This window comes from Somniosus microcephalus, chromosome 5 (genome assembly GCF_052327205.1).
Source record: "Somniosus microcephalus isolate GS21.2 chromosome 5, FLI_Smic_1.0, whole genome shotgun sequence".
Classification (NCBI taxonomy): domain Eukaryota; kingdom Metazoa; phylum Chordata; class Chondrichthyes; order Squaliformes; family Somniosidae; genus Somniosus; species Somniosus microcephalus.
In genome coordinates, this window is record NC_140991.1 from 308932219 (window position 1) to 309004307 (window position 72089).

The window sequence follows — 72089 nt, forward strand, 5'->3', positions numbered from 1 at the left end:
GGAGGAATTGTTGTGTATGTACCTTTAAGAGAATAACTGGTCTCAGACTGCAGTACCGGCAGTGACCACCCCTGTATAAAAGGCGCTAGTGTGCCTCTGTTCTTTTCAGTTCCCGATTGACGTCAATCAGTAAAGACTTGTTTTGTTCAACTCCTGCTGTCCGTGTCTCAATCATTCACGGACATAATATATCCCGTATGCCTTCTTAACCTTCTCAAGGGCAATTAGGGATGGGCAATAATCCCACAAACGAATTTTTTTTAAAAACCTTATCTACTTGTCCTGCTACCTTCAGTGATCTGTGGACATGCAATCCAAGGTCCCTCTGTTCCTCTACACTGCTCAGTGTTACCATTTATTGTGTATTTCCTTGCCTTGTTAGCCCTCCCCAAATGCATTACCTCATACTTCTCTGAATTGAATTCCATTTGTCACTTTTCTGCCCACCTGACCAGTCCATTAATATCTTCCTGCAATCTATAGCTATCTTCCTCACTATCAACTGCACAGCCAATTTTCGTATCATCTGCAATCTTCTTAATCATGTTCTCTACATTGAAGTCTAAATCATTGCTTATATATATACACCATAAAAAGCAAGGGACCTAGTACTGAGCCCTGCGGAGCCCCACTGGAAACAGCCTTCCAGTCACAGCAACACCCAATCATTACCCTTTGCTTCCTGCCACTAAGCCAATTTTGGATTCAACTCGTCACTTTCCCTTGGATCCCATGGGCTTTTACTTTTCTGACCAATCTGCCATGTGGGACCTTGTCAAAAGCCTTGCTAAAATCCACGTAGACTACATCAAGCACGCTACCCTTATTGACCCTCCTTGTTGCATCCTCAAAAAATTCAATCAAGTTAGTCAGACACGACCTTCCCTTAACAAATCCCTGCTGACTGTCCTTGATTAGTTTGTGCCTTTCTAAATAATGATTAATACTGTCCTTCAGAAATGTTTCCAATATTTTGCCCACCACCGAGGTTAGGCTGACTGGCCTGTAATTACTCGTCTATTATTTTCTCTCTTTTTAAACAAAGGTACGACATCAGCAGTCTTCCAGTCCTCCGGCACCACACCTGTAGCCAGGGAGCAAGTGTTGTTGTAGCAGGACTTAGCAGTTTTATATCAAGTTCATAACTCTGCCATTTTTAAAGCAGGTTTTAACCCATTTTGCGTTACATTCACTGGTAATGTCAACAGAGGTGTTACCTCATTTTAAATCCTCTGTCAACAACAACAAACTTGCATTTATATAACACCTTCAAAGTAGTAAAATGTCCCAAGGCGCTTCACAGGAGCGTGATCAAACAAAATTTGACACCGAGCCACATTGGAGTTTAGGACAGATGACCGGGAGCTTGGTCAAAGAGGTAAGTTTTAAGGAGCATCTTAAAGAAGGAGAGAGAGGTAGAGAGGTGGAGAGGTTTAGGGAGGGAATTCCAGAGCTCAGGGCCTAGGCAGCTGAAGGCACGGCCACCAATGGTGGAGCGATCAAAATCGAGGATGCGCAAGAGGTCCGAATTGGAGGAGAGCAGAGATCTCGGAGGGTTGTAGGACTGGAGGACGTTACAGAGATAGGGAGGGCGAGGCCACGGAGAAATTTGAAAACAATGATGAGGATTTTAAAATCGAGGTGTTGCCAGACTGGGAGCCAGTGTAGGTCAGCGAGCACAGGGGATGATAAACTAAAATAACAGATGGTGGAAATTGTGCACACCCCTTACAAGGAAGAGTTATACATAAGACGTATGAGCAGGAGTAGGCCATTTGGCCCCTCGAGCCTGCTCCGCCATTCAATAAGATCATGGCTGATCTGATCTTGGCCTCAACTCCCCATAACCCTTGACTAAATTACCGTTCCAAAATCTGTCTATCTCCACCTTAAATATATTCAATGACCCAGCCGCCACAGCTCTCTGGGGTAGGGAATTCCTAAGATTCACGACCATCTGAGTGAAGAAATTCCTCCTCATTTCGGATTTAAAATGGTGCCCCCTTATTCTGAAATTATGCCCCCTAGTTCTAGATACCCCCACGAGGGGAAACATCCTCTCTGCGTCTATCCTGTCAAGCCCCTTCAGAATCTTATATGTTTCAATAAGATCCCCTCTCATTCTTCTAAACTCCAATGAGTATAGGCCCAACCTGCTCAACCTTTCCTCATAAGACAACCCCTTCATCTCCGAAATCAACCTCGTGAACCTTCTCTGAACTACCTCCAATGCAAGTATATCCTTCCTTAAATAAGGAGACCAAAACGGTACGCAGTACTCCAGGTGTGGTCTCACAGTTGTACAGTTGTAACAGGACTTCCCTACTTTTATACTCCATTCCCTTTGCAATAAAGACCTACATTCCATTTGCCTTCCTAATTACTTGCTGTACCTGCAGGCTAACTTTTTGTTGGTGCTGGGGCCCTGGATGGGACCTAAATTTAGAATTCCTTCCACCTCAGCCTTGCAGAGGGTCTGGGCACTTTCAGAGGCGGGTATTCTGAGAAGCAAGCAGCGTACCAGCCTCAGCACTTCTGGTGCTTGCGATCATTTGGCCAAGGTTGTGGCTGGACCCCTGAAAATTTGTTAGAGGTAACATTTTGTGTTGGTCCCCCACTCCCACCTTACAAAGGGATCTAACAGGCGTCCAATATTTGTTGTTTTTTTTAAATTTTGGGTGGGGGCTGACATGTTCTGGGATCTCCAGCCTCTTGGGGTGGGTGGGCGAGCGGGCACCCCGAGAGTTGCCCCACTGGCACAGCAGGCTGCTGGCTCAGCGTAAAACGGTGTGACCTCCCACTGAACCCTGCAAACCCCACGCGGCGTCAACAGCAGAGCTCGCCAGCGGGTGCATTCCAGCCCTTACGCTGGGGGGGGGGGCGGGTGTCAGCCCCAAGAATTCCCAGCCCTTATCCGTTTTTTTTTGCCAGAAGGGTTACAGTCAAAGTGCCCTTTAAGCTACGTGGCCGCATGGCCAGGCAGTGCGCTGAAGGTGCCTCACAGCCGGTACCACCGGCTTTTAAACGGAAAAAACGCGTAATTTTGAATGGGTCATGCAGCCCATTAAGGAGGCCGGGTGGCCCCAAAAATATTAGAGGGAACAATGGTTACAGTCAGCTGACTTTGTTGCCCTCATAAGTTATTCGCAATCACCCATGAAGGTTATAAAAAATATGCACAGTACCTCCCACAATGAGGTGTTATCAAATATTGTTTGATAACGCTCCTGTGATGCGCCTTGAGACGTTTTACTGAGTTAAATTACGGAATTCCCTCCCTAAACCTCTCCCCTTCTCCAACTCTCTCTCCTCCTTTAAGTTGCTCCTTAAAACCTAACTCTTTGGCCAAGTTTTTGGTCACCTGCCCGAATATCTCCTTCTGTGGCTCATGTCAGATTTTGTTTGATAATCGCTCCTGTGAAGCGCCTTGGGACGGTTTACTAGAGTCATAACGGCACAGAAGGAGGCCATTCGGCCCATCGAGTCCGTGCCGGCTCTCTGTAGAGCAATCCAGTCAGTCCCATTCCCCCGCTCTATCCCCGGAGCCCTGCAAGTTTATTTCCCTCAATTGTCTATCCAGTCTCCCCTTGAAAACATTGAATGTCTCCGCTTCCACCACTTCCGTCGGCAGCGAGTTCCAGGTCATCACCACTCGCTGCGTAAAAAAGTTTTTCCTCACTTCCCCCTGTATCTCTTGCTCAAAATCTTAAATCTGTGTCCCCTAGTCCTTGTACCATCAACTAGTGGGAACAGCCTATCCCCGTCTAGCTTATCGAAACCCATCATAATCTTATACACATCTATCAAATCACCCCTCAACCTCCTTTGCTCTAATGAAAACAATTCCAGCTTCTCCAACCTGTCCTTATAATTAAGATCCCCCATCCCCGAAACCATTCTGGTAAATCTCCTCTGCACCCTCTCAAGGGCCTTCACATCCTTCCTAAAATGTGGTGACCAGAACTGGACGCAATACTCCAGTTGTGGCCTAACCAGCGCTTTATAAAGGTTCAGCATAACTTCTCTACTTTTGTACTCAATACCTCTATTTATGAAGCCCAAGATTCCATATGATTTGCTAACCACTCTCTCAACATGTCCTGCCACCTTCAGTGACCGATGCACACCAACTCCCAGGTCCCTCTCTCCCTGCACACTCTTTAAAACTATACCATTAAGTGTATATTGCCTCTCCCTGTTCCTTCTGCCAAAATGCATCCCCTCACACCTCTCCGTATTAAATTCCATCTGTCACTACGTTAAAGATGCTATTTCAATGCAAGTTGTTGTTGTTATTATCAGCGCATCAATATTGCCCACAGGCACTGAGATTCCGTTGGGGGTTGTCTCGATCTCCTGGGATAACTTCGACGGATGGAAGAGCGGCGGAACCCCCAGCGAAGTTTCGTCCCTCCCGGTGTCCTGCCAAAGGGGACGGCTGACGATCATGGCAAACCCTGCACGGAAATTCAGAGCCATTGCTTATTGCTCCTTCTGAATGCCCAACCACATAAATTGCATAGTTGTCTGCGGGGATTCCAAAGGATTATTTTCAGAGCCTCATGTTTTTCAACAGCAAATCCTCCCAGGTGTTTTGTGCAGGTCCTTTAGAATGTGCAACGTTATCAAATCTTGAAGTTCATGCCGGCCCAATATCAAGATGCCGAAGGATTTTTCATTTTTTTTTTTGGCTGTCTGTATTCCAATCATTGGGAAAATTGTCCTAGAGAGGCTCACAAAGCAATATCTTTCAGTCCCAGTATTCAGTTTTCATTTCATCATCTTAAACATCAATCTTACTTTGACTATGATCAGCTTCGCTTGTGGAAATGAAAACTTGCAAGGCTCAGAGATCACTTCTTTTCATAGACTGTAAGATTGTTGGCAGCAGCTGACATCTTTGTGCCTTACATTAGTGTAAAATATAATACTTTAGGGCAGATAATAATCCTCTGTAAACCCTACCAAGTTGTGTCTTTACGTGGAAAGGGCGCAATTTTGACCTCGCCCGCTCGACGGGAAACTAACAGGATGGGATCGGCCGGCCCTTTTACATCCTGCTCGAATTTCCTTTCCGCTAAAGTCAATTTCCCTCCGAGTGGGTTCGGTTAACATTACCCCCCCACCCCGAGGTCTTCAAAAAAAAATTCATAATGAAAAAGTAACCATCATCCAAAATATTTTCTCACTAAATTCCTGTACAATGCTTCAGAAATAGCTTAAGTAAGTTGGTACATAATATATTGCAATCTAAATGAGGAACTGGTTGGGAAAGATTCGTGGCGAGTGTCAAAGGTTTTGTAGAAGCCAAGAATGTAATCTTCAGTGCTGAGGCTCAGTAAGTGAGGGTGGGGGTAACCTTGACTTTGGGTGATGTAGCTCCAGCTGCCTGTTATACATCTTTCCCAATTTTTTCCATTTTTATTGAAGCTTCTGACGCGTGTTCTCCTTCAAAGTGGCTTCTCGTTGAGAGGAGGGAGTGAGTTGCTGTGCTCACTGGCTTGCATTGGCTCCCGGTTAAGCAACGCCTCGATTTAAAAATTCTCCTCCTTGTTTTCAAATCCCTCCATGGCTTCGCCCCTCCCTATCTCTGTAACCTCCTCCAGCCCCACAACCCCACTGCGATATCTGCACTCCTCTAATTCTGGCCTCTTGAGCATCTCCGACTTTAATTGCTCCACCATTGGTGGCCGTGCCTTCAGCTGCCAAGGCCCTAAGCTCTGGAATTCCCTCCCTGAAGCTCTCTGCCTCTCTACCTCTCTTTGCTCCAATAAGACGCTCCTTAAAACCTACCTTTTGACCAAGCTTTGGTCATTTCTCCTTAGGTGGCTTGGTGTCAAATTTTGTTTTATGACACTCCTGTGAAGCGCCTTGGGACGTTTTACTATGTTATATGTGCTATATAAATACAAGTTGTTGTTGCGTGGTTGCTGGATGTCAGTGTTCGCCTCTAGGGATGAAGTTGGCCCTTGACCTCCTTGTTTTGGGTTAGTAGATTGTCCTGTAACTGTAGGCACCGTGGGTATTGTTGGAGTGGCAGACTGGGGCTGTACACCCTCTGGAATATGGAATCATTTGGATGAAGTGGTTGGGTGGTCCAGTTGTGGTATCATCTTGAGAGACATTGCCATCATTTGTGTCAGCTCCTGGGCAATCCTTTGGCATGGCCAGAGATTTGTGTGGTCATGGTAATTAAGATTGAGGTGGTTAAAAAGGCATATGGGATACTTGCCTTCATTAGTCGAGGCATAGAATATAAGAGCAGGGAGGTTATGATGGAGCTGTACAAAACGCAGGTTAGGCCACAGCTGGAATACTGTGTGCAGTTCTGGTCGCCACACTATAGAAAGGATGTGATTGCTTTGGAGAGGGTGCAGAGGAGATTCACCAGGATGTTACCTGGGCTGGAGCGCTTCAGCTATGAAGAAAGACTGGACAGGCTGGGGTTGTTTTCCTTAGACCAGGGAAGCACGGTGGCATAGTGGTTAGCACTGTTGCCTCACAGCGCCAGGGACCCGGGTTCGAATCCGGCCTCGGGTGACTGTCTGTGTGTAGTTTGCACATTCTCCCCGTGTTTGCGTGGGTTTCCTCCGGGTGCTCCGGTTTCCTCCCACAGTCCAAAGATGTGCGGGTTAGGTTGATTGGCTATGATAAATTGACCCTTAGTGTTAGGGGGGGATTAAATACGTGGGGTTACGGGGATAGGGTGGGATATATGTTGGTGTAGGGGTTATGGGGATCGGGTGGGATATGTGTCGGTGCAGGCTCGATGGGCCGAAATGGCCTCTATCTGCACTGTGGGGTTTCTGTGATTCTGTGAAGGCTGAGGGGGGACCTGATTGAGGTGTACAACATTATGAGGGGCATAGATAGGGTAGATAGAAAGGAACTTTTTCCCTTAGTAGAGGGGTCAATAACAAGGGGGCATAGATTCAAGGTAAGAGGCAGGAGGTTTAGAGGGGATTTGAGGAAGAACTTTTTTACCCAGAGGGTGGTTGGAATCTGGAACTCACTGCCTGAAAGGATGGTAGAGGCAGGAACCCTCACAACATTCAAGAAGCATTTGGATGAGCACTTGAAATGCCATAGCATACAAGGCTCCGGACCAAATGCTGGAAAATGGGATTAGATTAGACAGGGCTTGATGGCTGGCGCGGACGTGATGGGCCGAAGGGCCTCTTTCTGTGCTGTATAACTCTCTGACTCTCTGACTCTATTCCCAAAGCCCTGCATTATCCGATCCCCCAATGTGGTGATTCCAGACGAGACAGTTTGTTGTACCTCGAAACCCAAGGTCTTAACGGTCCCAGTCAAAGTATCCTGGGTAGAGATATGCCTGAGCTTAGGACTTTATCCAATGGGAGCTCTTGTGCAATGGGCCATCCATGGTCATCTGCAGCCTAGTCAAGCAGTCATGCAGCACTCCACAGATGTGGGTTGTGGACTCACCCAAACTGTACAGGCTTCTTGCTGTACTCTCAAGTGAATTCATGATGTGGTGCCAAACTGTTTTTGTAGCCAGGCACTGTGAGATCTGAATCCCTGGGCTCAGCAGCTACAGGAGGCCTTTGAACTTGACCTTTAATCAGTAGGCTGAGTGGCTCTTGCAGAGGTCACCAGTGCTGCACTCCAGCCCTTATGCTGGGGTGTCAGCCCCGAGGATTCTCAGCCCCTATCTGCTTTCTTCCGGGAACTGTTACAAACAGCTGGCTTTGTTCCCCATGTGAGTTATTCACAATTATCCATGAAGCTTATAAAGAATATGCACAGTACCTCTCACAATGAGGTATTATCAAATTTTGTTTGGTAATGTTCCGGTGAAATGTCTTGGGAAGTTTTACTACATTACAGGCACTATCTAAATGCAAGTTGTTGCTGTTATTATCAGCACTTGCTCCTTCTCACTTAGGCTACTTCAGTGGCATTTACATTGGTAACCGTTTGGTAGGAAGAAAACGTGTTCCCAGCTTACTCTCAGGTTCTGCAGACAGCTGACATTATCCCAGTCTAGAGGATGGCCCTTTACTCCAAAGTGAAACACCCAATGTTTATATATATATGTATAATTCTATAGAAAGAAAGAAAGACTTGCATTTCTATAGCATCTTTCACGACCACCGGAAGTCCCAAAGCGCTTTACAGCCAATGAAATACTTTTTGAAGTGTAGTCACTGCTGTAATGTAGGAAACATGTCAGCCAATTTTGTGCACAGCAAGCTCCCACAAACAGCAGTGTGATAATGAGCAGATAATCTGTTTTAGTGATGTTGATTGAGGGATAAATATTGACCAGGACATCGGGGATAACTCCCCTGCTTTTCATCAATATAGCACCATAGGATCTTTTACATTCACCTGAGAGAGCGGACGGGGCCTCGGTTTAAGTTCTCATCCAAAAGATGGCACCTCCAACAATGCAGCACTCCCTCAGCACTGCACTGGAGTGTCAGCCTAGATTTTTGTGCTCAAGTTCCTGGAGTGGGACTTGAATCCACAAACTGCTGAGTCACGACTATATATTATTGTATGTGTGTGTTAAACGTGCTTTGTTTCTTTTATTTTATGCAATGTACATATCCTCAATACATCCAATCATGTATTATGATCACGTAAAAACAAAGGCTCACAAGAAGTCTGGAAAGAGTTTTGAGCATCTTTTGAGATATCAATTGTACAAAGCAACCTGTTTTCTACTGCAGCGGTTATAATGATAACAGAAACACTTGTAAAGATCTCCTCAGTGAGACATTCCAAATCAATTTTCTCATTTATTAATTATTTCGAATGTGCTACATTGCAATACCATCGACTGGACAATGAGACTGACAGTTACTATTTCTTTGAAAATATAGTCATCAGCATGACCTGTTGGCATTTTCTTTGGGATTTGCGGGGGTTTTTTATTCATTCATGGGATGTTGCCATCTCTGGCGAGGCCAGCATTTATTGCCCATCCCTAATTGCCCTTGAGAAGGTGGTGGTGAGCTGCCTTCTTGAATTGCTGCAGTCCGTGTGGTGAAGGTGCTCCCGCAGCGCTGTTAGGGAGGGAGTTCCAGGATTTTGAGCCAGCGATGATGAAGGAACGGCCGATATATTTCCAAGTCAGGATAGTGCGCGACTTGGAGGGGAACTTGGAGGTGGTGGTGTTCCCATGCGCCTGCTGCCCTTGTTCTTCTAGGTGGAAGAGTCGTGGGTTTGGGAGGTGCTGTCGAAGAATCCTTGGCGAGTTGTTGCAGTGCATCTTGTAGATGGTACACACTGCAGCCATGGTACGCCGGTGGTGGAGGGAGTGAATGTTTAAGATGGTGGATGGAGTGCCAATCAAGTGGGCTGCTTTGTCCTGGATCATATCGAACTTCTTGAGTGTTGTTGGAGCTGCACTCATCCAGGCAAGTGGAGAGTATTCTGTCATACTCCTGACTTGCGCCTGTAGATGGTGGAAAGGCTTTGAGGAGTCAGGAGGTGAGACACTCGTCACAGAATTGCCAGCTTCAGACCTGCTTTTGTAGCCACTGCATTTATATGGCTGGACCGGTTGAGTTTCTAGTCAATGGTAACCCCTGGATTGTTAATGGTGGGGGATTCAATGATGGTAATGCCATTGAATATCAAGGGGAGGTGGTTAAACCTTCTCTTGTTGGATATGGTCATTGCCTGGCACTTGTGTGGTGTCAATGTTACTTGCCAGTTATCAGTCCAAGCCTGAATGTTGTCCAGGTCTTGTTGCAGGCAGGGATGGGTGGTTTCATTATCTGAGGAGTTACGAATGGAACTGAACAATCATCAGCAAACTTGCATTCTAGATTACTGCCGACTGTCTCTACATTACTACATTACTACAGTGACGACACTTCAAAAAGTATGTCATTGGCTTTAAAGCACTTTGGGACATCCTGAGGTCTTTAAAGACGTTATATAAATGCAAGTCTTTCTTTTTTTCTCTAAGCTAAACAGGAAACCAACAATTTGACTTCTGACCATCCTCCAGCTCTCCATGTCTGGTGATTGGCTAGTTGATCTACTAGTCAGTCGAAGTATCTCTCTCCGAGGTTTTGCTGACAGCCAGCTCATAACAGGCTCATATAAAGGAAACCATGCCAACATTTCACCTAATTTCCTCTCTGGACTGTGTTGACGAACCTCATTGTCTCAAACCGATGTCATATATGAGAAACATCATCGTGGGCAGAACCTCTGACTGGATGTAATTTGCATTCCCTTGTGCGTTGAATGAAACTTAACAGCAATATCTTAATATATTGGGAACACTGCCACCTGTGTCAGCTGTGGCCAGTTGATCTACCAACTATCTTTCTCCTAGGTTTTCCTGAGTGGGTAGCACGCTCACCTCTGAGTCAGAAGGTTGTGGGTTCAAGTCCCACTCCATGAGACTTGAGCACATAAATCTAGGCTGACACTCCAGTGCAGTGCTGAGGGAGTGCTGCACTGTCGGAGGTGCCGTCTTTTGGATGAGACGTTAAACCAAGGCCCCGTCTGCTCTCTCAGGTGGACGTAAAAGATCCCACGGCCACTATTGTGAAGACGAGCAGGGGAGTTATCCCTGGTGTGCTGGCCAATAATTATCCCTCAATCAACATAACAAAAACAGATTATCTGGTCATTATTACATTGCTGTTTGTGGGAGCTTGCTTTGTGCAAATTGCCTGCCACATTTCCTACATTGCAACAGTGACTACACTCTAAAAGTACTTCATTGGCTGTAAAGCGATTTGAGATGTTCGGTGGTCGTGAAAGGCGCTATATAAATGCAAGCTTTTCTTTCTTTACCTCCAAGTTCCCATTCAAGTCACACACCATCTTGACTTGGAAGTATACCGGCCGTTCCTTCATCGTCAATGGGTCAAAATCCTGGAACTCCCTCCCTAACAGCACTGTGGGAGCACCTGCACCACACGGACTGCAGCGGTTCAAGAAGACGGCTCACCACCACCTTCTGAAGGGCATTTCGGGATGGGCAATAAATGCTGGCCTTGCCAGCGACGCCCACATCCCGTGAACAAATAAAAAAAATATATAATTTGCCTGAAGTTCCTCCTAGCTCAGGTTGTCACAAACTCTAAAATGTAAACTGACTCACAGGAAAAATTGAACAGACATTTACAAAATAATTGCTGGATTCAAGAAACTAGCTGCTGCAGCACAAGCTGTCTGTTCCCAATTGTTGCGCCAGCTTCCATTCCCGTAACTCAGACTTCTTGTTATTCTTTGCTTAATCAGAAGTACATGTAACAGTGAAGACAAACACTAAAATGGTGTTAAAACCAACGTTTTGTTTAGTTTCATAGGAACATAGGAGTATGAGTAGCATCTGTGCTTATTGTGTAAAGTTTGAGTAATTCAACTGAGAAATAGAAGTGTTTCTTTGTATTCTGTGACTATGCTCCTGTACATCTGTTCTCCGTGCATTCCATCCAGTAGCTGTAACCTTGGTAAAAAATGGATCTTCAAACTGGGGAGCTTCAGTTTGTTCAGAGAGGATGATGGAAGGTTCAGTCGTGCTCTCTGAAGGGAGAATCCTCCAAGCAGTTGCTTCAGAGAGAGGTCACTGAGGGTCTTGCGCTGAGATATTTGAAAATAGGAGGCTGGCTCTCTGACACCAGTGACAGGCTTGTTGACTTTGTTTAATCACTCAGGGCTGGATTTTGATACTGGAGGCGTGTAGGAGGCGGGACTACAACTTTTGGGGTTGTAGTCCCGCCTCCATCGAGTTGTGGCCAACCCACATGATTTTCACTTGATTGACCTTGTTGAGCCCGCCCAGCGGGCTCAGCAGGCCAATTAAGGGCCACCCGGCAACAGGTGATGTCACAGATTGACATTTCATCTGTCAAGACCTTTTGACAGATGAAATATCAGCGTTTGACAGCTCTTTGAAGCTGTCAAACACTGACAATCTGTTAATTCCTTCCTCTCAGGTTGATTTAGAGATCTCTCCAGAACAGAAAGCTGAATGCTGCAACTTTTGACAGCTTGTGGCCATTCTGCTTTCTGTTCCGGTCAGATGAGGGACTCCCGAGACCTGAATGAAGGAAGGCTGCAAAGGTAAGTAAAACTTCTTTAAACACTTTACACACACCAAACATACTTACCTCTGCACTCATGCACCCATCACTCACCTGAATACCGGACATCTCGAACCCTTCAAGTCATTCAGCCCGACGGTCCGCCTTGCTAACTTTCCGTGGTTTGGAGCCGTCAGGAATCCCACACTTCAGGGATAAAAATAGGGATTAGGCTAAAAACTGCCTGTTAACTACCTGTTAACAGGCAGTTAATTGACACTAATCCCCTTCCCGCTTCGGGGGGGCGGCTCCCAGCACAGGTCGGGTATCCGCCTCCTTTGAAACTGACATGGAGGCGGGTTGGGGGCGGGATGGGTTTGTGCCCCTGATTTCGTGATTTTAAACCCCCACACGCCTCCAATCCCGCCTCCACGGCCCAATCAAAATCCTGCCCTCTGATTCTGAAGTTCCTCACTTAGGTCACTGACTGTATCTATCTGAAACAATCCACTTCACTCACAGAGAAACCTTCCCTCAAGTTTCGTTGTAGTGGTCTCTCCAAACCTGTCCAGCTTTGATCACTGGATACCTTGGACAGTAAAGCAACATGGGTTGGAGCATTTTGAAGTGATGGTCCTGTATTGATCCATCCCTGGGCCTTGAAGGGTTACATTACAGCCATTATCTTGAAAGGGGATCTAACCATGGTGGACTGCAATGGTATTTTTCTCTGAGATGGACCCCACCAACTTTTTCAGCTGTTCACCCATCATAGTTTGCATGATAGCCACAACATGGGGGGCCAAGATAAAATGGATAGGAAGGACCTATTTCCCTTAGCAGAGAGGTCAATAACCAGGGGGCATAGATTTAAAGTAATTGGTAGAAGGATTAGAGGGGAGTTGAGGAGAACTTTTTTCACCCAGAGGGTGGTGGGGGTCTGGAACTCACTGCCTGAAAGGGTGGTAGAGGCAGAAACCCTCATCACATTTACAAAGTACTTGGATATGCTCTTGAAGTGCTGTAAACTACAGGGCTACGGACCAAGAGCTGGAAAGTGGGATTAGGCTGGAGAGCTCTTTGTCGGCCGACACAGACACGATGGGCTGAATGGCCTCCTTCTGTGCTGTAAATTTCAATGATTCTATGAACATTGAGCGTCTATTATCAGTCCTGCAATAGCCTCACTTTGAAGGTGGGCCCAGTGATCTTGTACATACCGCACCCTGTTTTTGGCTCTTGCATACTGGATGCCTGTGTTCTCTCCATTGTCTCTGCGATACATTCCTTAACCAGAGAAGCATTCTCCATGTACAGTGAGTGCTTCTATGCTCTGAGTCACCACATTGTGTAGACGTAGGTGTCTGGATACTTTTAGTGGTGACTTGTACGGTTGTGATGTCTAAGTGAGAGGACTCTAGTATGATGCGTCATACAGTTGTGATTTGCAGCCCAGATGGTCCAGTGACATACAGAGAGCTATTAGTTGGGTACCACAGAGGTCATGTATGCAAAAGTATTGCTCATGTATAAACACTGTAAAACAGATAATTTATCTATAAAGCAAGATGATAACATGCTTTCAAGCAGTCCGCCTGATTGGCACCCCATCCACCACCTTAAACATTCACTCCCTCCACCACTGGTGCACCATGGCTGCAGTGTGTACCATCAACAAGATGCACTGCAGCAACTCGCCAAGGCTTCTTCGGCAGCGCCTCCCATACCCGCGACCTCTTCCACCTATAAGGACAAGGGCAGCAGGTGCATGGGAACACCACCACCTCCAAGTTCCTCTCCAAGTCACACACCATTCTGACTTGGAAGTATATTGCTGATCATTCATCGTCGCTGGGTCAAAATCCTGGAACTCCCTCCCTAACAGCACTGTGGGAGCGCCTTCACCACACGGACTGCAGCGGTTCAAGAAGGCAGCTCACCAACACCTTCTCAAAGGCAAATAGGGATGGGGAATAAATGCTGGCCTTGCCTGCTGTAAGGGGTGGCGGTGTGAGTTGTTTGTCAGCTTCACCTCTGACTCTGTTGAACGGCTCAAATCGTTCCCACTCCTTTTCGTTCAAGACTTTGGACTTATTTGGGGGTTGTAATAAACTTGCAACAGACACCTGGGTTAGTCAAAAGAATTCAGATCTTTATTTTGAGACAGGAAAATACACAATACAATAAAACTTATTACACACGGAATAAGCGAGGGAGAATTACAAATACACAAAATCCCTTACCCTCCCAACCCCACTACACTAACTAGGCTGGAATCCAGAGGACCAGGAAAAGGCTCACCAAAACGACTTTCTTGACAGACTGTAGAGGTTCACGATTTCGGGGTTCTCTTTAGTTGTGGCAGTTGGGGCCTGCCGTACCTCTGCTGTGGTAAAGACTGCACCTGCATTGGGTCTTCAGTTTGGGTTGGTCCACAGATGCGGTTAGTCGCGCTGTTGGATCTATCAGGTATTAACCCAATTTCCTTTGATTAGGGCTAGTTTTAGAGTCTTTTGTGTCCAAATCTTACCCAGGGGTAAGTCAGACTAGCCTGTAGAGTGGAAACAAGTCTTTTGGTTCGTGAGTTTTTCGGCAGTTGGTTTCTTGTTGGTCGCGGTGGCCCAATATTACCTGGTTGGTGGTAATATTGGTGGTTGTTGGTTTCTGTAGGCCTTTGGTTGCCACGATCTCTGTTTCTTCTTTCTTCCTTCGAGTCTCCGATGATGATCTCTCTCTTGAGCTGGTTGGCTGAACTTGAACTTCTGTCTTCTGAGCTGACCTTCTGACGAGCTGACTGACTCTTGAACTGAAAAGGCAGGCCTCAATTATACGAATTTGGGGCCTGGCTTATCTGACCGCCAAACCTCGGGTTTCTTTGTTAAATTTGGCGGGCTCGTTATTTTTAATGTGTTTTAAAACTTTAACAAGCTTCGGGGATGACCCATCCAAACTTAACGAGTTTAGGGGATGGCTCATCTAAACTTAATCGGCCTTCAACTGGTTTTGGGATTGCCTTGAAACCAGTTTTAAAATGCAAAACGTTTGTCAATCTCTTTAATTGATTTTGGACTGTGGTTTCTTTGTGGTAACCTGTAGGGCTAATGTTCTTTCCTTTGTATGGCTGGGGACATGTCCTGTTTACTTGATACCTGGCTCTGCGAATTCCCGGTGGGAAAACAGGCTTCATTGTCCTTATGTAAAACTGGGGTGGCCCTGGACATTCCTTCGACAGTCCAATATCCAAACTTGGGGGCCCACCCCGCCTCCCCGTTGTTCCAGCCTTTTGCAAGCCTGAACATGCCTTTTAAACCAGCCAAATCTTCCTGGGATTTTTATTTTAAATCCCTTTTGCCCAATAACTCTTTAAAACAGTCCAAAAATCTTCCTTAATTTAACTCTTTGAAATTCTTATGTTTGGCCCAACCACACTTTTATCCTTTTTTACAGATTTCTTCTGTAATGTTCTAAAACCACTTCAACATGACTTTCCTTCTGTTCTGGGGTTGTGCAGAAATTTTCGAACTTTACACAGCAATGCCCACATGCCATAAACGAATTAAAAAAATTAAAAAAATTCTAACCCTGATTGCAGCCTCAGATTGCTCTTAGTTAAACTACATAACATTCTAGCTTGGAAATTCACTCAGATTCAGTTCTGACGGGTCTCAATCAATCCCTCCAGACTTGCAAGCAAACAGTTCTACCATCGCATCTCCTGATTTTGAATTCATATAGTTCCACATTTGAGGACTTGCATGCTTGATGGTTGCAGATTTATTGCTTTTTCTTAACTTCGTGGAAATATTTTCTGGCATCTATCGAGTTTGATTGGTGATGTCCTTTGGAGGTTATTTTCAGCGGTATTGTTGGGGTTGAGGTAAACAGCGGAGCAGAATATAGCTGAATTTTACCCTCCAGGCCAATACATCTTCCTCAATAATCGATGTCTAAGCTTTATTGAAATGTGCTTTTCTCCATAGTTTCTGGGTTGTAGCTATGAGGTTTTGGATCGATGACCAATTACTTCTTACAGGCATCTTGAGGCTAATCTGTTCCTTGTTAAGATGCTAAATGTGATCATCACAGATCTATTCTGATTGATTCGCTGAACTTCAGGAAGAATATCCCAGAACGCTACAAAGGAAACTGCAGTGTTCCTGCACATTCATATATTGTTTGCCTTGGACAAACAATTAATCAATTAAAGTCCCCTAACAGCTAACACCTAGAAAATTAAGACTGAGATGTCTATAAACTCCCGAACATTTTATTCTGAAAGCAGGAAAATTTTAATTCGAGCAACAAAAACTTTCATTTCTATAGCGCCTTTAATGTAGTAAAATATCCCAAGGTGCTTCACAGGAGCGATTATCAAACAAGATTTGTCACCGAGCCACATAAGGAGATATTAGGGCAGATAGAGGTAGGTTTTAATGAGCTTCTTAAAGGAGAGAGAGGTAGAGAGGTTTAGGGAGGGAATTCCAGAGCTTGGGGCCCAGGCAACAGAAGGCGCGGCCACCAATAGTTGAGCGATTATAATCAGGGATGCTCAAGAGGGCAGAATTAGAGGAGTGCAGATATCTCGGGGGGTTTGTGGGGCTGGAGGAGATTACAGAGATAGGGAGGAGCGAGGCCATGGAGGGATTTGAAAATAAGAATGAGAATTTTAATATTGAGGCATTGCTTAACTGAAAGCCAACCAGGAGAAATTTATAATAGTCATCAAGCATGATGGATTTTGAACTGAATTGCATTATGGAGAATTCTGATCCAAATAATCAAATCAGACAGTCATATTTTCACCAAATCTTTATGTTGACTTGATGCTTTGAGAAGCACAATAACATTCCAACGTAAAATCATCAACGTAACAAATTGATTTTTGGTTCAATCCAATAACGCAACGAGTTTGGGTAAATTTTCAACTTACTGCTTGTTGTGGATCCACCCATTGAAGGAATGACAATTGGGCGGTTTCTATAATGGACATCTGAAAGCGCTTTGCAGCCAATGAAGTACTTTTGGAGTGTAGTCACTGTTGTAATGTGGGAGACACGGCAGCCAATTTGCTCACAGGAAGCTCCCACAAACAGCAATGTGATAATGACCAGATAATCTGTTTTAGTGATGTTGATTGAGGGATAAATATTAGCCAGGACACTGGGGATAACTCCCCTGCTCTTCCTCGAAATAGTGCCGTGGGATCTTTTACATCCACCTGAGAGAGCAGCTGGGGCCTCGGTTTAACGTCTCATCTGAAATACGACACCCCCCGACAGTGCAGCAACTCCCTCAGTACTGCACTGGAGTGTCAGCCTCGCTTTTTGTGCTCAAGTCCCTAGAAGTGGGACTGTGAACCCACAACCTTCTGACTCAGAAGCGAGTGTGCTACCCACTGAGCCACAGCTGACTACTGGGCAGCAGAACCACAAAAGCAGTTTTATCTAGCCGATAGAGTACTGCTTAAATATTGGGAGATCCCCTGCACTTTGGGGGTGGGGTAGTGGGGGTGATTTTAACCCACCCCTCCCACTTGATTCCAGCCTGCTACCATCGTATCGGGCCTTTTTTCAGGCATCCAAAGTGCCTACCTGACTCAGGCAAGGGCCTCGTTAACACATGGAAACCGGGATCCTGTGATGTCTGAGTGGGGCCTACTGAGTAGAGGAGACGAGGCTTCCCACTAAAGTAAGTCTAAAACGTTAATTCATGGGGGTCGCAAAGATCAGGAGTGCTCTGTCCCGGGCTCCCCCTTTTCCACCTGCAAAACGGCCTGATCCCCCCACCCCGCGATGGCTGTCCTACAGTCCCCACGACTTAGCCTGCCCGATGTCGGCCAGCTGGTTCTCTCCACCCATGTTGGGCAGGCAGCTAGCCAGCGGAATGTAAATGAGGCCCGGGAGTTAAAACAGCCCAGGTCTCAAACTGATGACATTGGGCGGGTTTGACGCAGGGCGCATGCTCCTAAAGCGGCAATTGGGAGTACTGTGTACATCATAGGACCCCGACTTGGGTATTGTTCTGGCCAATATTTATCCCTCAACCAACATCCCCGAAACAAGAACTATCGAAAACGACCGAAAAAGAACTATCCTGCCGAATCCCACTTTCCAGCTTGTGGTCCATAGCACGGTAGGTTACAGCACGTCAAGTGCAGGGGAGTTATCCCTGGTGTTCTGGCCAATATTTATCCCTCAAACATCATCACTAAAAACAGATGATCTGGTCATTATCGCATTGCTGTTTGTGGGAGCTTGCTGTGCGCAAATTGGCTGCCATGTTTACTACATTACAACAGTGACTACATTTGAAAAAGTATGCCATTGGCTGTAAAGTGCTTTGGGATGTCCGGTGGTCGAGAAAGGCGCTATATAAATGCAAGTCTTTCTTTTTTTTAAAAAGCCCGCTGCCTGACTCAGGTGATGCTACGGCTGCCCGGGAGTAGCCCCTTGGGAATATAACACCAGCCACATCACCAGCAGGAAAGAGGCGGTAAGTCATCACACACCACCTTCAGGGCGATAATGCCCCTTTTCCCCCAGTTGGGGGGAACCTGAAAATCCCCTTCTCCGCCCCCCGCCCGCCATGTCCCTGATTGCTGTACTTCAACCCCTAGAGAAATCTGACATTGAGAATTGAAGAATGATGTACAATTAAGACTCTGAAGCATCGGAATTGAAGCTCATTTTAGTGTCTGTCTGTCTTGCCGCAGACACCTGCCCCTGTCAAAGCCTATCATCAGTGACAGAGGTAAGTAGATTGCTAAAGTTACAAAATGTAATGGGCTTTAAAAGAATTAAATAACATTTTGTTTTTATGTTATTTTTGTCTTTATGGAGGTCGAGGAGGGGGATTTAAGTGCCAACTAATGGAACTTTGTCTCCACTCCATAACACACTGACAGCTTCAAGCAATTGTGGATCAAGTTTGGCACAGGTCATACGCAATGTATTTTTAATAAAGGGAATTCACCAGTACTGCATGAGTGACTAGGCTGGAGGCTGTGCTGCTTTCTTTCACTCAGAGTCTCCATCTTTTTGACTATTATGATCCATGATCTTACCTCTCATTGTAACAGAGAGAGAGAAAATAGTGGTTCGAGTGGGGGAAAAAAAAAGAGCTTTGGGTAAACTGCAGAGAAGGAACAACCACTGCATTAATCTTTTAACAAGATTATACTGACTGAATTCTGCTTTATAAAAATCCATTCCTAATGGGGAAAGCTTTCTTGCAAAAATCCTGCGGATAATATGATTGTCCTGTGAGATAATTTCTGATCTGAAGAGATACAGTTAAGATCCTGTAAGATTTATTATGCATATGCACAGGATTATTTTGTTATTTAAATTATGTGTAAAACAGCTTACAAAAAAGACATCTAATCGGATCCTGATGTCACAATATCTCTCGTCTACGGCAAGCCTTGATTCCTTCTTTTGTTATCAGGCTGAGCAGATTAGGGTCAAGTAAATGGAATGCTGCAGATACAGCAGATCAATCAGCATCTATACAGAGGAAAGGCGCGTCATCATCTCAGGTGCACCTTTTTGTCAGAAGGACAGGAAGGAATTATAGCGGATCTGAATGGGGAAAAGAATCCAACAGGAAACTTGGGGAGACAGCCACAGTTTTAGTCATTAAAGGTCAATGGCCCGTAACTTGTGGTCAGCGGCGAAGCAAAGGCGTTCGCTGTTGGCCCTGAAGTAAGCTTTGCACAAAGCTTGGGTTGTCCGAAGCATAATTCAAATCAACACAGTATAGTGGGGATCCCATAGCGCGAGCTGCTGTGGTGGCAACAGGCTGTCTAAGCAGCCAATCAAAAAGCAGAATTCTGACAGCCGGCGAACCAGGAAGTGGGTAAGCTCCCTAAAATTCTAACTTTTTAAAAACGTTAAAGAGAGCAAAACAGAAATTGGGGCTTTCACATGGGGCAAAAGCAAATCTGAAAAAAAATGAACAAATTAAAAAAAAAGTAAAGTTTTTTTTAAAAGCTTCTTAAAAATTTAATTTTTTATTAAAATAGATAAATTTGAGACTCCACAAAATTAAAATTAGTTCTTCAGGGCCATAACCATTGTTTAGCAGTCAATACGCCATTAAAAGTCCATTTACACCTAATCCCTTTGGGTCTAACTTTTAATGGGATATTTAACAGCAGTATTACCGCGGAGGAGCCGAACTTTTCGGCAGTTTTCATGATTTGACAGATTTCACTGATTGCCGGCTTGTGGGGTGGGGGGGGCGGGGAGGTGCGGGGCGGGGGTGTGGGGGTTGTGGGTGCACAGTGCAGCCTGTGTCGGAGCAGTGAATGACAGACCGCAACTTCGGGATTTCCGCATGTGCCTGCGCCTGTGCTAAATCCTGAAGTTGCGGTCAGTCATAAAGGCGAAATGACAGTGAACGCTGCCAGTTCACTGCCATCAGGACCAGGCCAGTGTTGCAGAGTGCCCAGAGGAAACTGGGACTTTGACGCACCTTAGGACCCGTCCAGCATCAATTCAAAAGAAATTCTTTATTTTTATCTTTTATATAAAGTTATAGCTGGCCGCGGCAACGGCAATGTGTCAACTGTTATTGTTATTGTCCAGTTTACTATACTTTGGAGCCTGGCAGGGCAGGCACATCATAATATACACTTGCCTGTGGGACATTGTAAAGTAGCCACTTCATTGTTACAAAGAAGTGATTGACTCAATTCTAATTAAGTCTGATCTTGTTTGGGTCAGGCTGACTGGAAGTCCAACTTGTTTACACTTGTTTATTCCTTTTGCCTCTGGTCTGTCGCTGTAACTTAAAATGGATCTGACGTAAGAAAACTACTAGGCACTTGGTCTAAGCGTTAAACAAAGCTTTAATCAACTGTTTTACAACATGGAGGTCTAGTTGTGTCCTTCACTCGTTCCTGTTAAGAATGTCCTGCGCAAGCTGGGCCCGTGCCCGAGTATTTATACTCTCCCTGGACAGCGCCACCCGCAGGCCGCTTAGTATTACTTCATAAATCTTTCTTTCATGAATGACTGATTCATGTCAGGATCCGTTTCAATTAATGGGAAAGAATACCTTTTCTCATCTTACTTTCTGATCTCTCCCAGCCCTGCGACTTCTACCACCAACAAGGACAAGAGCAGCAATGTCATGGGAACGCCATCACCTGTAAGCACATCTCCAAGTCACATACCACCTTGTGGGAACTATCACTAACTAGTTTATTATAAGAAGTAGAATTATACAGAATCAGGAATGAATTAGCAGGTAAAAATAACATACACAATATTTACTATCAACTGTTCCAAAGCAGTTAATTAAGCTCATCCTAGTGGTTCTCTTCAATAACATTTGGACATGAATGATAATGGAAAAAATTGATTTGGACGTTATCACATAATTCCTTCATTGTCGTTGGGTCAAAATCCTGGGATTCCCTACCTAGCACCATTGTGGGAGCAGCATCACCAGAAGGGTCTCCAACAGTTCAAGGAGAAGACTCACCACCAGCTTGTAAGCACAACTAAAAATGGTCAATAAATGTGGTCTTTGCCAGTACCACGTCCTAGGAACAAATATCACAGAAAAATGTCTAAAGTTTTTCAGTTTTTTATTTTTTGAGGGCAGCTATTCAAATTTCAGGCATATTGGAGTTCCATAAGGTTAATTTCTCTTGTAATTTTTTTTACATTATCATTCATGTCCAAATGTTATTGAAGAGAATCACTAAGATGAGCTGAATTTACTGTTTTGGAACAGTTGATAGTAAATATTGTGTATGTTATTTTTATCTGCTAATTCATTCCTGATTCTGTATAATTTTACTTCTTATAATAAACTAGTTAGTGATAGTTCCCACATGTACATAGAAACATAGAAACATAGAAGATAGGAGCAGGAGTAGGCCATTCGGCCCCTCAAACCTGCTCCACCATTCAATGAGTTCATGGCTGATCATCCAAACTCAGTAACCTGTCCCTGCCTTCTCCCCATATCCCTTGATCCCTTTAGCCTTAAGAAATATATCCAACTCCTTCTTGAATATATTTAATGAATTGGCCTCAACTGCCTTCTGTGGTAGAGAATTCCACAGGTTCACCAATCTCTGGGTGAAGAAATTCCTCCTCATCTCTGTTCTAAATGGCTTACCCCTTATCTTTAGACTGTGACCCCTGGTTCTGGACTCCCCCGCCATCGGGAACATCCTTCCTGCATCTAGTCTGTCTAGTCCTGTTAGAATTTTATAAGTTTCAATGAGATCCCCTCTCATTCTTCTAAACTCCAGCGAGTATAAGCCCAATCGACCCAATCTCTCCTCATACATCATTCCTGCCATCCCAGGTATCAGTCTGGTGAATCTTTGCTGCACTCCCTCCATGGCAAGAACATCCTTCCTCAGATAAGGCGAACAAAACTGCACACAATACTCAAGGTGTGGTCTCACCAAGGCCCTGTACAACTGCAGCAAGACATCCTTGTTCCTGTACACAAACCCTCTCGCTACAAAGGCCAACATACCATTTGCCTTCTTAACCGCCTGCTGCACCTGCATGCTTACCTTCAGCGACTGGTACACAAGGACATCCAGGTCTCGTTGCAGTTCCCCTTCTCCCAATCAATTGCCGTTCAGATAATAATCTGCCTTCCTGCCTTGAGCACCAAAATCAAGGCTGACACTCAAGTGTCTGGAGATGCCACCTTTCGGATGAGATGACAAACTGAGACCCTGTCTGGACTCTCAGGTAGGCTTAAAAGATCCCATGCCAGGTTTTGAAGAAGAGCAGGAGAGTTATCCCAGGTGTCCTGGCCAATATTTATCCCTCAATCAATATGACTAAAACAGATTGTCTTGTCTTTATCACATTGCTGTTTGTGGGAGCTTGCTGTGTGTAAATTGGCTGCTGTGTTTCCTACGTTGCAGCAGCGGTTTAAATCAAAATTATTGGCTGTAAAGCGCTTTGGACCACCCTGATGTTGTGAAACATGCTGTATAAATCTTTCTTTCATACTGCCTGTCTGACATCCAATCTTGGATAAGTCATAACTTCATCTAATTAAACAGTGCGGCCATTATCTTTGGACCCCACCACAAAACCTCCATCCACTCTAAGCCTCTCCCTGGCCACTGTCGGGGGCTCAGCCTGGCTGTTTGCAACCTTACCATTCTATTTGAATCTGAGGTCAGCTCCGGACCTCAAATCCTCTCCATCACAAAGACAGGCTACTTTTACCTCCATAACATCACCATTCTCCTCTCCAACCTCATCCCTCCTGCCACTGAAACTCTCGTACCTGATTTTGTCACCTCCAGACTCGATTACTCCAATCCTCTGCTATCTGGCCTTTAATCCTCCAATCCTCCATGAACCTCAACTCATCCAAAACTAAATTACAGCTAGCATTCTGAGCACCATGGGTAAGATCTGTTGAAAGTCAAAACAGCAAAAATGACAGATGGTCCTACACACATCCTTATACTACTAACAATCCTCCGAGTCTGAGCTGAGAGAACAATTTTTATAGTTTTATATCTTTAATATTAAAGCACTAGGGGGTTGATATTACTTCAGATATTTTGCGTAGTTTCTCAACTCTAATATTGGGCCAGAAATTCCAGGCCAGAAGCGTGAGTACGGTCGGGTCACTCACGCATCTGGCTGTTGGAAATGCCAGCGTTCAGCAGGAACAGCGCATGCGGGGAACGCCGGCATTTCCAGACCCGAGGTCTATTCACAGCGCGTGCGACTGCACAGGCAGCGCTTGCGCAGTGAACTTTGTAGATTTCACTGATGGATTCAGTGAGGGTAAGTCCCTAGAACTTGCACTTAAAAAAAGCAAGTGTAAAGTTGTTCATTGGCTGGGGAAGGAGATATATTTTATGGAGGAGCTTATGAAATGCAATATTTAGGTTTGGGAAAGGGAGGGAAGTTATTTTAAGAAATTTTAACTAAGTTTTAAACTTTAATTTTTTTTTTTAAACGGGTTTTCAGAACGGTAGGTAGAAGGAGCAATTGTGGCTGTGTGAATGGAATGTGAGAATGAGTTATGTATGTATGTCCACATATACCTTTACGTATATGTATGTATGTTTTATATTCCTTTACTAATGTGTATGAATGTATATTTTTAATTATGATTTTCCAATAAGTTACTTTCTCTGAAAGTCATAATTAAATAATACATTCATACACATAAGTAAAGGAATATATACATAACACGCAAAGGAATATATACAGACATACATACTTTCAGAAGCTCCACGATAAGAAATATCTTCCTCCGCAGCCTCTGGAGCAACTGTACCCATGCTTTTTTCATGTGTAAGTTGTAATGACTGGACCTCACTGAAAGCATTAATGAAAGTGGCGAATTATACTGCGCACGCGCTGCCTGTGCAGTCGCACGCGTTCTGCCTCTGAACCCCTTCGTTCAGAGGACAGGAAATGCCGGTTTTCCCCACATGCACTGTGCATGCTGAAAACCGGCATTTCATCCGGCCAGATGCGTAAGTACCCCGACCGTACTAGCGCATTTGGAAGGGAATTACTGGGCCAACATTTTACATGTCAATAAAATAAAAAATTTAACAATTGCACAACTTGCCCCCTCGCATCTGCGACTGAGGGTCCAAGGAGGTGCATTGCGCAAGAGGTCATCATCGTACGTATCCTCACACTGTTCCCTTTGGGGAACTGTATGAAGTGGTGGAAGGATTTATGGCCGTGATTAACGCTCATTCCGTGACCGTAACCATCTTTGAACCAGCCATTAGGGTGGTTAGTCCTATGGCGGGCGGGTTTTACGGGCTCCCACAACCCATCTGAGGGGGGGGGGCCACCAACACCCACGGACGCAAGCATCCCGCTGGATGTCCACCCAGAATTTAAAGTTGGAGCTCCGACTCCACTTGCCGGGACTGTCTGGAGTGGGGTTCAAAACCCTACTCCTTCTGGCCCAGCGGCGGGGATGCTTACTGCTACGCAAAAGGCCCACTCTGCACAAAAGGTGACACCCATACGTTTCCTGCGCCTTTTCCCTCCCCGTGACTGGAGCCCTATGCTGCCATTTCACGTTGCTAATTGGATTGGGCCTTTGTCATAGCGGTAGGAGCCCCGCCGCTGGGCCAGATCAGGGTAGGGTTTCGAACCCCGCTCCAGACAGTCCCGGCAAGTGGAGTCGGAGCTCCGGCTCTAAATTCTGGGTTGACATCCAGTGGGATATTTGCGTCCGTGGGTGTGGGTGGCCCCCCCTCCTTGTATAGCTTGTGGGAGCCCGTAAAACCCTCCCGCCATAGGACTAACCGCCCTAATGGCTGGTTCAAAGATGGTTATGGTCACGGAATGAGCGTTAATCATGGCCATAAATCCTTCCACCACTTCATACAGTTCCCCAAAGGGAACAGTGTGAAGACACGTATGATGACGACATTGCTAAATAAATAAATGGAATTAAAAAAATTCTTTTAGGGCTTTTAAAATTCTTTAAATTGCTTTAATTCTCTTTAAAACTACTTCAGATTACTCAAAATAATGTAAACATTTTAAAAAGTTTATGAAAGTTACCAAAATCTTCAAAAAACTTCCAAAAACCTATTTAAACTGCTGCTTTGCATGTAAAAATGGTTAGCAGCTTGACAGAAACATTGGGGGCGTGTCCAGTGAAACTGAGACCTCAAGGGGCGTGTCTCACTTGCACTGCACGCTCCTGACTTCACGCTGGCTGCACTCCTGGGCGGCGTGACGTCATACGCTGCCCGGGATTCTTCTTCTGGAAACACCAATTCCAGGCGTCCCTGGAGCTGATCGGCAGTAGCGCGGGGTAAGTGTAAATACGGGGCTTGCATGCGCTGCAAGCCCCGTTCTGGAATTTCTGGGCCATTAGTGCTTATTTCAGTGTCAGGATGTGTGAGCTGCAAACTTGCAAAGTTGCCCAACCCTGGGAGATAGTACGATAGCAAAATACTGCGGATGCTGGAAATCCGAAATAACAACAGAAAATGCTGGAAAAACTCAGCAGGCCAGGCAACATCTGTGGAGAGAGAAATAGAGTCAACGTTTCGGGTCGAAACCCTTTGTCAAGACTGAAAAAGCACAGGAAATGAAAAAGATTAAAAGTCCAGTTTGGGGGCTGGCAAATGGGGATGAGAGAACAAAAGAGAAGTGAAGAGACATTAAGAGGTATTCAAAACCAGACGAGATGGTGATCGGACTAGTGGAGACAAAAGACGGCTCTAGATTAGGTGTGAAATGCGCTGGCAGAATGAGAGACAGCTGCCATGTGGGAGAGAAAAAAAGGGGGGGAGGGCCAAAACAAAGGTGTGGATAAAAAATATAAGTAAAAATGTAATGGGGGCCGAGGTTATGATCTGAAATTGTTGAACTCGATATTGAGTCCAGAAGGCTGTAAAGTGCCTAATCGGAAGATGAGGTGCTGTTCCTCGAGCTTACGCTGAGCTTCCGTGGAACAATCCAAGAGCCCGTGTAAGGTGAGGTCATCATTTTCCTGCACCTGTAGTCAGTCTAAGGGTTAAGAGGATAAGAAAGCATGGAACAAGAAAAGGCCACCCGCCAACCACCTTAATTTCTCAGGCCATGTACAGCTTAGCTTACTCTGCACTGTCTCCTACTTAACTGAGGAAAGTGACTAACCACTGGTACTACTTGAAAGAAGATAGCACTCCCTGACCCTTTAGATAATCTAGAGCAGCTGCAGGATTTCAGGCCTAACATTACAACTCACATTATTAAATATTGACAATTCACAGTTCGGAGGTGACATTTCTATGGTACTATAAAGCAAGACCCATCATGTTCCACATGGTATTTTATCATCGCTGTCTAAACATATCCTTCTAACTATCAATCCTATCTTAACCCAATATGGATCCCACTCTATTTAAAGGAATTAATCAATATACCATTAATTACTTTTGCTGGCAGTCTATTTCACATACTTGTGGGGGAGAAAGAAAATTCTAATCTCTCGTCTTACTTAAGACTTGTTAATTGTGTGCTTGTGTTTTACGATCCCAGCCTAAATCCAAGATTAGATGTGGTGTTGTGAAGCTTGTCCATGAATTTACCATTCTTACCTTTTACTTTTATTCATTTATGGGATGTGAGCATCGCTGGCAAGGCCAGCATTTATTGCCCATCCCTATTTGCCCTTGAGAAGGTTGGTGGTGAGCTGCATTCCTGAACCGCTGCAGTCCGTGCGGTGAAGGTGCTCCCACAGTGCTGTTAGGGAGGGAGTTCCAGGATTTTGACCCAGCGACGATGATGGATCAGCGATATACTTCTAAGTCAGGATGGTGTGTGACTTGGAGGGGAACTTGGAGGTGGTGGTGTTCCCATGCGCCTGCTGCCCATGTCCTTCTTGGTGAAAGTGGCGAATTATACTGCGCACGCGCTGCCTGTGCAGTCGCACGCGTTCTGCCTCTGAACCCCTTCGTTCAGAGGACAGGAAATGCCGGTTTTCCCCACATGCACTGTGCATGCTGAAAACCGGCATTTCATCCGGCCAGATGCGTAAGTACCCCGACCGTACTAGCGCATTTGGAAGGGAATTACTGGGCCAACATTTTACATGTCAATAAAATAAAAAATTTAACAATTGCACAACTTGCCCCCTCGCATCTGCGACTGAGGGTCCAAGGAGGTGCATTGCGCAAGAGGTCATCATCGTACGTATCCTCACACTGTTCCCTTTGGGGAACTGTATGAAGTGGTGGAAGGATTTATGGCCGTGATTAACGCTCATTCCGTGACCGTAACCATCTTTGAACCAGCCATTAGGGTGGTTAGTCCTATGGCGGGCGGGTTTTACGGGCTCCCACAACCCATCTGAGGGGGGGGGGCCACCAACACCCACGGACGCAAGCATCCCGCTGGATGTCCACCCAGAATTTAAAGTTGGAGCTCCGACTCCACTTGCCGGGACTGTCTGGAGTGGGGTTCAAAACCCTACTCCTTCTGGCCCAGCGGCGGGGATGCTTACTGCTACGCAAAAGGCCCACTCTGCACAAAAGGTGACACCCATACGTTTCCTGCGCCTTTTCCCTCCCCGTGACTGGAGCCCTATGCTGCCATTTCACGTTGCTAATTGGATTGGGCCTTTGTCATAGCGGTAGGAGCCCCGCCGCTGGGCCAGATCAGGGTAGGGTTTCGAACCCCGCTCCAGACAGTCCCGGCAAGTGGAGTCGGAGCTCCGGCTCTAAATTCTGGGTTGACATCCAGTGGGATATTTGCGTCCGTGGGTGTGGGTGGCCCCCCCTCCTTGTATAGCTTGTGGGAGCCCGTAAAACCCTCCCGCCATAGGACTAACCGCCCTAATGGCTGGTTCAAAGATGGTTATGGTCACGGAATGAGCGTTAATCATGGCCATAAATCCTTCCACCACTTCATACAGTTCCCCAAAGGGAACAGTGTGAAGACACGTATGATGACGACATTGCTAAATAAATAAATGGAATTAAAAAAATTCTTTTAGGGCTTTTAAAATTCTTTAAATTGCTTTAATTCTCTTTAAAACTACTTCAGATTACTCAAAATAATGTAAACATTTTAAAAAGTTTATGAAAGTTACCAAAATCTTCAAAAAACTTCCAAAAACCTATTTAAACTGCTGCTTTGCATGTAAAAATGGTTAGCAGCTTGACAGAAACATTGGGGGCGTGTCCAGTGAAACTGAGACCTCAAGGGGCGTGTCTCACTTGCACTGCACGCTCCTGACTTCACGCTGGCTGCACTCCTGGGCGGCGTGACGTCATACGCTGCCCGGGATTCTTCTTCTGGAAACACCAATTCCAGGCGTCCCTGGAGCTGATCGGCAGTAGCGCGGGGTAAGTGTAAATACGGGGCTTGCATGCGCTGCAAGCCCCGTTCTGGAATTTCTGGGCCATTAGTGCTTATTTCAGTGTCAGGATGTGTGAGCTGCAAACTTGCAAAGTTGCCCAACCCTGGGAGATAGTACGATAGCAAAATACTGCGGATGCTGGAAATCCGAAATAACAACAGAAAATGCTGGAAAAACTCAGCAGGCCAGGCAACATCTGTGGAGAGAGAAATAGAGTCAACGTTTCGGGTCGAAACCCTTTGTCAAGACTGAAAAAGCACAGGAAATGAAAAAGATTAAAAGTCCAGTTTGGGGGCTGGCAAATGGGGATGAGAGAACAAAAGAGAAGTGAAGAGACATTAAGAGGTATTCAAAACCAGACGAGATGGTGATCGGACTAGTGGAGACAAAAGACGGCTCTAGATTAGGTGTGAAATGCGCTGGCAGAATGAGAGACAGCTGCCATGTGGGAGAGAAAAAAAGGGGGGGAGGGCCAAAACAAAGGTGTGGATAAAAAATATAAGTAAAAATGTAATGGGGGCCGAGGTTATGATCTGAAATTGTTGAACTCGATATTGAGTCCAGAAGGCTGTAAAGTGCCTAATCGGAAGATGAGGTGCTGTTCCTCGAGTTTACAGTGAGCTTCCGTGGAACAATCCAAGAGCCCGTGTAAGGTGAGGTCATCATTTTCCTGCACCTGTAGTCAGTCTAAGGGTTAAGAGGATAAGAAAGCATGGAACAAGAAAAGGCCACCCGCCAACCACCTTAATTTCTCAGGCCATGTACAGCTTAGCTTACTCTGCACTGTCTCCTACTTAACTGAGGAAAGTGACTAACCACTGGTACTACTTGAAAGAAGATAGCACTCCCTGACCCTTTAGATAATCTAGAGCAGCTGCAGGATTTCAGGCCTAACATTACAACTCACATTATTAAATATTGACAATTCACAGTTCGGAGGTGACATTTCTATGGTACTATAAAGCAAGACCCATCATGTTCCACATGGTATTTTATCATCGCTGTCTAAACATATCCTTCTAACTATCAATCCTATCTTAACCCAATATGGATCCCACTCTATTTAAAGGAATTAATCAATATACCATTAATTACTTTTGCTGGCAGTCTATTTCACATACTTGTGGGGGAGAAAGAAAATTCTAATCTCTCGTCTTACTTAAGACTTGTTAATTGTGTGCTTGTGTTTTACGATCCCAGCCTAAATCCAAGATTAGATGTGGTGTTGTGAAGCTTGTCCATGAATTTACCATTCTTACCTTTTACTTTTATTCATTTATGGGATGTGAGCATCGCTGGCAAGGCCAGCATTTATTGCCCATCCCTATTTGCCCTTGAGAAGGTTGGTGGTGAGCTGCATTCCTGAACCGCTGCAGTCCGTGCGGTGAAGGTGCTCCCACAGTGCTGTTAGGGAGGGAGTTCCAGGATTTTGACCCAGCGACGATGATGGATCAGCGATATACTTCTAAGTCAGGATGGTGTGTGACTTGGAGGGGAACTTGGAGGTGGTGGTGTTCCCATGCGCCTGCTGCCCATGTCCTTCTTGGTGGAAGAGTTCGCGGGTTTGGGAGGTGCTGCCGAAGAAGCCTTTGCGAGTTGCTGCAGTGCATCTTGTAGATGGTGCACACTGCAGCCATGACATACTGGTGGTGGAGGGAATGAATGTTTAAGGTGGTGGATGGGGTGCCAATCAAGTGGGCTACTTTGTCCTGGATGGTGTCGAGCTAATTGAAAGATCATGGGACAGAAGGTTCACTTTCCTGCCTGGGTAGTAACCTGGAGTAACAGATTTCGGCTTCTATAGAACACAACGTTCTGTTTGCAAGTGTGACCCCGAGCTTCCGGTCGCCTGTCACTTTAATTCTCCGCTCCACTCCCAATCTGACCTCTCTGTCCTCGGCCTCTTACACTGTTCCAATGAAGCTCAACGTAAGCTCGAAGAACAGCACCTCATCTTTCGATTAGGCACTTTACAGCCTTCTGGACTCAACATCGAGTTCAACAATTTCAGACCATAACCTCGGCCCCCATTTTTTCAGGTGGCAACTACTGATGATTCTGCTAATCCCATTTACACCTCTTCTCGAACCATCTTTTGTTTCTTTACTTGTCCCATTACCATTTCCTTTTGTCTTGCACCATCATCCCATTTGTCATTTAACCTCTCCTGCCTTCCACCCTATCACAGACCGTTCCTTTTGTTCTTTCCTCCCCTCCCCCCTTTCCCTGCCTCTGTACTTGCTTAAAACCTGTAATATCTCTCATTTTTTCCAGTTCTGACGAAGGGTCATCGACCTGACACGTTAACTCTGTTTCTCTCTCCACAGATGCTGCCTGACCTGCTGAGTATTTCCAGCATTTTCTGTTTTTATTTTACAGAACACATCTAATCTTCATTCCATTGATAGCCTCCACCTGGGAAAAGTGCCTGACTTCTTAGCAAGTGTGTGGTAGAGGTGGGCCTGATTGTCTTCTAAGGGATTCGTACCCTTGCGATCTTATTTTCACAGTTGGGGTATAACATGACTTTGGATGGTAGCTGTCCAGTAAGCCTGTTAGCTACCGCTCAGTTGAAAATAATGCTTTTGTATCCACCACATCTTAACTTATCATTGGGAAATTAATTGAAATTATATAAATTTTTCATTGCAATAGGTAAACTATCCCTCCTTGTCCTTCTTGACTTGTCTGCAGCCTTTGACAAGGTTGACCACTCTATCCTTCTCCAACGCCTCTCCACCGTCGTCCAACTGGGTGGAACTGGACTCGCCTGTTTCCATTCTTTTCTATCTAATCGTAGCCAAAGAATCCCCTGCAACGGCTTCTCTTCCCGCTCCCGCATCGTTACCTCTGGTGTCCCCCAAGGATCTATCCTTGGCCCCCTCCTATTTCCCATCTACATGTTGCCCCTTGGCGACATCATCCAAAAACACAGCGTCAGTTTCCACCAGCATGGACTCGATGGGCCAAATGGCCTCCTTCTGTGCCGTTATGACTCTGACTCTTATGGCTCTATATACGCTGACGACACCCAGCTCTACTTCACTAGTACGTCTCTCGACCCCTCCACGGCCTCTAAATTGTCTGAGTGCTTGTCCGACATCCAGTTCTGGATCAGCAGAAATGTTTTCCAAATAAATATTGGGAAGACCGAAGCCATTGTTTTCAGTCCCCGCCACAAACTTCGTTCCCTAGCCACTGACTCCATTCCTCTCCCTAACATCTGTCTGAGGCTGAACCACACTGTTCGCAACTTTGGTGTCATATTTGACCCTGAAATGAGTTTCCAACCACATATCCGCAGCATAACTAAGACCGCCTATTTCCACCTCCGTAACATCGACCATCTCCGCCCTTGCCTCAGCTCATCTGCTGCTGAAACCCTCATCCATGCCTTTGTTACCTCTAGATTTGACTATTCCAATGCACTCCTGGCTGGACTCCCACATTCTACCCTACGTAAACTTGAGGTCATCCAAAACTCGGCTGCCCGTGTCCTAGCTCGCAACAAGTCCCGTTTACCCATTGCTGACCTGCATTGGCTCCCAGTTAGGCAATGCCTCAATTTCAAAATTCTCATCCTTGTTTTCAAATCCCTCCATGGCCTCGTCCTTCCCTATCTCTGTAATCTTCTTCAGCCCCACAACCCCCCGAGATTTCTGCGCTCCTCTAATTCTGCCCTCTTGAGCATCCCTGATTATAATCGCTGAACCATTGGTGGCCGTGCCTTCTGTTGCCTGGGCCCTAAGCTCTGGAATTCCCCCCCTAATCCTCTCCGCTTCGCTACCCCTCTTTCCTCCTTTAAGATGCTCCTTAAAACCTACCTCTTTGACCAAGCTTTTGGTCACCTGCCTTAATTTCCCCTTGGTATAAGTTTTTTGGTCTTATAATATTCCTGTGACACGTCTTGGGATGTTTTACTACGCTAAAGGTGCTATATAAATACAAGTTGTTGTTGTAATAATTTCCCTATGTAACTGAGCATAGCTCCACTGCTTTGGAGGTGAAATTGGAAAATAACTATTAAAAGGAAGTCGATTTGCAGGCCGCCTTTCACTGACAGTGCATCACATATTCTAGTGAAATTATAAAGTATCCTAGTGTCAGCTGTGGCTCAGTGGGTAGCACTCTCTAGGTGGGAGGGGCTAGGAGTGAGCCGGTGTTACTGGTTGCCTGATTACCGCAGGGAGTTGGAGTGAGTTTGTAAAAAGTTGGTGGTGTTTTTTTCAGGTTTTAGGGCCTTTTTGGCTCATAAACAACAGCCAGATGGCTGCTGATGGGTCCGGAGTGCCAGGCCCCTCAGAGGACAGTGTTCACAAGATGAATTTAATTAGGGGAGGAACTGTGGTTGGAAAGGAAAGAAAAAGGCCCAATGATTTGTGCCGGGACCCCAGGAGGTTTGGAAAAGAAAACACGGTGGTGGTTCAGTGCGAGGATAAGGAGATACGAGCTTGGGATATTCTCCAAGTGGTACATGAGGACTGTGGTGAGGGAAGCTGTTTTGCCTGCTGACCAAAGCCAAATGATGGGTTCGAGGTGATGGTCAGTGGCCGAGAGGAGGTGGAAAGACTTTTACTCAGTTTGAAAGTAAGTGATAAGTTTTTGGAGGTATCTCTGCTATATTCGGAAAAGGTGGTGGTCTCATTCTTAAACTTGCCAGTTTATGTTGAGGACGATGTGCTAATCAAAAAGTTGGAGTCATGGGACATTAAAATTTGCTCAGCAATAAAGAGGAGATACTATCCAGGAACACAGGTAGCAGATGGAACCCATTACGTAAAGGTGCGGTTCCCAGAGGGGGTGAAGTCATTACCGAATAGCATGAAATTCACGACAATGGAAGGAGTGCAGTACTTCTGAGTGCTGCATGATAACCAAGTGAAGGTTTGTTATTATTGTCTTGGACACGACCATCTTGTAAGAAACTGTCCAGACTTGTACTGTTATAATTGCGGCGAGTCTGGACACATCGCTTGGAGCTGCAAGGCGGAGAGCTGTGGGGTGTGTCACAAAGGCCCCACCCGCTGTGAGTGTGAGGCAGAAGGAAGCTCTATGAGTGACGAGGAGATGGGAGAAGGAGCAGGAGTTGTGAGTGGAACGGCCGGAGGAGCGGAGCAGTGGGAGGACACAGCTGGTAAGTTGAAGGAGAAAAGAGCACAGGAAGAGGCAGAAAATTGCGAAGCAGAGAACAGGATGGAGATGGTGGAAACCACACCAAGTACAGTGGAAAAGAACAAAGACAGCAGAGGACAGCTAGGGTCGAGTGCAGACTCGACCCTTAATAAGGTTCAGCTCTCCCTAAAGAATCTGGTATCTGTGGGGGGAGAAGAGGTGGGTGCGGGATGCATGGTAAATGTAAGTACTCCAAAGAAAAATGGGGATTCGGACATCTCGGTGAGCAGGAGGGGGCAAGACAAGGAGAGGGTGCAAGAGGCAGGATCCTTAAAGGGGCAGCAGGATGGGAGCGGCGAGACAAAGACGCCAGAAGGGAGCAATATAGGTGCACCATTGTCCCAGAGAGAGAAGGATCAGGGAGCAAGGGTCAGAGGTGGCGATGAGGTTGAAGGGAGCGGCACTGTTGGAGAAACCGCGATAGCAGGAAGACCCTCTATGGGAGATGATGGGCAGAATTGTCATTGGGCCGTGGAGGCAGGATTGGAGGCATGTGGGGGGTTAAAATCTCAAAATCAGGGGGCACAAACCCATCCTGCCCCCAACCCGCCTCCATGCCAGTTTCAAAGGAGGCGGATACCTGACCTGTACTGGGAGCCGCCTCCCCAAGGTGGGAAGGGGATTACTGCCAATTAACTGCCTGTTAATAGACAGTTAACAGGTAATGTTTAGCCTCATCCCTATTTTTATTGCTGAAGTGTGGGAATCCCGACGGCTCCAAACCACGCCAAGTTAGCGAGGTGGACCGTCGGGCTGAAGGGCTTGGAGGGTTCAAGATGTCCGGTGTTCAGGTGAGTGATGGATGCATGAGTGCAGAGGTAAGTGTGTTTGGTGTGTGTAATGTGTTTAAAGAAGTTTTAATTACATTTACTTACCTTTACAGCCTTCCTTCCTTCAGGTCTCGGGAGTCCCTCATCTCACTGGCACAGAAAGCAGAATGGCCGCGAGCTGTCAAAAAGTTGCAGCATTCAGCTTTCTGTTCTGGAGAGATCTCTAATCAGCCTGAGAGGAAGGAATTAACTTGGAGTACTGATTGTCAGTGTTTGACAGCTTCAAACAGCTTTTGACAGATGAAATGTCAATCTGTGACATCACCTGTTGCCGGTGGCCCTTAATTGGCCTGCTGAGCCTGCTGGGCGTGCTCACCAAGGTCAGTCAAGTGAAAATCGCGTGGGTTGGCCACAACTCGATGGAGGCAGGACTACAACCCCGAAAGTTGTAATCCCGCCTCCTCAATTAAAATCCAACCCAATGTATCTGACGGGGAGCAGGCACATAGGGTGACAGAAGAGCTTGAGAGTGAGGAATTAGAGGAGGACAGAGACATGGAAGTGGGGGGTGGGGTGACATCATGTGGAAAGGAAAAGGTAAGTGAGGGGCAGAAGGAGGGAGAAAGGGCAGCTCCTGGGCCCAAACTTAATGCAAGGAAGAGGCTGAAACAGCAGGAAAGGTTCAAACAGGAGGTGAAAAAGAGTCGGAGGCTGCAGGAAAAAGCAACAGCTGCCCAAAAAGTTGGGAAGGAGCATGACAGGAGGGAAGGGCCAGAGATTAAATGATGGGGAGATTATCAGGCATACACTTCCCTTATTTGGAGCCATGATTACATTGGTCTCGATTAATGTGAACGAACTGAGGGGTGAGAAGAAATTGCAGCAGTTGTTGCAGGGTTTTAAAAGCACAGACTTGTTGTGTCTGCAAGAAACCTTTTGGGATGAGGATATCCTAGAAAGAGTTCAGAAGGTTTGGAAGGGAGAAGTGTTTGCAAATTGTGCAAACAATGACCGTAGAAGGGTGGCTGATTTGATGAGTCCGTCAATAAAAGAGAACGTTGCCTTGGCGGACAAGGACACTGAGGGGAGATTTTTACAGCTAAAGGTAAAAATGGAGGAATTTAATTGAAATCTCTTTAATATCTATGCACCGAACGACCATTGCAAGCGTCGCGAGTTTTTTCAGGGGTTATTCACTGAAGCGGCAGAGGTGGAAAATCCTTGTATAGTGGGGGATTTTAATGTATTTTTATCTCGGATCGACATTTCAGCCCAGTTGACCTTTAAGGATGATAACTCCAGAGGGATGATTGTAAAACTGATGGCAAATTTAAATTTGAGAGATTTATGGAGGGACCAGAACCCCATAAAAAGGGAGTTCTCCAGAACAGGTTGGGTGGGTAATGTTTTAAAACAGAGCCGAATAGTGTAGTGTATGTACCTTTAAGGGGAGAACTACTTTTTACAGCTCCTGTATACTGTAGTACCGGCAGTGACCACACCTGTATATAAACCCTGAGTAGGGACCTGTACGTTTAGTTTTAGAGCAACCCTCATCCAGTAAACACCTGTTGATTGTTCCCTGCAGTCTCGTGTCTAGTTATTGAAGGACACACAACATCAAGATACACGGATCTAACAAATAGATTTTGTGTTAATGCGGGAAGGGTTAAGTTCTGAGGTGATGGAGATTTATTATGAAAAAGTACTTTTTAGTGACCACTCGGCTTTGGTTCTTAGAATTAGGAACAGCAGAGTTAAGATCAGTTCAGGGCTGTGGATTTTAAACAATCAATACCTGAAAGAAATGGCTTATAAAGAAGGGATTTTAAATAAAATAAAGATGCTCGGAAGGAACCTTTGTTTTTGAAAGAAAGAAGAGTTTGGTGGGACAATTTCAAATATGAGGTAAAAGTTTTTTCGGCACGTTATGGGGAAAAGGGAGCGGCAGCTAACTGGTGTCAAGAAGAGAATATAAACAAAAGGTTTACGGATGTCTGTAAAGCAGTTGATGGAGGGGATAAGGGAGCTGAGACTAAGTTCCGGGTGCTAAAGGAAGAGTGGAAATTATTGCAAGCTGAAAAATGCAAGGGGGCCATTCTCCGTGCAAAGGCTAGAGATGCATTGGAGGGCGAAAGATGCACTAGATATTTTCTAGAGCAAGAGAAGCTGCGACAGAGATTATCATTAATTGGAGAGTTGAAGGTTGGGGTGAAGATCATTCATGAAAGTGGGGAGATTTTAGAGGCGGCTAGCAGCTTTTATCAAGAGTTATATACAAAAGAAGACATTTCCAATTTGGCGATGGAGAAGGTTAGTGCTTTTATTGAAGAGGGTTTAAAGGAGGATGAGAGAAGCATGTGTGACAAAGAAGTAGGATTAGCGGAAATAAAAGTAGCAATAAGTGGAATGAAGGGGGGGGGGTCCGATAGACGAAGTACAGAATTTTATAAAGAATTTTTCGAGATTTTAAGTCCATTACTCTTAGGAGTTTTTAAGGAAATTAAAATTGAGAGAAGCCTGGCCCCATCTATGAGGAGAGGTGTCATAAGCTTAGCTTATATAAAAATAAAGGGGATAGAAGGGATCTGAAGAATTGGAGGCCCATCACATTATTAAATGTGGATTATAAGATCTTGGTGAGGGTTGTGGCAAATCGTATGAAGGAGGTTTTGCCGCAGATAGTTTTGCCCTCTCAGTCCTATGGAGTCATAGGCCGGGACATCGCAGACTCCATGGTCTCAATCCGAGATGCGATAGAGCTCATGGAAGAGAGTGGGAGGGAGGCTTATGTATTAAAGGTAGGTCAAGAGAAAGCCTTTGATAGGGTCTCTCATGAGTTATCCCTGGTGTCCTGGCCAATATTTATTCCTCAGTGAACATAACAAAAAGAGATTATCTGGTTATTATCACATTGCTGTTTGTGGGAGCTTGCTGTGCACAAATTGGCTGCTGTGTTTTCCACATTGCAACAGTGTCTACACTCCAAAGGAGTACTTCACTGGCTGCAAAGCACTTTGAAACATCCGGTGGCTGTGAAAGGCGCTATAGAAATGCAAGTCTTTCTAGAGGAAAGCAAATTTTTTGGGGGGGAAGCAATAAATGCTTCCAAATGAGCCCGGACCTTTACAGTTGATAAATGTAAATGTCAGAAAAATCACTGTATTTCTATGTTCATGAAGAACAACTCAATGTTCTAATGTAACATAATAACTATTTTATATACAATGGACCATGTATCAGTGTTGGTAAAGAGATTTCCATTCTATCTTTAGAAACATGGTGTGTAACTAAATTTTGAACAATGTTTTTATCATAAATTCAAGAAGTATAAATGCATTGACTTTGGATTGTGTTCAATCTTAAATCTAGCTTGAATTGGACTTGTGCTGGAGCAGAAGGCTTCAAAAAATCAAGTAGAATAGCAGATTAACAACAATGATACTGGCCCGTAATTTGCGGTCAGTGGCGAAGCGAAGGCGTTTGCCGTGGGCCCCGAAGTAATCTTCCCACAAAGATCTCGCCATATCTGTGGCGAAAAGTTCAGCTTTTCCGATGCGTAATTGAAATCAATGGAAGTTGATGGGGAATCCCTAACACGAGCTGCTGGGACGGCAACAAGCTGTCTGAGCAGCCAATCAAAAGGCAGGATTCTCACAGACAGCGAACCAGGAAGTGGGGAAGCTACTTTGATTCTAACTTTTTTTTAAATGTCACAGAGAGCAGAACAAAGATTGGGGCTCGCACGTGGGGAAAAGGCAAACCTGAAATAAAGGTGAACAAACTTTTAAAACAATTTTTTTTTTTAAGTTTCTTAAAAATTTTAATTTTTATTAAAATAGATAAATTTGACCCTCCACAAAATTTTAATGAGTTTCTCAGGGCCATAACCTCTGTGTAGCAGTCAATAAGCTGTTAAAACCCCAGCTACACCTAATCTGAAAGGGTCCAACTTTTAATGGAGTGTTTAACAGCGTAATTACTGTGGGAGAGCCGAAATTTTTGTCGGTTTCACTGATTTCCCAGATTACACTGATTGCCGGCTATGTGTGGAGGGGGGCAGTGGGGCCACAGCGCAGCCAGTATCGGAGCAGTGAACGACTGACCGCAACTTCAGGAATTCCCCGTTCGGATGCGCCTGCACTCCATCCTGAAGTTGCGGTCAGTTTCAAAGGAGCAATAACAGCGAACGCTGTTCGTTCACTTTTATTACCCACCGCAAATTCTGGGCCATTCATTTGCATTTATATAGCGCCTTCAAAGTAAAGGAACCGTTCAAGGCACTTCACAAATGTGTATAATCAAATGGGCCTCAAGCCAGGAAGTGAACGATTGAAAGGGATCACCGAGATCTTGGTTGTACAGATTGGTTTCTGGATGGCTTCTACTGGAGAGCAAGAGGTAGAAACGTCTGTGTCGGGAGCTGCAGATATTCGGAGTTAAGCAGCTGAAGACACTGCCACCAATGATGGAGTAATGGGACGGGGGAATGTATAGTGGGCCGGAGTCAGAGCAATTAAACATTTAGGAGGGGTAGTAGAGCTGGAGGAGCTTGCATTTGCAGGGAGGGGAAGGCTGTGAAGGGAATTGTTAGATTAGGACAAGGACTTCAAAGTAAATGTTTTGGTGGGCAGGGGGCATGAACAGGATGGGCAGGCGAGTGGCTCTTATGTGGGACAGGATACGAGTGGCAGAGCTTTGAACAAGCTAAGGTGTTTGGAGGGAGGAGGGTGGGAGCCCTGCAAGGAAGACATTGAAAGAGTCACAAGTACCCATGCACCTCTGGACCTACCATACCCTCATAGTGTAATCACTAGATGAAAGAATATTCGCAAAGCACCTCAGTCCCCCCCCTGCCCACGTTCATAGCCCTCTTCCATTATTTCAAAATGGCAGCTATGACTGCTTCTACAGATTACTTATGAGCCACTGCTCCATAGCTCAGAGCTTGGGAATGTAATTCGAAGTATTCAAGCTTTTTACGCACCAATCATCAGTTCAAAGGAAACCATGTTGAGCCCAAGTGGGCTGCAAGGAGTAGTAACAGATGTCACTATCTTGCAGGATAGTGAGACACTGATGTACCATCCTTTTGGCGCCCTCTGATGCCAGTACATGAGGGAGCTAGATGCCAGGACTTGGCAACCTTGCAAGTGCAAGGGAGGTGCAGCTGGAAGTGGGTCCTTCAGGGACAGCAACTTCAGGGAGACAAATGTCAGCTTAGTCATCGGCGGCTCCAGTGGAATTGTCCCAGCCGCCCACCTCTCAACCATCTGTCACTCAGGAAGCACCATCTAGAAGTAAGAGATTAGGATCTAAATCTTGTAAGAAGGCAGGCACAAGGGAGAGGCACAGTGATAAGAAGTAGCAGTAGTTTGATACGACTTAATGAAATTAATAAACTTGAAATTTGTCAGCCAAAGCAGTGGCATTATTCTGATGGAATAGGCTGATAATATTGGAAGAGGATGACTTCTTTTGATGACCATATTGCTCTGGGGAATAGTGTTCAGAGTAGATCAATGGAAGAGGCTTACCTAGTGTCCCATGGTATTACATGAAGCCCATGAATGATATTTATTGGAAATACTTGTGAATTGTTGGTTGTCATTTTTCACGAGCTACTGACAATGGTTTTCTCTGATCCTCCTCCTTTCCATCCTGGCCAAATTCTGCATGATTGAGTCTCTTTGTTCACCATCTTCATTGCCTGGAAGGAGTAACCCTTTCTGAATGGCATTATTGTGCAACACCCAATAGGCAATAATAATTAGTAACATAGGAACAGGAGAAGGCCAGTTAGCCCCTCAAGCCTGTTCTGCCATTCAATTAGAGCATAGCTGACCCACAACCTAACTCCATATACCCGCCTTTGCTCCATATCCCTTAATACCTTTGGTTAACAGAAATCTATCAGTCTCAGATTTAAAATTAACATTTGACCCAGCATCAATTGCCGTTTGCGGAAGAGAGTTCCAAACTTCTACCACCCTTTGTGTGTAGAAGTGTTTTCTAACTTCACTCCTGAAAGACCTGGCTCTAATTTTTAGGAAATGTCCCCTAGTCCTAGACTCCCCAACCAGCAAAAATAGTTTATTTCTATCTACCCTATCAGTTCCCCTTAATACCTTGACATCTTTGTCAAATCACCCCTTAATCTTCTAACTTCCAGGGAATACAACCGTAGTTTGTGTAATCTCCCTTTGTAATTTAACCCTTGGAGTCCGGGTATCATTCTAGTAAATCTACGCTGCTCTCACACCAAGGCCAATATACCCTTCCTAAGATATGTTGCCCAGGTGTGGTCTAACCAATGCTTTGTATAGCTGTAGCATGACTTCTAACTACTTGTATTCTAATCCTCTAGATATAAAGGCCAGCATTCTATTAGCCTTTTTGATTATTTGTTGTACCTGTCCATGGCCTTTGTAGTGTATGTAACCTGTACCACCTTAAGAGGATACCTTAAGGTGATGGACTACTTTTTGATGGCTCCTGTATATTGTAGTACCGGTGGTGACCACACCGGTATATAAACCCTGCGGAGCAAAGTGTATCTCAGTTCAGCCCTGACCCTTAATCACTAAAGACCTGTTTACTTTACTTCTGTAGTCTGTGTCCTGTTATTCAGTATAACTGCAATTGAAAACACAGACTCAACAGTGGCGATGAGTCTGATCTTACCTTGCGGCAGTTTTGCATCAAAGGAAGCTTCATCCTCAGAAACGGGCGTCGAAAAAGGGCATCCGCCCTCAACATCCTGCATCGCACGGGAGGCCATCGGAAACCCGGGTTGGTTTGCTGGCCACGAAGTCAAGCATCAGTGAGCATCCCTTCTACGACAGCGGCGGGTAAGCCCGATCGAGCGGCACGGGGGGGAAGTCGGCCGAGTTGTCAGTGGGAGAAGGGGAGGAAAAACGACGAAAAGGGCGGAGAACACGACCGCAGCCGGTGTCAGGGGCTGGACTGCAATCGGGCAGAGACGCGCAGCAGCCAGAAAAGCGTTTATGGCCACAAGGACCGCGGGAGCGGTGGGGGAACAACAGCAGCAATGCAGGGGAAAATAAAGGACCGCTGGGAGGCGTGGAAGACAAGCGCGGGAAAAGCCGCCAAGCGCGGGAAAAGCCGCCATCTTGAAAAAAAATAATAATAATATCCAAAGGGGAAGGAGAAACTCAGCAAGGATGCCAAAAACGGGTAACATCACTGCTTTTGATAACGATGTGGAAGATTGGACCACTTATGTGGAACGCATCGAAGTTTACTGTACAATGAATGAGGTACCGGATGATAAGAAAGCACTAACCCTATTAAACTCAATGGGTGCGAAGATGTACGGTTTATTAAGGAACCTTGTAACACCAGACAAACCGGTAGGGAAGAGTTTCGCGGATATTGTTACTATCCTGCAGGAGCATTTAAACCCCACGCTGCTGCTGATAGCGGAACGATTTAAATTCTACAAAAGAATTCAACTTAAAGAAGAAAGCAACGCTGAATTCCTAACAGAACTGTGCAAGTTATCAAAGTACTGCCAGTTCGGAACAGGACTAGCAGATGCACTGAGAGATAAGTTTGTGTGTGGGCTCCTAAGGGAAGGAACCCAGAAGCGACTGCTAGAGGAAAAGGACCTTACGCTGGACAAAGCTTTCAGCATTGCAGCATCCCACGAGGCAGCAGCACGGGGCGCTGCAGAGATACAGCAAAGGCCATTGGAATTCAGCACCAATGAAATGGCATTGGGCACAGTAAAGTGCTATCGTTGTGGAAGGACAACGCATGACCAGAACCAGTGCTGGTTCAAAGATAAAGAATGCAGGCAATGTGGCAAACTTGGTCACATAGTGAGAGTATGCCGATCCGGAAAGAAGACCAGCAGCAAAAAGTCACCGCAGGAGAAGTACAAAAAAGTACACAAGGTGACAGAGAACAGTTCGGATGAACAGAAGACGGATTCAGACTCCAGCAGTAAGCAACTGGGTTGTCTGAAAATACATAATGTGGGTAACACAGCAGACCACCAAACTATCTGGGTCATGCTTCGGATAGGAGGAGTCCAAGTGAAGATGGAATTGGACACTGGGTCGGCATTAACGGTCATGAATAAGCAAGATTACAAAAGGTTATTCTCGCACATTCCCCTGAGAGATACGGAGATTGTATTGAAAACATACACGGGGCATATAGTATACCCCAAAGGAAAGATAAAAGTAAACGTGGTCTACAATGGTAAAGAAAGTCAGAAAATGGACTTGTATGTGTTACCTGATGGAGGTCCGCCACTACTGGGACGGGAATGGATCCGGAGAATAAATGTGGACTGGCATTCCATACAAGCACTGACTGTAGATGCCTGTAAGGAGGACGACGTCAAACCTAAACGACTGTCCAAAATCTTAGATGATGCTAAGGAGGTGTTCCAACAGGGACTTGGAACACTGAAAGGAATTACGGCAACCATCAAGGTTGAAGAACATGCAAACCCAAAATTTTTCAAAGCCAGACCGGTGCCTTATGCGATACAACCTGCTGTGGAAGCAGAGCTGGAAGGGCTAGAACGTTCAGGGGTACTGTCCAAGGTGGACTGGAGCGAATGGGCTACACCCATTGTTCCTGTCATGAAGCGTTCATTGAGCAACAAGCCGGGGGAACCTGGGAAGGTTCGCATCTGTGGCGATTTCAAGATCACTGTTAATCCGATTCTTCACACGGTGCAATATCCGCTTCCGCGGATTGAAGATATCTTCGCTTCGCTGCCTGGCGGGAAACACTTCACTAAGATAGACCTGGCGCAGGCATACCTACAGATGGAAGTTGATGAAGCGTCACGTCAGTATCTCAAGATCAACACGCATAAGGGCTTATATCGGTATAATAGACTGGTTTTTGGAGTGGCATCGGCTCCAGCGATTTGGCAAAGGGCCATGGAGCAGGTATTGCAGGGAATTCCAGGCACACAATGCTACCTGGATGACATCCTGATTACAGGAGATAACGATAAGGATCACCTCGCGAATTTGGAGCAGGTGCTCATCAGATTGAAAGAATATGGGCTCAGAGTTAATCGCCAGAAATGCGAGTTCTTTCAAAAGCGAATCTCGTACTGCGGCCACGTCATTGACCGGGAGGGGCTCCATAAGTCACCTGACAAGATTGAAGCTGTTGTAAAAGCTCCTGCACCGGAAAATGTATCCCAGTTGAGGTCGTTCCTGGGGTTGGTTAACTATTACCACAAGTTTCTTCCAAATTTATCCACGGTGTTACACCCGCTAAACACTCTTTTGCAAATGGGAATACCATGGAAGTGGAGCGATGATTGTAAGCGGGCTTTTCAAAAGAGCAAGGCACTGATCACCTCTAAGGAAGTGTTGGCTCACTTTAACCCAACGCTGCCTATTCGCTTAGCTTGTGATGCTTCTCCATATGGTATCGGGGCAGTGCTCTGACATAAGTTTCCAGATGGCTCGGAAAGGCCAGTCGCAACTATGCTCAGATAGATAGGGAGGCTCTCAGCCTCGTGTGGGGAGTTAAGAAATTTAACCATTACCTGCAAGGCCAAAAGTTTACGCTGCTGACAGATCACCAGCCGTTGGTTTCCATTTTCAACCCTAAGAAGGGTGTTCCGGTAATGACGGCGCAGAGGCTTCAGAGATGGTCCCTTTTCCTAGGGGCACATCAATATGATATTGAATTCAAAGGTACAAAGCAACATGGTAATGCTGATGGGCTGTCGCGCCTGCCACTACCTACAGCGGAAGAGGCACCAGCAGTTGACCCTGTCGAGATATTTCACTCGACCATCATCGAATGCTTACCAGTCACCAATGCGGGTATTGAGAGAGAGACCCGAAATGACCCGACACTGTCTCGGGTCTACGACTTGACAGTGAAGGGATGGCCAGCACATGGCGAACCACTGTCACCAGCATTCTCAGCCAGACGAGAACAGCTGTCCATATGTCAAGGAACATTGATGTATGGAACAAGGGTGATTATTCCTCCGAAATTAAGAGAGAGAGTTCTGAAAGAATTGCACGAAGGTCATCTGGGGGGAGTCAAGATGAAAAGCCTTGCTAGGGCTTATGTGTGGTGGCCAGGTATCGACAAACAAATAGAGGATCTGACTAAAAGCTGCTCAGGGTGCCAAAAAGTTCAAAATGCACCTCCAATTGCACCGCTGCATCCGTGGGAATGGCCTTCAGCCCCATGGCAACGTGTGCATATCGACTTTGCAGGTCCATTCATGGATTCCATGTTTTTGATAGCAGTAGACGCACATTCTAAATGGCCAGAAGTGATTAAGATGTCGACCACTACCTCTGAGAAGACGATCGCAGTTCTAAGAACCATATTTGCAAGGAATGGGTTGCCGGAGCAAGTATGTTCAGACAACGGACCACAGTTCGTGTCAGAGGAATTCCAGAAATTCATGAAAAAGAATGGGGTGAAACACTATACATCTGCCCCATATCATCCGGCTACAAATGGGTTGGCCGAGAGATTTGTACAAACGTTCAAAAAGGCGATAAAGGCCATGAGTGAAGACCATATTCCACTACAACACAAGGTGGACAATTTCCTGATGGCGTATCGAAATGCCACGCATGCAGTGACAAATCAAAGCCCTGCCATAATGTTCTATAACAGAAGGTTGCGGTCCCGGTTGGATTTGTTAAAACCCAATGTGCGAAGGGAAGTCGAAAACAAGCAATTCCAGCATGTAAATAACAAGGCCACTCGTAGTTTCGAAATAGGACAACCAGTGTTGGCCAGGGACTATAGGGATGATAAATGGCAACCTGGAACAATTCGTGCATGACAAGGACCCTTGATGTACACGGTAGACGTTGGAGAGAACGTAATACGACGTCATGCTGACCAACTTGTGGAATCGAGAACAAGGGTCGACCCAATGTCTACGGCAGAGACACCAGTTGAAGAAGTTATTGAGCCTGTAGCATCTACCTCAGACTCGAACGTACATGATGATGTTCAATCCAAAAGAGATCAAGTGGATGAGTCACCCCAGCAACGAGAACCAGAGACCCCTGAAAGGCGTTATCCGGCCCGGATCAGGAGGCCTCCTCAGAGACTGAATCTTTGAACAGTTTTGTGTGTAAATTGTATATATGTTATCCATGTAATGTTTAATTTGGGGTGTACACTGTTAAGCTAAAAGGGGAGGAATTGTAGTGTATGTAACCTGTACCACCTTAAGAGGATACCTTAAGGTGATGGACTACTTTTTGATGGCTCCTGTATATTGTAGTACCGGTGGTGACCACACCGGTATATAAACCCTGCGGAGCAAAGTGTATTTCAGTTCAGCCCTGACCCTCAATCACTAAAGACCTGTTTACTTTACTTCTGTAGTCTGTGTCCTGTTATTCAGTATAACTGCAATTGAAAACACAGACTCAACAGCCTTCTATAAATCTATGTATCTGGACCCCTAAGTCTCTTTGGATTTCCATTGTTTCTAGCTTTTCACCATTTAGAAAGTATCTATCTGCTTTAGATCCAAAGTGGATGACCTTACACTTGCTTATATTGAAATCCGTTCTTCACAGTTTTGCCCATTCACTTAATCTATTAATATCTCTTTGTAATTTTATGCTTCTATCTATTCTTGAGAACATTCCTGGACTGTAAAACAGGATGATCCAGACCAATAGAAGCACCTGCACAGGACTTCAACATGCTGATTGTATGCGCTATGACGATTGGAGTGGATCCTAAGGCTTCGTTATACCAGTTCTCTGCTGAAGAATTTGACTACTATGGGGATATCATCAGCCAGGCTGCAGGAAGTACCCATGGTCTCCAGTAAGCCAATCTGATACAGTGCTCTAGCTCAACGATGGCGATTATCAAAGCACAAATGAGTCACAACAGCTTCTTGAGTAGCATGCATTCACAGGCAAGATCCTGTGCTTGGTGTAAAACACGAGCTGCACTTTAACAGAATGATAACCCCTTTCTGTTGATGAAATTGAGGGGATTCTCATATAGGGAACGCAGTGACACAATTCAATACCGCATGAGTTCCATTCATGGCATCCCCGTCCCTTGGGTTATCCTGCTATTTTGTGAAAGCTCACTCTTTATTCTCTTCACTTTGCAGGACCCGGAGAGAAGGTGATAAAGTGAAAGGCATGTCTGAAGAGAGCAGCTGTTACCTTCCTGATCCAGTGGTCACCTGAAGTCAGCTGCGGCTACCTGGAAGGACCTGGTGGCATAAGATTCAAGGCCGAGGTCACTGACAAGGCTGTGCTCCTTGTAATTCTGCGGCCAACAACTGACATAACTCTCCCATAGCCTCCTGGTGAAGTGCAGGCTACCAACGCATTGCCTCATTGCAAAATCAAGGTAGGACCTCCAAGGTCAGTATCCCCTGTGGAGTGAGTATCAATGGGTAGTGTGTTGTCACCTTCTATGATGCCTCCCTCTCCTTGCTTCCATTATCTCCTCCTCCATGTTCTTTTCAGCCTCTTCCTCATAGCACAGAAACAAAGGTATTCCCAAAGGGTATTTCCCCAGAGCAGGCAGCCTCAAGTACTGACGAAAGATCATCGACCTGAAATGTTAACTCTGTTTCTCTCTCTGCACATGCTGCCTGACCAACAGAGTATTTTCAGCATTTTCTGCTTTTATTTCAGCCTCACGTACTGCCAGGATCCTTAGAGAATAAAATGATGGGTTTTTTTTTTAGGTATAATCTTGGCAGGACACCACACCTCCATATTTACTTTCAATTACAGGTAGACTATCCTTTATCCGAACTTCCGAAAACCGAAAACCTCTAAAAACCGAAAGTTTTTTCGTTCAGCGTAAGTCGTGCGCACAATATGACCAGAGTGGCGCACGACTTACGCTGAGCAGGGCAGAGGGTCACAGAGTTCCCTCCTGGGTAGGAGATTGCAGGCCGAGCCAGGCAGTGTGAAGGAGGTACCGGGAGAGTGAACCCAACAATACAGCGGCCCGTCCGATAGCTGCAGCGGCCCGTCCGATATTCTTTTCTCCCCCCAACCCAACCCGAACCGAACCCCGACCCGTCCGATATTCTTTTCTCCCCCCCACCCGACCCGACCCGTCCGATATTCTTTTCTTCCCCCCCACCCGACCCGACCCCGACCCCCGTCCAATATTCTTTTCTCCCCCCCACACCCGACCCAAACCGCAGCCCGTCCAATATTCTTTACTCCCCCCCGACCTGAACCGCGGCCCGTCCGATATTCTTTTCTCCCCCCCCACCCGACCCCCGACCTGATTACGGGCCAGCTTAGTAGGAGTCAGCCGATATCCAGCTTTCCAGAGAAGTAGGAAGGGGAATGAGACACGGAACAGTCGCAAGAGGTAGCCTGAACTTTTAAAATTTATATTAAATACAAATTTCCCAGTCTTTTAATAATACCTTCTGAAATCCGAAAAATTCCGAAAACCGAAACTCAGCTGATCCCAAGGCTTTCGGATAAGGGATAGTGTACCTGTACCCACTTTTGAGTGAGTTTAGCATGGTAAATCCAGCCCTAAATCTCTCTCCAAGACTGACAATTCATTTGTTTCCAGGGACCTCTGGCAGGATATAATTTCTGTCTCTCAAACTGTGTGCACGCTTTGTTCTTTTTTTATTTGTTTTAGCTGGGCAAACTGTAAAAAGTAAAGTAAGAGATTGAATGACTTGTTCACACAAGAGAAGCCATTTGTGTCAACACTAACAGCGGAATTAACTTATAACTTGAAAGACAATAATACCCAGGGGTATTTCAGCAGCCATATTTTGAAGTGGGAAAAGCTTGTTTCAGAGGATGTATAATTCTGTTTGCCTTCACAAGAAAGGCAGGAGAGAAAGCAAGACGCCTGAGTAACTAACCTTCTGTAAAAGGCGATGGGGAGAAACTTCTTCATCGCGCTGATTTTATTGAATTCATCTCAACAACACAGTTGCCATGTGTTTGATCAAATTCTAATGAAATCTTTGGCATCTTTTACTTCTGACTTAAGTGAAATTTGCAAGGATTCACTTCTACGCTATCCTGTCACTATCTTACGCACACCATTGATCATAAACTTAATTGGACCGGCCACATAAATACTGTGGCTACAAGAGCAGGTCAGAGGCTGGGTATTCTGCAGCGAGTGTTTCACCTCCTGACTCACCAATGCCTTTCCACCATCTACAGGGCACAAGTCAGGCGTGTGATGGATCACTCTCCACTTGCCTGGATGAGTGCAGCTCCAACAACACTCAGGAAGCTCGACACCATCCAGGACAAAGCAGCCTACTTAATCGGCACCCCATCCACGATCTTAAACATTCACTCCCTCCACCACCAGCGCACCGTGGCTGCTGTGTGTACCATCTACAAGATGCACTGCAGCAACTCGCCAAGGCTTCTTCGACAGCACCTCCCAAACCTGTGACCTCTGCCAATTAGAAGGACAAGGGCAGCAGACGCATGCGAAAAGCACCAACTGTAAGATCCCCTCCGAGTAGCACACCATCCTGACTTGGAAATATATTAACCGTTCTTCCATAGTCGGTGTGTGGAACTCCCTCCCTAACAGCACTGTGGGAGTACCTTCACCACACAGACTGCAGCGGTTCAAGAGGGTGGATCACCACCACCTTCTCGAGGGCAACTAGGGATGGGCAATAAAAGCTGGCCTTGCGAGCGACGCTGTTGTGTATGTAATATGTGTGCTACTTTGAACCTATGGACAGGACTGCACTACTTGTTGGGCGTAGTGATACGCAGTACCACTCCTGGCCATAGGGGTATAAATAGTACTGTGGGTACTGATCTCCCCTCAGTTCCCGCCTGTGGGCATGAAGTAAAGACCTACGTATAGTCCCTACCTCCAACCAGTAAAGACCTGTTTTATTGTTACTGATTAAGTCTGAGTATTAATTACTTGAACAACTCACAGATTTAACACTGGCGACGAGTCTGATTTGGACCCTGCGGCAGTCACTCCACGGCAGCTTCGTCCACAGCCAGGACGTTGCAGAGAGGTTTCCACCCTCTCCACCCCACTGGAAGACATCCTGACCTCGGAGCCTCCATCGGCGACCGTCAGCTTCTTCTCCAGCTTGGTGGTGGGTAAGCCGTTGTCTGAGCCGGGCAGCGACGCGACAGGCAGTCGACCGCGTTGGCCGCACGAACGGGGCTGGGGGAGCTGGAGGAATAGGGCGCGAGAGCCGCTTCGAGCGGGAGGCGTTTCAACGGAGCGATCGCATCTCCTGATAAGAGCCGAGAGCCGCTTCGTGATCCAGCGATCGCATCCGCTGATAAGGGCCGCACTCGGGCGATCGCGGCGAAGATAAGGGCCGCACTCGGGGGCTGAAGGGAGACGGCGTTGGGGGACGGGTGAAGACCGCCAAGCGCGGGAAAACCGCCATTTTGTGGGCGGAGGACGACGGCAAGAGCGGGAAGCCGCCATCTTGGATAGCAGTAAAAAAAAAAAAAATCTGAGAAATTGCAAATCTACAATGCCTAAACATGGGAATATTAGTACCTTTGATAGTGACCTCGAAGATTGGGCCATATATGTTGAAAGAGTAAAAAATTATTGTAAGGCCAATAAAATTCGTGACCAAGATAAAGCTCTAACATTATTAAATTTAATGGGTGCGAAGACATACGGGCAATTGAAACACCTGTTATCACCAGATGAACCGGCGGATAAGACGTTCGATGAGATTGTTACTGTCCTGAAAGATCATCTAAACCCCACGCCGCTGATGCTAGCGGAACGATTTAAATTTTATGACAGAAGGCAGCTACAGCATGAAAGCAATGCTGATTATTTGCTGGAATTGCGTAAATTAGCGAAATATTGCCAGTTTGGAACGGGACTGACAGAGGCACTTCGAGACAAATTTGTGTGTGGTTTATTTAAACAGGATACACAAAAGCGACTGCTCGAGGAGAATGAGCTGACGCTTGAGAAGGCGGTCACTATGGCAGCAGCACACGAAGCCGCAGTGAGAGGCACGGCAGTAATGCAGCTACGGTCACCGGAGCTCAGTGCACACAAATTGGGTGTGAGTTCTGGCAAATGTTATCGTTGTGGAAAGACAACGCATGATCAGAACCAGTGTTGGTTTAAAAACCAAGAATGTAGAACTTGTGGTAGGCTTGGACATATAGCTAGAGTATGCAGGTCAGCGAAGAAGACCAGCAACAAGAAGTCACCGCAAGGAAAATACGCAAAGGTACACAAGGTGACTGAACAGGAGTCCGATTCAGACGCTAACAGTAATGAACTGGCTAGCTTAAGAGTACTCAACGCTGGTAAGGGTGCAGACCTCCAGACAATTTGGGTCACTCTTCAGATAGAAGGAGTCCAAGTAAAACTGGAATTGGACACTGGATCGGCATTGACGGTCATAAATAAGAAAGATTACGGAAAGTTATTCCAACATATTCCCCTACAGGATACGGGGATTATATTGGAAACATACACGGGGCAAAGAGTGTACCCCATCGGGAAAATAGAGGTTGCAGTGGTCCACAAGGGCGAAGACAGTCAAATAATGGACTTATATGTGATATCTGAAGGAGGTCCTCCACTACTAGGATGGGAGTGGATTAGGAAAATGAATATGGACTGGCATTTCCTACAAACAATAACGAGTGAGAACTCGGTGAAGATAGTCGGCCCAGACTCTGGAACGGATGATGGTAAGCCCAACTCAGGTGCAAAAGACAAAGTTTCAGCACAGAATTCCACTGAGCAACAACAACATAGTTTAACTGTGGATTCTGAGTCTGGCAAGTCTACTGATGTGCCCATTTCTGAGGGACACCGGGCTCGAACTCAACTCCATTTCAAACTACAACAGCAATTAGAACAAATGCTTCGCCGTTGTGAGCAAGCGTTGAATGCAACGAAAGAGTTCTTTGACATAGAGATGGAGAATCTGGAAAGACAACAGAAGCAGCTGATGGAGAAAATGGAACAGGAGCACACAAAACGTCTGATGTCAGAGGAGTTAACGGTCAGCCAACTCCTGCATATGCTGAAGGACAGGACTCTGAAATGGGAAAAACTTGAACACGAACTTCAATATTCAAACGAAAGGGGTTCGGAGCTCTCAAAGGTTATTGGAAGAGCTGAGGTGGCAACACAGACTGAGATGACTGCAACAGAGCAGCCCTTGGATGCCAAAAGTACGCTGACTCACGTCAACGTAGAACAACAGACCGCTGAAACAGCTGCTCCGGTAGAGGGATTGCATAGTCCGATCAATCAATCTCCAAAGGAAGTTGAAGTATTAAAATCACAAATGAGGTCACGAGTAAACGACTTGCTGAAAGCCCAGAAAAAGCTGGATGCAGAGGTACACATGAAGAAGTCTCTTCAGGAAAGATGTCTGGATTTGGAACAAGAGCTGGCTAACGTCCAGCTGGGTATGGAGGAAATAGACGACCCTCTCACTGGTCTAGCTCAGGACGACACCGAATATTACTATGACCTGGTGGACGACACCGAATATTACGATGTCCTGTCCTGCCCAGCTTGTAACTTCGACTCCCAAAGTGCAGAAATCATGGAGGAGCACCAAAAGTCTACGGAACATCGGGAGAAGCTGGCTCTACGACGGAAACAGGAGGAAGAGAAGGAGGAACTGCGCATGCAGCTGGCAGCTGTGGCAGCTGACAATGGAGCCCAGAGAGTCTCCAAGAAGCAGAAAAGGAAAAGTAAAAACAGAAGATGACCCATCTGAACCATTATCACCTCTACCAGATCACACACGTGGTCCCTCCGAACGGAGCCAATTCAGTTCGGAAGTTCAAACTGTTAAATCCATGGAAGGACTATTGAATGAGTCACTCCAGCAACGTGAACCGACTCCACCACAGAGATTGAATCTGTGAACTGTTTTCCGCAGAGACTGAATCTGTGATCTGTTTTGACATGAAGTTATCTATGTATCTATGTTATTCTGTTATGTAAACCTGAAGTTATATATGTATATATGTTATTACGTTATGTTAAATGGGGAGATGACTGTAAAGCTAGGAAGGGAGGAATGTTGTGTATGTAATATGTGTGCTACTTTGAACCTATGGACAGGACTGCACTACTTGTTGGGCGTAGTGATACGCAGTACCACTCCTGGCCATAGGGGTATAAATAGTACTGTGGGTACTGATCTCCCCTCAGTTCCCGCCTGTGGGCATGAAGTAAAGACCTACGTATAGTCCCTACCTCCAACCAGTAAAGACCTGTTTTATTGTTACTGATTAAGTCTGAGTATTAATTACTTGAACAACTCACAGATTTAACAGACGCCTACATCCCGTGAACGAATTTGAAAGAGAGAAAAAGCCTGCACAACGTTCAGGTAAGTATATTTTTTAACAACGTACCTCTTTGGTTGTGGCCTGCAGTGGTCCCGTAAGGACCGTTGGTTTGGCCGCGAGTAGACCTGTTTTTCCCTGAATGCAGCTGGCCCATGCAAATAATGGGCCTCATGCTTGTTTCAGGCTCAATCCCTGGACACCTCTTTTGAGGCCTGTACCAATAGGGCGAGTGGCGCAATTCCAGCTCTGAATGTTTGCACGCTGCCTGCAATTTTAAACACGTTGGCACTCGTTTCACGCCTGTAAATCAGGCGCAGCATCACTGAATTTCTAAGCCCAATTTCTAAGCTGTTTGACACTAGTGTTGCGGTATAGAACAGCGTGAGCCAACACCACGGCCTCAATTTTACGTCTGGGCAGGATCGGTGCATGAGGAGCAGTGGGCAGGGACAGTGACAAACTCGATTTTGATTCCTGAGCCTCATTTAAATATTCAGGCTCGGACTCCTGCCCAAACCTTGAAGAAGTTCACCTTGGACATCCAGTCACTCTACACCTCCATCTCCTTTTAACATTTTCCGGTTCTGACGCAAGGTCACGGACCTGAAACCTTAACTCTGTTGCTCTCTCCACAGATGCTGCCTGACCCGCTGAGTGTTTCCAGCATTTTCTGTTTGTATTCCGTTCTGATTGCTGCTCCCCGCCCCCATCCCGACTATGACAAGGAAAATCGGGTGAGTGCGTAACGGGCCGCCGAACCACAATGTCAACATGACTGCCTGGTGATGAAAGTTTAAATCTAGCCCAATGTTCTTTCCAAAGTGGGTTACCCAAAACTGCATGCAGTAGTCTAACTGCAGCCTAACCAATGCTATGTACAAATTTATCATTACAGTAAACTCTTTCGTATCCGGCACCGACGGGACCGGGATGGGGCCGGTTGATGAAAAATTCCAGATAACAGAGAGGTAGGCAATTTTTAACACAAAAAAAATAAAAACCACTGACTAACTCAGCCACCATGGGAAACTCGGACTCGGAAAAACGAAAAATGGATGGATTCGGCAAGATTACCGGTTATCTGTTTTGACGGTTGACATGAATCAGTCATTCATGAAAGAAAGACTTCTGAAATAATACTGAGCAGCCCTCAGGTGGCGCTGTCCAGGGAGAGTATAAATACTCGGGCACGGGCCCAGCTTGCGCGGGACATTCTTAACAAGAACTAGTGAAGGACAGAACTAGACCTCCATGTTGTAAAACAGTTGATTAAAGCTTTGTTTAACGCTTAGACCAAGTGCCTAGTAGTTTTCTTACGTCAATGGTTATTAAAAGAATTCCGGATGATGAAGTGCCATTTAAACAAACGTTTACTGTACTTCTTTACTCTTGTATTCTATGCCCCCAAAATACTGTTGGTCTTTGTAATGGTTTTATCTATCTGCGCTTACATTTTGTTCAGCTACACCGTTCAGTGCCTTTCCACTAAGTGTACATTCCCATTCCTAGTTCTTTTTTTTCTCAAAAACTGTGTTATCTCACATTTCTGCACATTAAATTGCATCTGCAACCATCTGCCCACTCGACTATCCTGTCTTCCTGAAGTCTGGTACAGTCCTCCTCACTGTTTGCCAAAACTCCCTACTGCTGTGTCATCAGCAAATTTTGAGATTGTGCTTCAAGTACCAAAGTCCAAATCAGCTATGTATACCGAGAACCACAATGGGCTAACTGGATACCCCCTGGGATACACCACTTGCCACCCTTCTCCATCCAAATTTTCTTTTATTCATTCATGGGATGTGGGCGGTCGCTGGCAAGGCCGGCGTTTATTGCCCATCCCTAATTGCCCTTGAGAAGGTGGCGGTGAGCCGCCTTCTTGAACCGTTGCATGTCCGCGTGGTGAAGGTGTTCCCACAGTGCCGTTAGGGAGGGAGCTCCAGAACATTAACCCAGTGACTATGAGGGAGCAGCCGATATACTTCTAAGTCAGGATAGTGTGTGACTTGGAGTTGGCAGTGTTCCCATGTGCCTCCTGCCCCTATCCTTCTAGCTGGTAGAGGTCACAGGTTTGGGAGATATACACCAGTTTAGCCTAACTCCCTGTTTCTCTATCTGTCAACTCACTTTCTATCTACGCTGCTGCATTTCATGTTATGCCTCAATTTTAATAACATGTCTCTTGTGCGAAACCTTATTGAATTCCTGCTGAAAATCCATATAAACAACATTTACTGCATTCTTTTCATCCACCCAATCAGCCACTTTTTCAAGAAATTCTATTGAATTTGTCAAATATGACTTGTCTTTAAAAAAAATCCATGCAGGCTGTCCTTGATTAATCCATGTAGATCTAAGTACTCATGATTTATATCTTGACATTTGGAAGCTTTCCCACAACTGGCATTAAACTAACTGGTCTATAGTTGCCCAACATACCCTTCTCTCCCTTCTTGAACAAGGAGGCCACGTTGGTTACTCTCTAGTCCAAAGGTACGAATTGCATTTTTTAAGGAGGATTGAAAAATTGTGGCCAAAACCTCATCTATCTTCTCTCTGACTTATTTCAATAGCCCCAGATACATGGCATCAGGGCTCAGTGGCTTATCCACACTGAGTTCGGACAACTTTTCAGCAAAAAATTGGTCCATGTTGTAATGATATCAGCAAATAGAGATGGTATTTGCCTGTTCGATTATCATGCCTTAACAGCATGTTTGCATGTATTGATTGCTTGTGCCTGACCAGCAGAGGGCATGTGACCGAGAGAAGCAAGGCAGTTAGTTTTAGTTTCGGTTTCGTTCTAGATGCATCACAGCATCGTGTCTCCTGTAAAAGCTGTATAAAAGAGTTGAACAGACTTTAGATTAAAACTCATTCTCTTTCATAAATGTCTCATCATTGAACCCACAAAGAAATCAATACACATGTGTCCTCTAGTACATCTATATTCTCACTTTCATCATCATTTGTAAAAAAAAATGCAAAAATGTATTTAATATCTCTGTGATACTTTCATCATCCACAATTAGACTCCCCTTTATATCCTTGAGGGGCCCGACCAGGAAACTCTTTATTATCTGGCACCAACAGGACCGGCATGGTGCCGGTTTATCAAAAGTCCGGATTATAGAGAGGTATAGTTAAAAGGTACGAGAGCTCCGGACACAGCAACAAATCCAGGCTTCCCTGTTGCTTAGCAACATGTGCAGGCACTCCGGCCACAGACCAAAAATCCCTGTTGCTTAGCAACAAGTGCACGAACCCCAGTTACACAGCCACAGATCCAGGAACGGCCACTAATATGAAGTAAAATTTACCTGAACCTACTCCTGAAATTTGCTGGTTAACAGAGATTTCCGGTTATTTTTTTTTAGGTGCTGTTTAAAAGAGAGTTTCCTGTATTTCATTTTTTATAAGCTTATAAACACCCCTTATGATTCCATTTTATATTATCTGTTAGCCTGTTTCATTTTCACTTTCAGCCCTTCTAATTCCCTTTTCACCTCCCTGATTGGTGGAAGAGGGTTGGTGAGAGAAACCAATCAACACAATGGATTTTTGGGGGATCTTTGGAGAATGTAAAACAGGCCACTTACCTGGCCTCACCTTCTGCTCACACTGACTCCTTTTGTAAATTATTGTTGTGAACCGCTGAGTGACGGGGAAGTATCCGAGCATTGATTCCACTCTCAGTACCCGTCGAAGTCCCGAGTTATGCTGCTGGCTCCTCACTGCTTTTAACAGTGAAGTCAAGCTTTCCGTTTGCACAATTACATGTATTATTTGTGCCCACAGTGAATGATTTTTTTTATTAGCAACAGGTTTACGATCCTTTGGCAAATTGAAAATTGGATGTAGGATGGGTTTAGGAAAGAAAATAGACTAAGGGAATTGTGTAACCTAAACAGTGACCATGGTATAGGAACGCATTTACTTCAGTGCAGTCCCCCTCTCCCTCTCTATCTCCCTTATCTCTCCCTCTCCCCTCTCCCTCTCCCTTTCTCTCTCTCGCTCCTCTCTCCCTTCCATCTCTCTCCCCTTCTCTCTGCCTTCCCTCTCTCCCCCTCTCTCTTCCCTCTCTTGTAAGGTTTCGCAAGAATTTTGAAAAATCTCTACAGCCCCGAAGATTATTTTTGATGAAAGAAAACCTGGGTGGAATATACCTTAAAAACCCAGGGTGTCAAAATGGCTGTCAGGCCTCGTGGCAGGAGACAAATACAGCCTCTCCCATCACTAGCTGACAAAAGGATATGAAAACACCAGCCTGCGTGTATGCATGAAGTACTTGAAACTGTCAATCAACTGCAGTTTAGGAAGTTTCAACCGCAGGACAAAAGGATGTTTGTTTACAGAACTCTCTACAATGTTGACTCAAAGGCTTAAGTACTTAACTCTGTCAATCAATTGCGGTTGGGCGATGACCGCAGGACAATGCTTTGTTTACAAACCACTTGAGTGATGTTGACTCAACACTTAAGGATGCCTGAGACATTTTGTATGAAGCACAAACCAGTTAAAATGAATGGGTAATAGATTCAAAACCCATTACAGTCAATGGGGACAGATTGATCCCTTTTGTATAGCCCAGATACATCCAGATTTGGACGCGAAGACAACGGCTCCCAATGGGGTATCAAGATAGCCTCTTGGGAAGCCATTCTCTCTCTCTCTGCCGCCTTGCCTCCATGCCCTGCCTACAGAGGAACAGCTCAGCAGCCCGCCCAAAGGAGTGGAATACCAGCAGTTACTTTGAATTACCGGGGTATCTCTACATCGGGGCGGTGAAGAATCTAAGACAGACCACAGGGGCATGGAGCAGGCATTCACTGGTGAGCATAAAACTTTCTGGCCCTTTACAAGGCAACCTAGATAGGCATTAGGGGTGGGAATTAAAGGGGAATTTTGTTAAATTGTAATTTTAGTCAATTTTCCCTCGATGTGTCCGTTTCTCCTCCCCTATTAAGTAAAAGTGCTGGATTAAGTAAAGATGTCCTGTATTAAGCAAAAGTGCTGTATTAAGCAAAGGTGTGCTGTATTAAGTAAAAGTACACAGTATTAAGTAAAAGTGTGCTGTATTAAGCAAAAGTGTGCTGTATTAAGCAAAGGTGTGCTGTATTAAGCAAAGGTGTGCTATATTAAGCAAATGTGTGCTGTATTAAGTAAAAGAGTGCTGTATTCAATATTTTCAATTTATTTCTTTTTATTTCAATAAATACTGGTCTTCTTTGCACCCAACCACGAGTCTCATTTTGTCTCTATCGCTACTGAAATAAGTCCAGTGGTCAGAACCAGAAAAGGGGAGCAATTGAAAACCACACGGGGCTCTGGAGCAGCTCAGATACTTCTGACTGGCTAGAGACAATAACCCCAGTAATACACAACCCCCCCCACCTGTTTCTACAAAATGGCAACCGCGGCAGGAGCTACGGCAACAGTATGCAATGTAGCAGACAGTGGTCTGGGTCTGGAGAGAGCAGCAGTTATTGGTTTTCTTTTTATCCCACTGATCTGTTTGTGGTTAGGTCCCCGCAGGCTTAGGGAAGTTAAAGCAGAGAGTTTGGATAAGGAAAGGGAGATTGGAGAATACCAGGCCAAGATAGAGCGCCTTGTGGTCCAGTTTGGTGAGGGCAAAAGCCACACGAAGTACGAATTAGAGTACTTGAAGTGCCTAGTTGCAGAGGCCAAGAGCAATGAGATGAGGGTGCAGGGGGAAAATGCCCGCCTCATACAAGAAGTAAAAGAGGAGGAGGAAAAGGTTAGGGAGGTAAAGGCAGCGTATAAGCTGGCCTGCGACCACGAGCTTGAGGAAGCAGATCATGGCCCCTGTAGGGAAGAGATAGAAAGCTTGAATATGGCTTTAAAGAGGGCAAAGGGGATGATATGTCTTATCAGCCTGAAGATAGGCCAGTCGGATTTTACCGGCAATCCAAATAGAACCGTCCCACAGGCAACACCCAGAACAAGGTTGGTCAGGGAATCAAAGGTCCCACAACCGTCACCCACAGCTCCGAGCTTTCAGGAGCTCTGGCAGAGAGGGGGGGGTGGAGGATGAGGTGGTAGAGGAAGCACAGCAGGCCCCGCTAGATAAGCTGAGACCAGGACCAGTGTACCCCCTCCGACAACGGAGGTACGGTCCGCCCGTTGATGAAGATGACCCAGGGGCCATCCAGAATCAGTTTGTGGTGCCGTATGGCACCCACCAGCTCAGGGACATGGTTAGCCACAGCCCCAAGCTCTCAAAAAAGGGAGACCCCTCACTGCACTTCAGCGAGATAGAACAGGCAGCTTGTGTTAATGACTGCGATGACGCAGAGCAAGCAAAAATGCTGCTGCTTTCCCTGGGAGGTGATCTCCTCCAGGCCCTATCTGGTGAGTGCAAAAAGGGGGCAGGAGGATTATGAGGGTCTGAAGAATGAGATATTGGAGGCCATGGGACTCAATGATCATAGTCCGTTCGCCCGGGTAGAAAGAACTGTGCAGCTCCCAGGGGAGCCCCCGCAGGCATTCGCGGACAGGCTGTGGCCAGTCTACTGGAGCGCATGCCCGGGAATGCCAGGGCGGGCAGCACTGGACCCTGTCCAATTGACTCACTGGCTCCGTTGTCTTATGAAGGAGAACAAGGGAAAGGATCCCACGGCCCCAGCCCAAAAGGCAGGGCCAGATATCCCTCCCGCGACAATTGAGTCATTTTTACAGTCCCTACGCTCTCTTCTGACTGGCCAGGGGGGAGTAGCAGCCACCACCCGTGCTTTAACCCCATCTGCCCCATCCCACTCCCAGCAATGACTAGAGCCAGCGCAGCCTGTCGACCTGTGTCCCCGCAAAAATGCTGAGGGGAGCAGGCCCTATGTTAAAACGGGGGTGAAGACGGGGCAGGGGATATATTCGGTGGACACTGGAGCTTCCAGCACGGTGGTCCACTCAGAAGACCTGACAAATTGACCCCGGTCTAACAAGGTCCCATTTGGCTTAATGGGACCTACAGGGAAACAGACAGCTGGGAGCGAACCTGAGGTCAGAAATCCTCAGCCTGCAGCGGGTACATGCTCACAGGCTGCACAGGCAGGCGCTGTGGCTTGTGTTAGGGGAGGAGCCATTCATGTCCAGTGTAAGCTGTTCATGCAGGGGGACAGGGCAGGAGAGTTCTGGGACCCCTGTAGAGCAGGCCCGGTAGCAGCAGTCCGGGACAAGGGAGGCACACAGGGGACAGTTTTGGCCCCGGACCAAAAGCAGGTCGAAGCCCAAGATTCTGCCTTTAAGGCCGCACTGGTAAGGGAAAAGGATTTGGAACAGGGTTACTTGCAGGCTGCCAGTTATGCTAAACAATGCAGGATGTTTAAGCGGGAGGCAGGGAAACGGATTTAACCTGAGAATAGAAATCCTCAGCCTGCAGCGCGTACACTCACACAGACTGCACATGCAGGAGCAGTCGCATGCGTGAGTGGAAAAGTTCCCCAGCACTTGGCCCGAGTGATTCCCCCTCTCTTGTAGGACTCCGGGGAGGAGCCTGAACCAGGTGTTAGACCTGAAGGGGAAGACTCTCAGCAACCTGCAGCCAGTGGCAAGGGATTGCCTGTCCCCAGCCCAGGTTTGGGAAGGGAGGGATCCGAGAGAGAAGGTCCCCAGCCAGCAAGGAATGTGACCCGAGCTAAGTGTCCGCTCACCAGGGTAGCCCCACCAGCGACACTCCCTAGGAGGTCTCTTTGGGTACCCCAGCCCAAGAAAGTATGGTCACCCACTTTCCAGTGGAATAGGGCGGACTCCCGAGTCAGGGAGAAGCCAAAAGACAGAAGTCCCCAACCAGCAGCCATAAGCTGCGAAGGACTGAAAGTTGGAACCAGTCCAGCCACGCTGCAGGCAGTAGCCTGCAACAGTCCAAACAGGGATTAGGCTGGCTGCCCAGAGACGGGTGGCGCTTGTATATAGCTTTGTTCAAGTAACGTGTATAGAGGATTAAGTTAGAATGTGTTAATTTTAATCTTATATTGCAATTCGATAGTGTTAATTATTAAAGTATAAGTTTTAATTATGGTACCATTCCAGAATGTTGTCTATGTGAGCTGAGGTCGCTGGACCCGATCACATTCCCCCGAGCCAGGGAACCTGGTTAGATGCTTTTTTTAAAAGTCTTTTTCAGAGTTTCGGGAGGTGCAGAGGACCATCATGCCTTTGGATGCTCGGGGAAGGGAGCACCCCTAGCCCATGAAGGGAGGGGTCTGCAGGATGCAGATACCCACAGCAATTAAACTGTTATTGGAAATCCAGATTAAGATTAAGAGTTTACAAAAAGCTTGTTAATTATTTTATATTTTGTATTATGTACTGGTCCCAACTCCAAAGGAAATAAGGTGTGAATTTAATTCCTAACTGTGAGATTGTTCTACTTGTTTAGAGTCAAGTGAACAAATTGCATATGCCTGTGAATTGTTGTGTTCGAAGATTGTGGAAGTTTGAGATACATTTGTGGCTGTAGAATGGTGCCATTTATTAAAGTGTCAGGCAATTGCATTATAAAAAAAAAGAAAAGAAAGCTAATTTTCTTCCGTTTGTATTTTTAACAGATATGTTTTGGCTTGGTGGTAATCCCATTAAAGATGTTGTATCATGTTAAAACTATGTCACAAGTGGTGCAGGGGCATTGGACCCCCTCCATGTTTGAATTATTGTAAGTACTCAGTGGTGCAGGGGCATTGGACCCCCTCCGAGTTTGAATTATTGTAATGAATCATTTTTTGTTGTTGATAGATGCCTACCGTGTACTGCGATTCTCTCTGGGTAAGGGAGATGGAGGTGTCGAGGGAACACAGATAGATATAGATAAGTATAAGGGAACGGGGTCAGAAATTATTGCTCACCTTTGAACAGGATACTACAAGCAAGTTTTAGTATCCGATGGGGGACTGTAAGGTTTCGCAAGAATTTTGAAAAATTTCTACAGCCCCGAAGATTATTTTTGATTAAAGAAAACCTGGGTGGAATATACCTTAAAAACCCAGGGTGTCAAAATAGCTGTCAGGCCTCGTGGCAGGAGACAAAGACAGCCTCTCCCATCACTAGCTGACAAAAGGATTTGAAAACACCAGCCTGTGTGTATGCATGAAATACTTGAAACTGTCAATCAACTGCAGTTTAGGAAGTTTCAACCACAGGACAAAAGGATGTTTGTTTATAGAACTCTCTACAATGTTGACTCAAAGGCTTAAGTACTTAACTCTGTCAATCAATTGCGGTTGGGCGGTGACCGCAGGACAATGCTTTGTTTACAAACCACTTGAGTGATGTTGACTCAACACTTACGGATGCCTGAGACATTTTGTATGAAGCACAATCCAGTTAAAATGAATGGGTAATACATTCAAAACCTATTACAGTCAATGGGGACAGATTGATCCCTTTTGTATAGCCCAGATACATCTAGATTTGGGCGCGAAGACAACGGCTCCCAATGGGGTATAAAGATAGCCTCTTGGGAAGCCATTCTCTCTCTCTCTGCCGCTTTGCCTCCATGCCCTGCCTACAGAGGAACAGCTCAGCAGCCCGCCCAAAGGAGTGGAATACCAGCAGTTACTTTGAATTACCGGGGTATCTCTCCTTCGGGGCGGTGAAGAATCTAAGACAGACCGCAGGGGCACGGAGCAGGCATTCACTGGTGAGCATAAAACTTTCTGGCCCTTTACAAGGCAACCTAGATAAGTATTAGGGGTGGGAATTAAAGGGGAATTTTGTTAAATTGTAATTTTAGTCAATTTTCCCTCGATGTGTCCGTTTCTCCTCCCCTATTAAGTAAAAGTGCTGGATTAAGTAATGATGTCGTGTATTAAGCAAAATGCTGTATTAAGCAAAGGTGTGCTGTATTAAGTAAAAGTACGCTGTATTAAGTAAAAGTGTGCTGTATTAAGCAAAAGTGTGCTGTATTAAGCAAAGGTGTGCTGTATTAACTAAAAGAGTGCTGTTTTCAATATTTTCAATTTATTTCTTTTTATTTCAATAATAACTGGTCTTCTTTGCACCCAACCACGAGTCTCGTTTTGTCTATATCGCTACTGAAATAAGTCCGGTGGTCAGAACCAGAAAAGGGGAGCAATTGAAAACCGCACGGGGCTCTGGAGCAGCTCAGATACTTCTGACTGGCTAGAGACAATAACCCCAGTAATACACAACCCCTCCCCCTGTTTCTACAAAATGGCAACCGCGGCAGGAGCTACGGCAACAGTATGCAATGTAGCAGACAGTGGTCTGGGTCTGGAGAGAGCAGCAGTTATTGGTTTTCTTTTTATCCCACTGATCTGTTTGTGGTTAGGTCCCCGCAGGCTTAGGGAAGTTAAAGCAGAGAGTTTGGATAAGGAAAGGGAGATTGAAGAATACCAGGCCAAGATAGAGCACCTGGTGGTCCAGTTTGGTGAGGGCAAAAGCCACACGAAGTATGAATTAGAGTACCTGAAGTGCCTAGTTGCAGAGGCCAAGAGCAATGAGATGAGGGTGCAGGAGGAAAACGCCCGCCTTATACAAGAAGTAAAAGAGGAGGAGGAAAAGGTTAGGGAGGTAAAGGCAGCGTATAAGCTGGCCTGCGACCAAGGGTTTGAGGAAGCAGATCATGGCCCCTGTAAGGAAGAGATAGAAAGCTTGAATATGGCTTTAAAGAGGGCAAAGGGGATGATATATCTTATCAGCCCGAAGATAGGCCAGTCAGATTTTACCGGCAATCCAAATAGAACCATCCCACAGGCAACACCCAGAACAAGGTTGGTCAGGGAATCAAAGGTCCCACAACCGTCACCCACAGCTCCGAGCTTTCAGGAGCTCTGGCAGCGAGGGGGGGTGGAGGATGAGGTGGTAGAGGAAGCACAGCAGGCCCCACTAGATAGGCTGAGACCAGGACCAGTGTACCCCCTCCGACAACGGAGGTACGGTCCGCCCGTTGATGAAGATGACCCAGGGGCCATCCAGAATCAGTTTGTGGTGCCGTATGGCACCCACCAGCTCAGGGACATGGTTAGACACATCCCCAAGCTCGCAAAAAAGGGAGACCCCGCACTGCACTTCAGGGAGATAGAACAGGCAGCTTGTGTTAATGACTGCGATGATGCAGAGCAAGCAAAAATGCTGCTGCTTTCCCTGGGAGGTGATCTCCTCCAGGCCCTATCTGGCGAGTGCAAAAAGGGGGCAGGAAGATTATGAGGGTCTGAAGAATGAGATATTGGAGGCCATGGGACTCAATGATCGTAGTCCGTTCACCCGGGTAGAAAGAACTGTGCAGCTCCCAGGGGAGTCCCCGCAGGCATTCGCGGACAGGCTGTGGCCAGTCTACCGGAGTGCATGCCTGGGAATGCCAGGGCAGGCAGCACTGGACCCAGTCCAATTGACTCACTGGCTCCGTTGTCTTATGAAGGATAACAAGGGAAAGGATCCCACGGCCCCAGCCCAAAAGGCAGGGTCAGATATCCCTCCCGCGGTGATCGAGTCATTTTTACAGTCCCTACGGTCTCTTCTGACTGGCCAGGGGAGAGTAGCAGCCACCACCGGTGCTTTAACCCCGTCTGCCCCATCCCACTCCCAGCAATGATTAGAGCCAGCGCAGCCTGTCGACCTGTGTCCCCGCAAAAATGCTGAGGGGAGCAGGCCCTATGTTAAGATGGGGTGAAGACGGAGCAGGGGATATATTCGGTGGACACTGGAGCTTCCAGCATGGTGGTCCACTCGGAAGACCTGACCAATTCACCCCGGTCTAACAAGGTCCCATTTGGCTTAATGGGACCCACAGGGAAACAGGCAGCTGGGAGCGAACCTGAGGTCAGAAATCCTCAGCCTGCAGCGGGTACAAGCTCACAGGCTGCACAGGCAGGCGCTGTGGCTTGTGTTAGGGGAGGAGCCATTCATGATCAGTGTACGTTGTTCATGCAGGGGGACAGGGAAGGAGAGTTCTGGGACCCCTGTAGAGCAGGCCCGGTAGTAGCAGTCCGGGACAAGGGAGGCACAAAGGGAATAGTTTTGGCCACGGACCAAAAGCAGGTCCAAGCCCAAGATTCCACCTTTAAGGCCGCCCTGGTAAGGGAAAAGGATTTGGAACAGGGTTACTTGCAGGCTGCCAGTTATATTAAACAATGCAGGTTGTTTAAGCCGGAGGCAGGGAAACGGGCAGCTGGGATTTAACCTGAGAATAGAAATCCTCAGCCTGCAGCGCGTACACTCACACAGACTGCACATGCAGGAGCAGTCGCGTGCGTGAGTGGAAAAGTTCCCCAGCACTTGGCCCGAGTGATTCCCCCTCTCTTGTAGGACTCCGGGGAGGTGCCTGAACCAGGTGTTAGATCTGAAGGGGAAGACTCTCAGCCACCGGCAGCCAGTGGCAAGGGATTGCCTGTCCCCAGCCCAGGTTTGGGAAGGGAGGGATCCGAGGGAGAAGGTCCCCAGCCAGCAAGGGGGGTGACCCGAGCTAAGGGTCCATTCACCAGGGTAGCCCCACCAGCGACACTCCCTAGGAGGTCTCTTCAGGTACCCCAGCCCAAGAAAGTGGAATAGGGCGGACTCCCGAGTCAGGGAGAAGCCAAAAGACAGAAGTCCCCAACCAGCAGCCATAAGCTGCGAGGGACTCACAGTTGGAACCAGTCCAGCCACGCTGCAGGCAGTAGCCTGCAACAGTCTAAACAGGGATTAGGCTGGCTGCCCAGAGACGGGCGGCACTTGTATATAGCTTTGTTCAAGTAACGTGTATAGAGGATTAAGCTGGAATGTGTTAATTTTAATCTTATATTGCAATTCGATAGTGTTAATTATTAAAGTATAAGTTTTAAGTATGGTACCATTCCAGAATGTTGTCTATGTGAGCCGAGGTTGCGGTACCCGATCACATTCCCCCGAGCCAGGGAACCTGGCTAGATGCTGTTTTTTTAAAGTCTTTTTCAGAGTTCCGGGAGGAGCAGAGGACCATCGTGTCTTTGGATGCTCGGGGACGGGAGCACCCCTAGCCCACGGAGGGAGGGGTCTGCAGGAGGCAGATACCCACAGCAATTAAACTGTTATTGGAAATCCAGATTAAGATTAAGAGTTTACAAAAAGCTTGTTAATTATTTTATATTTTGTATTATGTACTGGTCCCAACTCCAAAGGAAATAAGGTGTGAATTTAGTTCCTAACTGTGAGATTGTTCTACTTGTTTAGAGTCAAGTGAACAAATTGCATATGCCTGTGAATTGTTGTGTTCGAAGATTGTGGAAGTTTGAAATACATTTATGGCTGTAGAATGGTGCCTTTTATTAAAGTGTCAGGCAATTGCATTATAAAAAGAAAGAAAAGGAAGCTCATTTTCTTCCGTTTGTATTTTTAACAGATATGTTTTGGCTTGGTGGTAATCCCATTAAAGATGTTGTATCATGTTAAAACTATGTCACAAGTGGTGCAGGGGCATTGGACCCCCTCCATGCTTGAATTATTGTAAGTACACAGTGGTGCGGGGGCATTGGACCCCCTCCGAGTTTGAATTATTGTAACTAATCATTTTTTTCTGTTGATAGATGCCTACCGTGTACTGTGATTCTCTCTGGGTAAGGGAGATGGAGGTGTTGAGGGAACACAGATAGATATAGATAAGTATAAGGGAAGGGGGTCAGAAATTATTGCTCACCTTTGAACAGGATACTACAAGCAAGTTTTAGTATCCGATGGGGGACTGTAAGGTTTCGCAAGAATTTTGAAAAATTTCTACAGCCCCGAAGATTATTTTTGATTAAAGAAAACCTGGGTGGAATATACCTTAAAAACCCAGGGTGTCAAAATGGCTGTCAGGCCGCGTGGCAGGAGAATAAGACAGCCTCTCCCATCACTAGCTGACAAAAGGATTTGAAAACACCAGCCTGTGTGTATGCATGAAATACTTGAAACTGTCAATCAACTGCAGTTTAGGAAGTTTCAACCACAGGACAAAAGGATGTTTGTTTATAGAACTCTCTACAATGTTGACTCAAAGGCTAAAGTACTTAACTCTGTCAATCAATTGCAGTTGGGCGGTGACCGCAGGACAATGCTTTGTTTACAAACCACTTGAGTGATGTTGACTCAACACTTAAGGATGCCTGAGACATTTTATATGAAGCACAAACCAGTTAAAATGAATGGGTAATACATTCAAAACCCATTACAGTCAATGGGGACAGATTTTGTATAGCCCAGATACATCCAGATTTGGGCACGAAGACAGCGGCTCCCAATGGGGTATAAAGATAACCTCTCGGGAAGTCATTCTCTCTCTCTCTGCTGCCTTGCCTCCGTGCCCTGCCTACAGAGGAACAGCTCAGCAGCCCGCCCAAAGGAGTGGAATACCAGCAGTTACTTTGAATTACTTGGGTATCTCTTCTTCGGGGCGGTGAAGAATTTAAGACAGACCGCAGGGGCACAGAGCAGGCGTTCACTGGTGAGCATAAATCTTTCTGGCCCTTTACAAGGCAACCTAGATAGGTATTAGGGGTGGGAATTAAAGGGGAATTTTGTTAAATTGTAATTTTAGTCAATTTTCCCTCGATGTGTCCGTTTCTCCTCCCCTATTAAGTAAAAGTATTGGATTAAGTAAAGGTGTCCTGTAATAAGCAAAAGTGCTGTATTAAGCAAAGGTGTGCTGTATTAAATAAAAGTGTGCTGTATTAAGCAAAAGTGTGCTGTATTAAGCAAAAGTGTGCTGTATTAAGCAAAGGTGTGCTGTATTAAGCAAAGGTGTGCTGTATTAAGCAAAAGTGTGCTGTATTAAGCAAAGGTGTGCTGTATTAAGCAAAGGTGTGCTGTATTAAGCAAAGGTGTGCTGTGTTAAGCAAAAGTGTGCTGTATTAAGCAAAAGTGTGCTGTATTAAGCAAAAGTGTGCTGTATTAAGCAAAAGTGTGCTGTATTAAGCAAAGATGTGCTGTATTAAGCAAAGGTGTGCTGTATTAAGCAAAAGTGTGCTGTATTAAGCAAAGGTGTGCTGTATTAAGCAAAGGTGTGCTGTATTCAGCAAAGGTGTGCTGTGTTAAGCAAAAGTGTGCTGTATTAAGCAAAAGTGTGCTGTATTAAGCAAAAGTGTGCTGTATTAAGCAAAGGTGTGCTGTATTAAGCAAAGGTGTTCTGTATTAAGCAAAGGTGTGCTGTATTAAGCAAAGGTGTGCTGTATTAAGTAGAAGAGTGCTGTATTCAATATTTTCAATTTATTTCTTTTTATTTCAATAAATACTGCTCTTCTTTGCACCCAACCACAAGTCTCGTTTTGTCTATATCGCTACTGAAATAAGTCCGGCGGTCAGAACCAGAAAAGGGAAGCGATTCGAAACCGCATGGGGCTCTGGAGCAGCTCAGATACTTCTGATTGGCCGGAGAAAATAACCCCAGTAATACACAACCCCCCCTGTTTCTACACTCTCCCCTCTCTCTCCCCCTTCCCTCTCTCCCTCTCTCTCTCTCACTCTGCCTTCCCTCTCTCCTCACCCCTCTCTCTCTCCTCACTCGCTCCCTTCTCTCTCTCCCTTCCCTCTCTCTCTATCATTCCTCTCTCTCTCCTTTCCCTCTCTCTCTCCCTCCCTTCCCTCTCACTCTTCTCTCTCTCCCCTCTCTCCCTTCTCTCTCTCCCTTCCCTCTTTCTCTCACCCCTCTCTCTCCTTTCTTGCTCTCTTTCCCTTCCCTCTCTTTGCTCTCTCCCTCTCTTCTTTTTCTCCCTTCCCTCTTTCTCTCCCCTCTCTCTCTCCCTTCTTGCTCTCTCTCTCTTCCCTCTCTCTGACCCCCTCTCTCTCCCCTCTCTCTCCTTTCCCTTTCTCCCCTGTCTTTCTCCCTTCTTCCTCTCTCTCCCTCCCCTCTCTCTCCCTTCCCTCTCTCTCCTCTCTCTCTCACCCCACACTCTCTCCCCTCTCTCTCTCTCCTCTCTCTCTCCCCTCTCTCTCCCCTTCCCTGTTTCTCTCTCCCTCCCTTCTCTTTCTCTTTCTCTCTCTCTCCCTTCCCCCTCTCTCTCCCTTCCCCTCTCTCTCTCACCCCGCTCTCTCTCCCCTCTCTCTCTCCCCTCTCTCTCCCTTCCCTCTCTCTCCTTTCTCTCTCTCACCCCTCTCTCTCACCCCTCTCTCTCTCTCTCCCCTCTCTCTCCTTTCCCTCTCTCTCCTCTCTCTCTCTTCTCTCTCTCTCCCTTCTCTCTTTCCCACTTCTCTTTCTCTTTCTCTCTCTCTCTCCCTTCTCTCTCTCTCTCTCTGCTGCAGTATTTTCTGACTCCTGCAGATTCTGCAGCTCTTTATTTAGAGGCAGCAGGATTATACGCAGGCTCTCTGGCACCTAATTAGTTTGTATTTGGATTATATTCTATATTCATTTTTATATCAAGGTTTTTTGCATTAGTTTCTACATATAGCTGAAGGAATTTCAATTCGTTATATTTTAATAACATGGGCTGGTCGTTTATTTTGAGGCTCCTGTACAATATCATCCGATGGAATAAAATTGATCCAGTTCTGGTTTTTTACTGCGAACCCAGCACAATTTTAAAATAAACACAGAGAACACCTGGAAAAACAATCTTTTGCTACCGGGTTTGGCTAAAGAAAGATAAGAACTTGCATTTATAAAGCATAATAATTCACATCCTCAGTACATCTCAAAATGCTTTGCAAGCACTTTAATCACCTTTGAAGAACTGTCACCGTTTTGTAAGCAATTTGTTGACAGCAAGATCCCACCAGCCGCAAACGAACAAATGGCCAAGTAATCTGCTTTTGATTATTTTGGTAGCTAATATATTTTTTACAGTATAAAAGGTTCCGAGGCAGTCAACATTGGAGGGAAAAAAGCTAACGCAGTTCGAGATGACCTTCACCACATGGCCTCAACCAAATGTTCCCTCCGCCTAATTTTTTTTTCGGGTGCGCGGCCCCTTTAAGGGGCTGGGCGGCCCCGTTCACAGTTTCGCGCGCGTGCAAAATGTAACATTGGAAAAGCCGGTCCCGGGCCATGTGGGACCAGCAGAGAGCTGTGCGACTGCGCCGCTCAGGGGGAACATTGGCCTCAACCCATTCTTGTTAAGCGGAATCAGGCTGGCGTTGCTGCAGTTACACGAGAGGTTCTGTGCTGAGGTGATGCAACTGTCAGGTCAAATCTGCATCTTCAGCTGGCAAATCTGTGTAGCACTGTAGCAAAGCAAACCAAGCACTAGGGTTTATTTCTAGAGAGATGGAATTGAAAACTAGAGAAGTTATGCTAAACTTGTATCGAACCTTGGTTAGACCTCACTTGAAGTATTGCTTGCAATTCTGGTCGCCTTATTATAAAAAGGATGTAGAGGCACTGGAGAGGGTGCAGAGAAGATTTACAAGGATGATACCAGAAGTGTGAGGTTATACCTATCAGGAAAGGATGAACAGGCTGGGTCTCTTTTCTCTTGAAAAGAGAAGACTGAGGGGTGACCTAATAGAGGTCTTTAAAATTATGAAAGGTTTTGATCGAGAAGACACAGAGAGAGTGTTTCCACTTGTGGGGAAGAGCATAACTAGAGGCCATCAATATAAGATAGTCACCAAGAAATCCAACAGGGAATTCAGAAGAAACTTCTTTACCCAGAGGGTGGTGAGAATGTGGAACTCGCTACCACAGGGAGTGGTTGAAGCGAATAGTATCGATGGATTTAAGGGGAGGCTAGACAAGCATATGAGGGAGAAGGGAATAGAGGGTTACGCTGATAGATTTAGATGAGGAAAGACGGGAGGATGCTTGAGTGGAGCATAAACACCGGCATGGACTGGTTGGGCCGAATGGTCTGTTTCTGTGCCATACATCCTATCTAATCCTATCCTATGTAAACTGGAGCAGGGATTAGCAAATGCTACAATACAATACTGTGGCTAAATCTGATCAGGATCATTCGAGCAGTCAGCTAAACCAAACTCTCTCACGAACATTCCCTGATGTAACCACGCTGCTTCAAATATTTTTGCAGAAATGGAAACTTAAAAGGATACTGCCTCCGTAAATGAAAAAAAGTATCGGGAGAGGATTTTATTATTTGGAAAGACAGAAAACATAGAAGAGCTGTGTGTCAATTCCATCACAGGGATATTGCACAAGGGACTCGGTGATGAATTTCAAGATGTTTTATATCACCGTGTTCTCTGTTTGTATGAAATCACAATAAAGAAACAAGACTGGAGGCAGGGGAAACATGGCTGTGATTTTGCGAGAGGATATGGGGGAAGCACAGACGACTGCAATCAATATTTTTCTTTGTTACTCGAATTCAACCCTAATTGTGCGGATGCCACTGTCTAGAAAACCAGCAAACAAAGCTGACCAACAACTTGGAGAAGATTAACAGAAGCCCGCAGAGAGCTGACAATTGAAGAATACACACGACCTGTCAAAACGAGTAGTTACATGGGCTTTTCTAACTTAATACTCGACATTATGTGTCGGTGCAGGCTTGATGGGCCGAAATGGCCTCTATCTGCACTGTGGGGTTTCTGTGATTTCTGTGATTATTTCATGTTTACCAGTGGAAGAAATCGTTAATACATGAAAGTCTGAGGGGAAAAATACAAATGTTAAAAGGCGCAAAGTTGGAGGTGTATCTCCAGTGGTCCTGGAGCAGGTTGCCCTGCAGAATTTAGAATGTTTCACGTTGAAAATTTATGCCTTCTGGTTCATTCTAAGCATGATGTTTCACAGTTAAGTGATCTTTAGATTTTTAACAGACCTTAACAGGCAATCTCTTATTTTAAAAGTTACATCTGCAGTCACTCACCCACATCTATATCCCCGCCATCCCGTTTCACAAAGGCATTCTACACTTTCTGGACCCAGATCACAGAGGTACTGCATCCCACCCAATTTCCCAAACATTTCGCTGAGACACTTTCTTCTCTCCAGTTCATACTAGCAGTCTTCTACAACTCTCACCCACGCTTCACCCAGTTTAGCTCCGCTAAGTCAACACTTCACTTCCACTCAATGGAAGCTGGCATTTTTCCCTCCCCACCTCCCC